The following is a 72,089-nucleotide window of genomic DNA, read 5'->3' on the forward strand; positions in this document are numbered from 1 at the left end:
TTGAAAGTTGATGTTGAGGAAAAACAGAAATCGGACTTCTGAGAAAGTAAAGCGGTCGCCGTGGGTTTAAATTAACATTATAGTTCAACTTTTTTATTTTAGTGATCTTTTTTATTTTATTTTTTTATTTTAGTGAACTTTTCCCCATATTTTTGAAAACTAAACTACTCAAAAGATTATTTTGTCACGATTAGTTGTTTTTTTATCAGAAAAAAGTGATTAATTTAAGTTTGTTTACGTTTTCTAAAAAGGTAATCAAGATTGCCGCTTTCAAAGTTGATATATTTAAAAGTCAATATTTTAAATAAGATAAAGTTGGTATATTCAACAATCAATAGTTTAAAAATAGTTGTTAACCCAAAAAAAAAAAAAACTAAAACTAGTACTCAAATTATTGATGTTTTAAAAACACATCATATATATTGTTTTTAAAATTTCCTAATATTTGGAACAGCGATCAAGAAAAGTTTGTTAATATACTACTAGTTGATCATTTAACATCCATATCCTAATACAAAGCTAACAGTTAGTTACCATTAGTTACCATTAGTTACCACCCATATCCTAATATAAAGCTAACAGTTTTTTTTAAAAAAAAGATTACAGATATCTTTTATACTATGAAAAACAACAGATATTAGAATTGTTAAAAGAGTTTTCATTTAGATGCAGCAGAAATATTTAAATTAAGAAAAGCTCAGAACATTTAACAAAATCCGTTTTTCTAATTTCTACAGTAAGCACTTCGAATGATCTTATAAATCTTTTTTCAATACTAGCGGTCTTCTATAAGTGTATAGACAAAGAATTTAATGTGTACAATTTTTTTTTTTTCTCAAGTTTTTGGGACACCCTATTGCCCAGCCATGCAATAAAGGCGAGTTAAAAAGCTATTCCCACAACCAAGAGACGTAAGTTAATAAAATGTAATTTTTTCAGCGCAATAATATATATGTATGAAGCATTTCACAAACACACACACACACACTCACACACACACACATATATATAAATATATATATATATATAAATATATATATATATATACATATATATATATATACATATATATATATATATATATATATATATATATATATATTATATATATATATATATATATATATATATATATATATATATATATAATATATATATATACATATATATATATATACATATATATATATATATATATATATATATATATATATATATATATATATATATATATATATATATATATATATATATATATATATATATATATATATATATATATATATATATATATATATATATATATACAGTGGTGGCTCAAAAAATTAGAGCCGCCCTAAATTCTTCATAAAATACGTATTTGATATACCAAATTGTTTGTAGTTATTTGATTTCAATTAGTAAATATGCATTACGCCACATCTTGGCATTATTTTATCATAGTGGCAACACATTTAATTGCATTGTAATGAAGTTAGTAGCATTTGAGTTATTAACGGTAGTTTTTTGAATACACGTGGTTTTTGACAGCAATATTTAGTCCAAGAACAAGTTACTTTTATTGTCATACTTTTCATTGAAAATTTTTTTTTTTTTCTGAACAAAGGTAAGTGCTTCTTCTATTTGATCGTTTAAAAAATCTAAAGTTTTTTTGTCTCTATTTATTTTATTTTTCAACATAACCTAACCTTCTTTTATTGTTATCTTTAAAGCAATGGGAAAACAAAAGGATATTTCACCATCTCTAATTGGACTGATTCAGGGTCTTATAATGGCTGAAAATAGCTTCAATAGACAAATAGCAAAGAATGTAAAGGTTTCTAGGGCAACAGTCGATAAAATTAAGAAAAAAATGGGGAAAAATGAACCATTGTTGTCAGAAAAGAGAAAAAACTGTGGCAAAGTCCTTAATGAACAAGGAATATCAATTTCTTTGGGGACTCTTCGTAGAAGATTGGCAGAACAGGGTTTCAAAGCTTTCAGACCTGCAATCAGACCCAAGCTCACTGAAGCTATGAAAGAAAAGCGCCTACAATGGGCAAAAAATCATTTACGCTTTACTGTTGATGATTGGAAAAAGGTATATTTAAAAAAAATCATTCTTATAAACTGAATTCTTTTACATATTTTGGCTACTTATTAAAAAAATGGTGTTTTTTAATTTTTATAACTTTGACTTTTAAGGTTTGCTTCTCAGACGAATCCACTATAGAGATCATGATGGATAAAACCAATTTTGTGAGAAGAGAAGGCGAGAAGTTTAATGAAGACTGTTTGGTGCAAAGAGTAAAACACCTACTCAAAATAATGGTGTGGTCTGTTATAAGTGGCCAGGGAACAGGAAGGCTGTATATTGTACAAAATACGATGCGCCAGGATCAGTACATTAAAGTTCTCGAGGAACGCCTCATACCTAAGGCAAAGGAGTGGTTTCAAGATGGAAAATTTATTTTCCAACATGATTCAACTCCATGCCATAAAGCAAAAAGCGTATCTAAGTATTTAGACAACAAAAAAATTACTGTTTTACCCTGGCCAGGAAATTCACCAGACCTAAACCAATAGAAAATTTATGGGAACTTTTAAAGCTGGAAATGTTAAAAATTTTGGTAACCAATAAACAAAAATTAATTGAAAGATTAGTTGAAGTATGGCGCCATAACGAAAAAATTCAAAAACAGTGCTTAAATTTGATAGAGAGCATGCCAAGGAGAGTTGCAGCAGTCATCGCAGCTAAAGGTGGTCATACAAAATATTGATGTCGATGTAGATGGTAAAGTGTATTTTTTTTTTGGTAATAAAACATATAAAAGTTATCACCGTTTTTTTTCTAAAATACCTAAATGTTCATGAACCAATTGATTTAGAAATTTAATGTATGCCAAAATCGGTGATTTTGACACCTAAACCTTAAAAATGTGGAAATTTTATGGTGGCTCAAATTTTTTGAGCCACCACTGTATATATATACAGTGCCGCCGAGAGGGGGGAGGCGAAAAAGACAGTTTGTCTCGGGCGGCAGATATCCAAGGGGTGCCAAATGAAAAGAAGGTACCAATATATGCATATATATATATAATATATATATATATGTATATATAATATATATTTATATATATATATATATATATATATATATATATATGTATGTATATGTATATGTATATACATGTTTATTTATATATATGTGTATATGTATATATATATATTTATATATATATGTATATGTATATATATATGCATATGTATATATATATATATATATATGTATATGTATATACATGTATATTTATATATATGTGTATATGTATATATATATATATTTATATATATATATATATTTATATATATATGTATATGTATATATATATATATATGTATATGTATATGTATATATATATATATATATATATATATATATATATATATATATATATATATATATATATATATGTATATATATACATGCATATGTGTATATATATATATATATATATATATATATATATATATATATATATATATATATATATATATATATATATATATATATATATATATATATAAGAGAGAGTGAAAAGAAGTGGGATGCGGAAAAGTTGGATAGGCTGAAATTTCTAATTAGGAGTGGTACCTAAATACTATTATTTAATGTATGCAATTAAATTTCTTACCCTCTGTTTAACTGAAATTGCTTTGTTTCCCTGCGTGCGCTAGAAGCCTTAATTTTGAAATGTACCTTAAAAAAGTGTTTACATTAGGGTGAAGTGGGACAGAAAAAAGGAATATTTATGCCCCGCTTCTTTCGCAGTTTTCTTTCTTTATGCAATTGCAAGGTGTGTATTCTTTTGGTTTTTCTGAACTAATTTTCTTGTTGTAGTTTTTTATTATACTTTCGATATTTTTGGTGCAGCTATAACTCAATTTGATGGCGTTTCGATTGAATAGTTTACTTAGGGGGTGGGATGTAGGAAAGTGTTTGTCGATTAAGTTTAGGAAGATATGACCGACATTGGTAGAAACGCTTTTACTGTACGGGGGGTTAAACCATATTATATTTCTTTTTCTTGTCTTTTTTCCTCTTTTTTGGGGGTTATACTTTAAATTAAAATTAGTGAAGCCATTTCTTCTTAATTCATCTTCGTATTCTGGTATAGATAAATTAAATGTTTTTCATTTGAGGAATTTTGTGATAATCCATTGTTGATAGAGATGGGGATTTGCTTTATTATTTGCGGGGGGTGGTTGGAATCAGAGTAGATGTAACGTAGATATTCATTTGGTTTTTTGAAAGGTTGGTAGGAGCTTTTTTCTAAGTTAAAGGATACATCTAAGAAGTTGACTGCGGGTAGGTTTGTTTGGATCTCTATTTTGAAACCGATCATTTTTATTACTCTAATTATGTTTTTTCGTATTCTATCAATTTGTGATCCAGATTTTTTACCATCAGACCATCGTCACAATATAGTCCAACGTCTTCTTTATTTATTATTTTAGATAGTGAGTCTAATATATATAGGCCCACCAGTTCACAAACTTCTGCACCGTCAAAACAACCCATTGTGACATCAAAGCAGTCGTGTTCTAAGTTTTTCTTCCATGTTTCGTTTTTAAAAAATAGCAAAAACTTTCTTTAACTAACATTACTTATTTATATATATATATATATATATATATATATATATATATATATATATATATATATATATATATATATATATATATATACATACATACATACATACATTTTTTTTATCTATGTTTATTTTACAAATGCAAAGTATTTGCAAGTAACCAATCACAGATTGGCAGTAAAGATATACAAATATAAATATCATAAACATAAAGTTCGAAATATACGAAGTAAATAAAAATATAGTTGCATACAACTCCAAGACATGATTAAAATAAATACCAATTACAACAATATAATAACTTGTAAGTAAAAATAATTCGAGAAATATATCTCTATACTCTTACAATTAAAGTAAAAATAACTACAATAAATAAAAATAAATCTGCTGATTTTTCGGAGAAGTGTTTAGATGTTTCACTATAAGTTTATTTACCACATTTCAAAATAATGTTTGTGTATAAATATGATAAAAACAAAATTTATGCAAGATTGATTAAAAGCAAGATTTAAGTCAGTCTTGTTAACGAGTACCTTTTTCAAATACGTGTAATGCACATAAAAAATCAGTTGCGTACGAAGTCTATATGTATGTGTTACATATATACCTCGTTATAAACATCACCTAATTTTTTTTATCACTTTGTATTAAAAGTTAAGTTACATTTATTTTTTTATTTAAATTTAAAAAAATTCTATATAGTTGTTTAATTTGATTAATGTAGGTTTAAGCTTTATTTTTAGAGAGTGTTCGTTGTTTAAGTTTAATAGTGATTCGTTTCTGGAAACTAATTTGTTAAATATATAGGGACCACGATATGTAATTGAGAATTTTGAGAATGTTTCAAACGGTATCTTAAAGTTGCTTGCTGCTTTTGTATTGTATTTATTTATATTTTTTTTAAAAAAGTTTGCTGTAAAATGTTTTGGAACCAGACTTAGTTTATATTTAAATATGAAAAGTATATTTTGAAAAATATTTATTTAAAATATATTTAGCGCGTTCATTTGTTTAAGCGTGTTTTTGACGTAAGTAAAGTGGTTCTAGTTTAGATTTATGGGTACTGTTCCATGCTATTTTGGCATACATGAGACAGCAATGTATGAATGAAAAGTTTACAAGTTTTACATACATACATACATACATACATACATACATACATACATACATACATACATACATACATACATACATACATACATACATACATACATACATACATACATACATACATACATACATACATACATACATACATACATACATACATACATACATACATACATACATACATACATACATACATACATACATACATACATACATACATACATACATACAAACGTACATATTCAGCAGCGGGTTAAGACTTTTAGGGGTCCAAGGCTATTTTAAAGCAGGAGATCCCTATCCATTTAAAAAATATTATTTTCAGACTTTCTTTTACAGTCTTTATTTCTAAATCAGGCCCCCAAAACTGTGGGGCCCGGGCCGCCTAGCCACAACCTAATTCCTGCACTCTATATATTACACCTTAGTCATTTGCACAGATATATCACAATATTCAAACAAACCCCTTTTTAAACAGTGCACACTTAAACTATTTGATAAAAGTATACCACGCGCATAACTTTAAAAAGCACAATTAAAGAAAGACTTAAAACACTACTTAGATGTTATCAACGGAGGCTGAACAAGAGCAAATTACTTAAGTACAAACTGGCATAAATACAAAGCAGTTGTAAAAACTGGCATTAGTGCGAACAGGCATAAAGAGTTTGCGAAGATTGGCATGAATGCAAATTGGTGTAAATGCAAATCTTTTTAAATGCAAATCATAAACTGACATATGGGTGAACTGGCATAAGTGCATAAAATAAATTTGCATAAACCGGCAGAAATGCAATTTTTTCGGTGCACGTATGTCAGTATATGCTTTGCATTTATGAAGATTCGCACTTCTGTCAAATATTTGTAAATCTTTTCGGCACATATGTGTCAGTTTGCATTTATGCAAGTTTTTACAACTGTTTTGCACTTATTACATTTCACATATGCCAATTCGAACTTATGTCTAGGGCTGGTAATGGGTAACTTATGCCTAGGGCTGGTAAGACCTGATCCAACCTGTTAAGTCTGGGTCTGGGTCTCATTTTTCTGACTCGAAACCCGCCAGACCCAGACCCGTCAGACCCGTTAACCAAACGGGTTGGGTATGGATCTTATAATGTCCAGACCCGTTATACCCAGACCCGACGAACATTTTCTTAATTAATATGTTTTCATAATTATAATTTTTTTTAATATATTTTTTTCATTTAATATTAGGCGTATGCCGATGAATACCAACAATGGTTTCTGAAGTATTCAAAAGGTTCATAAACCAGATTATAAAACCCGATTTTATGCACTCTTTTTTTTTATGAAGATTTTTTAAAAAAAAAGCCTTTTCAAGTTAAATTAAAATTCGATTTGGGAATTGTCTTTAACAAGTATAAAACAAGTTTTATCATAGAGCCTTAAAATTTTGAGCTTAATTAAAATTCGATTTGGAATTGTCTTTAACAAATAAAACAAGTAAAAAACAGGTTTTATGGAGTGTTTTTTGTAACGAAAATTCTAACATTGTAAGTTTTTTATTTAATGGATTGCTTTTTGTTCTATCATTTCACAAAGAGACATCTCGCAAAAATTCACACCTAATGATGATTTCTGAAAAATATATAAACCCGACCGTTTAATAAAAGTCGTCTCATTAAAAAATCTTCTCATAAAAGCTTTATTTTTAGTTTCAAAAATTTTATAACGTGAAAGAAAAAGACTAAAGAAGTTCGTAAGTTATAAAAGGTTCAAAACCAATCTTTTTCTTTAGATACTTATCTTTTTCTTTAGATATCTATTTTTTTATTTCATTTGTTTTTTTAAAAATATGTCAGAGGTAGAAAACGCAAATGCTATTACTCCAATCATTAAAATTGAACAGCCACTTTCCTCTGAGTCAAGAATATTACCCAAAACTAAAAAGAGAAAATGCACCTCAAAAGTTTGGGCATCTTATAAAAAGGTTTTAATCAATGGTCAACATAAAGCAAAATGTAACTGTTGTTCGCATTCTTTATTGGCAAAACCTACAGATGAAACTAGCTACTTGGTCAAACATTTGAGGACTACACACCCACAAGTTTGTTACCCCCATAAAAGGTCAAACCTTTTTACAGAGTGGTAAGTAATAGTCGATGGTATTTTGAAGTCTAAAAGTTTCAAATTTAGTCAAGAAACAAGCAGAAACGATTTGGCCCGCGTGATAATACTTCACGAATATTTTTTTGTTGTAGTTGAACTTTTTCAATTGTTGAACATTGCGGTTTGAGATAGTATAGTAAAAATCTACAACCCCATTTTAAAATGGTTAGTTGACCTACAGTTACAAATGATTGTTTGAAAATCTTCGAGGATGAAAAGGAAAAGTTATATAGTGTAATGGAAAGGCTACAATGTTGAATTAATTTCACAAGTGATTTATGAACGCCTATTCAAAATAAATCCAACATTGTCCTTACCTGCCACTATATTGATAATAATTGAAGACTAAAATAGCATATATTTAATTTTATTGATATTGATGGGCCTCATACTGGAATAGCACTATATAAAACTTTACTTGAGAAGTTATACAAATGGAACGTTGATAAAAAAAATCATGTGAATTGTTCTAGAAAACTGTTCAACAAATGACGCAAGGTTAGAATTCCCAAAGAGAAGTTTAATACTAAACTCGTCAGTGACGAGTGACAGTTAGACCCGCGTTAAAAAACGATCAGCGTTGAGTACTACTTTAGGGAAGTTTATGGTGCCACAAGTGAACAGAAGTTAGAAAATATTAATGGACTATTGAAAAAGTTGTATAACAAGTACGCTGCTAAATATTTCAACACGGTAAACACTCCAGTATCAAAGGAAAGTATTTCAAATCAGTCTACTTCTTCTGCTTCTTCTTTATATTCAAAAAAGATAAAGAAAATCAAAAACATGTAGTCTTAAAATCTTCTTCTTTAGAACAAAAAATGAATTACAGTTGTACCTTTTTTTTTTTTTTATTTCCATATAAATTTATTAAAGTCGTAAACCATAATATAAATAAAATTACCAGGGGCAAGAAGAAGACATAATTAGTCTTATCACCAAGCCCCTTAGTCTATACCGTAAATATAAAACAACAAAAATTAAAAAACGTAGCACTATATACTATAAAACGTTTTTCTAAAGGCTTAATAAAATAAAAATTATCGGTCCTGAAGTCCTACTTTAACTTTTTGTTTTTGTATTGGTTAAGAAAAGTTTAAAAAAAAAAAAAAAAAGAATTAGTACAAAGAAACTACATTACTAAAAAGCATGCAAGCAAATACGCATAATTCTGAAGCTTTCCTTTTCCACCAGCATATACCTTGAAATATGTGAATAATTCTTATAAACCATAATTTTTTGTTATATATTTAAAAAAAAAAAAGAAAAAGAAAAGAAGAATTTAAGCAATAACAAGTTACACAATCCTTTTCGTAAAATTTCAGAAAAAGCTGAGTGTTACGTCGTTCATCAGTAGTTTTTGCTTCAATTTGTTCTTAAACTCATTAAGCGTAGCAATTGTTTTAAGTAATTAGTTAATATTTTATTCCATAATTTTGGCCCTCTAGTAGAAATTGAAAATTCAGTTGCCTCAAAATTTCTTTTTGGTTGAATATAACTGTTATTTGAAAATCTGGTTAGTTATCTATTCTGATTTATTTTGAATAATGGGTAAAGTATTTCAGGAGATATATTTTTATTAATTTTGAACATAAATATAAGAATTTGATAGACATTTAATTGATAAACATTCATTATATTTGAATTAACAAATAATGCTTGAGAATGTGTACGGCCCACATTGGAAATGATTCTGATTGCATGCTTTTGTTTATTAAATAGTTTTTATATTTTATTTTTATTTGTACTGCACCAAGCAATGTTTGCATAATTAAGATGGCAATGAATAAACAAGAAATATTAAAGCTTTGAGCAAGTTGGATTTATAAAAGGCTCAGCTCTGCATAGCAGGCCTATGTTCCTTGAGATCGTTTTTTCAAGATATTGTATGTGATCTTTCCACGTCACGTTTTCATCAAGAAGCACGCCGAGAAATTTTAAAGTGGTTTCTCTTTTTTGTCCTGATTGGCAATACAAAGTTTTGGAAGTTTCAAAGGAATTTTATCTCGGTCATGAAAACGATGGAAAAAAAATTTTGCTTTGGTTAAATTTAGAGATTTTTTTGCATTAAACCCTTCAGTAAGATTTATTGGCTCTTTGTTTACTGACTTAAACAGAATATTTATATTATTATGTACATAAAATAGATTTGTGTCGTCTGAAAATAAAATTGTATCTAGTTCAGTACAAGCTTTGCTTAAATCATTAATAAAAATGAGAAATAGGAGTAATCCTAATAAAGACTCCAGAAGAACCACACATGTTATATTCATATTGGTTCTTTTTACTTTCATTATAATAAATGTATTGTTTTCTATTTGAAAAATAACTTTTAAGCCACGCAATATTTATATGTTTCATACCATAGTTTTCTAATTTTGTAAACATACATACATACATACATACATACATACATACATACATACATACATACATACATACATACATACATACATACATACATACATACATACATACATACATACATACATACATACATACATACATACATACATACATACATACATACATACATACATACATACATACATACATACATACATACATACATACATACATACATACATACATACATACCTTCATGAAAACACAAATGGGCTTTCAGTACAATGTTTTTATCAAACAAATGTTGTTTGATAAAAATGTTGTTGGAAAATGTTGATCTATCAATCTCTATCCATCACCCTTTAACATTCCTTGTGGTTCTTAGCCTGAGTTTAGCTGGAATACATGCAGTTGAAGCATACGCTGAGATCAAGAATTTTTTTGACAGCGTCTGAGATCATTACGTATTCTTATGCAACTCTACGCTTAAGGTGTTATAAAAGACGAACTTAAGGAATTTTATGGAATGAAATTTATGGAAGACATTTTTCATCTTAAAAGTTTGAATCATTTTATACTCCAAGAAACTCCTTAAACCTTCTCAACCAAGTATATTCAAAGAATCTGTTGCCTATTTTTAAATCTATATACATACTAACTTGAAATACAACTATGTACGTAAAATTTTAATACAATTATGTACTTCAAGTAAATTAAAACTGAATAAAAAAAGACTTATGAGCGCCTATGAATTGACTAAAACACGATCACGTTAACATGTCTAATTACATATGCCTTTAATTTAAATTTCTGATAAAGTTATGCATGTTTATAGGTATGGCTGTAAAAATGTCTTCCCGAATACCCATCGAACGAACGGACGGGTTTACGGGTACCCGTTAAAAAATTTTTTTTTTGATAAAAGTTGTACTTTCGTAATTTATAACAAAAGTTATAATAATTATAATTTAATTTATAATAAAAGTAATTTATAATAAAAGTAACGTAATTGTAATTATAGAAATAATATCTCAATACAAACTTTTTATTCAATGATGTCATTTATTTATCACTTAGGGGCTGTTTAAATGAACCGGGCTAGCCCGTTTAGCCAAGCTGGCTCGTTTAAACGAGATCACGCAAGCTTTACATATAAAAACTAAACTTGTTTACATTACAAATGGGCTGGCCCAGATAGCTGAGATTTCGCTGAGGGTTTGTGATCCTCTATGGAATTACTGTTCAAACTCTTACACCTCGGCAGTTTATTTATCAAAACAATAGTGCTTTTCAACCTATTTGGATTCAGAAAAACGAAAGCCACGAAAAGTCAATTGATGATAGAAATAAACAAGCTTAACAAGTTGTTATTTATAAACTTTATTAGACATGTAAGCATTTATGTTATTAAAAAGTCTTAAGTCATGGAAAGTTGTGAAAAGCTTATAATTAAAATTCACTGTTTTATTACAATAATAAATTTTATTTTTTTAAACATGTTCAACTTGTCCAACAAATAATCATAATAAAACTGGAACAAAAATATAAAAAACTTTTTATTTTATTAAAAGATGAGTATTGTTTTTTGTTATATATGATTTTATTCTGTGTAAACAGTTTGCTTTTGAACATAATTTTCATTAATGTACTCAGTTAATGCTTTTCGAATAACTTCACCTTCACCGTCAATACAAGAAAAAATTGGATCTGGTAAATTTCTAAAATTTCTTTCATTTTCGTTTATTACCTCAACTTGTATTTTTACTAACTCTTCATAAATACAGAAATTGTGTCGTTCACAAAAGTTATGTAAAATAAAAATGCATAAATTACTGTTAGAATTTTTTCAAATTTTAAATCCATTTTTTTGATCAAAATTTTCCAACGTGCTTTAAGTCGACCAAAAGCACATTCTATAGTGCATTCTCAACATACTGTTAAAAATGACGTCTTCATTTTTCTTGCATGTACTATATTCTTTTATACAATGTGGAAGAAGTGGATATGCAGGATCTCAAATTAGATAGCATGGAACTTTTATTTTGTTCTTAGTAATAGTTTGAAAGGTTCATAGAAGTCTTGAATATCTCAAATTAGTATTACTAGAAGAATTTGAAAAGACTTTAGCGTCATGCACACTACCAGGCCACATACATTCAACATCCAAAAAGCTGCCTTTGTAATCACAAACTGCTTGAACCTGTAATGAATAGTATTGTTTGTAGCAAAAATAATCCTGAGAATGATTAGTAGGACAAACAATTGGAATGTAAGTTCCATCAATACAATCAAAGGCTTGAATCATAAGTACTCCCCTAAAGTTGAATTTGAAATATATAAATATAACATTGAATTTGAGGTGGCGCGTCCATCTCTCTGATGCGTACTGATTAAATAATTTTAAGCGTAACAACATTGGTTCAAAAACAGTTGGTTTTTACAGTATTTTTACATTGAAAAGAGGTTCTTTGAAAAGAGGTTCATCTTTTGTTATTTTACTTCCTTTAAAGTTTTCAAAAATATTATAAAAATATTATCAAGATAATATTTTTATCAAGAGGATGTTTTTTTTTCTATTTGTACCGCTTTTTTTGGTAATCGGCTTTAATCGTCATTTTATTGGGTTTCCCATGGTTAATTTTTTATTTTAAACACTTATATCTTGTAGTATTTAGAATCCTTATAATTCCTTGGGATTATTATGAGAAAATCCTTTATTAAAAATTTCATCCTAATTTTTCTTTTCCAAAAAAAATGCTAATACTGGAACCCAGAACCATTTTTGGCCTGCGGTTATGGTACAAAAAAATAATTAATAGATAAAAGTAATTATTTACAGTTTATAAAGTCATAGAGTTGTAATTATTGTGTTTGAATACAATATTTATACACAAAAAAAAATTCTTTTGAGGAAAAGGTAAAAGATGCTGAGACTTTAAACATGATAACAAGTGTTCCCGCATTTTCAAAACATCAAAGTTCGTTTCCATAGGTGATTTACCTGCTCATAATTCGGCTGCAAAGGCAACAGCAAACAATCCACAACTAAAATCATCTGTTTGTTTTTGTACACGCAGAAAAGTTATAAGTAAGTCTTCATTACTATTAACATTGTTTTTATATAAAGACTGAACACATTTCACAGAAACAGGATTCAGTGAATCATAAAGACTATTACAAATATTGAATCTTCCATTAGAACAAAATGTAAGAAACCAATGGCATGAACCATTATGCATAAGTTGAATATGTTCAGTATTGATTATTTGAACATTTTTGAGAATTTAGTACAGATTAGAATTCTGCATTTGGTCCTAGCTGTTTACAAATAAGCATTTGGGCAGCATCCATGATGTTGTCATTTAGCCACGAATTATGAGACAGCAAAATCTGTTTATCTTCATTTTTAAGATGATAAAGATTTGGAAAATTGAACTATAGTTTTTGAGGTTTTGAAGACTTTTTTGAGTCAACTGAATTGATTACTTGATGTGATTTCCAAAATGTTTGTTTAACTGTAAACCATGAATGTTTTTCTGCACAAATGATGATCCATGCAGATTTCCATTTTTCATAATTGACCATATTGTTCAAGCAAGCTGCAACTCCACTAAAGGGTCCAAATATTTTTAATAACTTTTGAATACTTTTATTTTATTGTTCCGTTGCATTAAACTTGAGAGTTCGTGATCTTGAAATTTAAGGAAAATAAGTGGAAGAAACTTTTTTTTTTGTTGCAAAATGTTTTTTTATACAACGATTGATATGTTTCCGTAACAATAATGGATGTTTTCACTGCACTAATCAATATAATTTCAACAACTTCATCAGGTAACATGCACCATAAACTCGTAACTTTCTCTTCAGTTTCAACACAAGAACTCAACATATCATTATATAATGACTTTTTTTTATCAATGTATGGCTTAAGCAAAGTAACGTTGTATTTTTTCTTTAGAGTAGTATTTTTATGGTTAACCAAAGCGTACAAGTTGTTTTTAGAAATTGAATGTACTGTATATGGAGCAAGCCATTTAAATGAAAATTTTCCTCCTTTTCTATCTATCCTTTTTAGATTTTTTAAAAGAACTTTATCATTAATTCCAATCAAATGAGGTGCTTGATGGCGTTTATTATAATCTTTCTGCTGTTTATTTTGAGCAGTTTGAATGTTTTTGAATGCGGTATAATAAACTTTTTCTCATAAAGAAATAAAAGAAGTAAGAACTGCATCAAAAGTTTCCCTGTCAAAACTTTCAATGTCATGCTTTTTAAAATCAACCATTCCGTATTTAACATCTACAGGTAAAGTAGGTTCTCGATTATATAATAGAAAAAATGGTGAATATTTTATTGAAGTGTGCTTGCTAGCACGATGTGCAAATAATATTCTTTCAATAATGCAGGGCCGTTCCACAGCTTTTTTATCAAGAACTTTAACTAATGCTTCTTTTAAAGTTCTATTCTAACGCTCACATAAGCCATTAGATTGGGGATGGTAAGCAGAAGTTACCCTTTGCTCAGTTCCTGTCATTGCATGCAACTTTTTGCTGACTTCATTTACAAACTCTCTTCCTTGATCATTAATTTGTATTTTAATGCACCCGTGTCGACAGGTTACTTCATATAAAAAGAGTGCAATTGAATCAGCAGTTTTGTTTTCAAGAGGTTTAGCTTCTGACCATTTTGTTAAATAGTCTATACAGACACCTAAATGTTTAAAACCATCAACCTCTGGCAAGTCACAAACATCAATTCCAACTTGTTCCATTGCTTTACTTACAATTGGAATGGAATGCAGTTCTGTTGAAGAACTTATTATTCTACCATATTTTTGACATTGATCACATTTTTGAATAAACTTTTCTACATCGAATGTAATATTGTGCCAGTAAAATCTGCTAAAGATTTTGTGATGAGTTGCATCTCTTCCACGGTGCGAGGTTATTGCTTTTGCTTTGGAACTTTCACTAAGACCAAAATGAATGTCAGATATCTTTTGCTGTTGATCTTTACAAGCAATGACTAACTTTTTGCTACGGTATAATAATTGCCTAGATAAAATTCTAAAATTCTTGCAAACTTTTCTAAAATTAGATTTCTTTCCTTTATCAGCTTTAATTTCTATAGGATAAACTTTTTCTTTAAGGTATTTTTTCAATTGCTACATAATCAACATGTCGCGCCATTTTTTATTTTAAGAGTGGTGGAAAATTTACTTTCGATATTGAAGGAGCAATTTTACGACAAGCGATGCATCGCGATGTTTTAAAATCCTTTTTCAGCCTTGATATGCTCCTAAGTTCACTTGGTTTTTAATAAGTTCAAGAACTTAACTATAACATAATACTGCTCAATTTTCCACAAAACAGAATTTACAAATGTAAAATCAATTGTCATTAATAGATTGCTTTTCGAATTTAATTAAAATGGTAATGAAAAGTAAATGTTTACAAAACATTTACTTTTTACAAAGTGATGAACGCTTTTTTTTTTAATAAGATTTTAGTTGATTAGAAAAAACATTAAACACGTACCTAAAATAAAAAAAATTCTGTTTTTAAATCATTTTTTTTGTGAATAAAATGTATACTTTTTTAAGAAGATAAAGTAAATAAAAGATAATTAATTTCATTTAACGCCGATTAACTAAAAGATTTTAATATATATAATCAAAAAATAATAAAATTTTGATAAAACTTTTAATAAAAACATTATTAACGACGAAGATGGGATTCGAACCCACGCGGGCAGAGCCCAATGGATTAGCAGTCCATCGCCTTAACCACTCGGCCACCTCGTCATATTTAAAACGAAAATTTATTTTATATTATATTACTATAAAATCCTCCAATTTGTATTTCAAATATAATTAAGGGTGTGCGTCTTAGGCCGGCGTCTGTGACATGAAATTCAATCACTTTCGTTAGACACATTGAGTAACTAAGTTCTGAAAGAACCAACTTGGGTTTTAAGTATCATAGAGTCTAAAATAAAAAGATCCCACTCTAAAAGTGTCCCAAGCGACCAGTATAGACCCCCCAAAGTGACCTATTATCGTGTCTATCGTGTGCTATCAATTTCATTCGGTTTCTTATAAAATATTTTGCAGAACGTTTTTTACAAAAGATTTTTAGGATTTTTTGGTGTCGAAAACAGTTCTGTAAAATAAAAACCTCATAAACATTAGTATACAAATTTTTTTTTCTAGTTGAACAAAATGAATGCATGTTCTATTCACTTTGATAGTTTTTCTGACGATTTGAACAACCTAAATCATTTCTAAAATATGTTTAAAATTTTCAGTTTACTGGTATGTAATAGCATTTTTTATTATTGTATGTATTAATAATTTTGTATTTGGACTTTAACTTTTTTTGAAGATTTAGAATTTAATCTCAGATAAAATTTTTATCTCAGATAAAATTTTTATCTGGGATTAAATTCTAAATCTTCAAAAAAAGTTCAAGTCCAAATACAAAATTATTAATACATACAATAATACAAAAATGTTATTACATACCAGTAAACTGAAACTTTTAAACATATTTTAGAAATGATTTAGGTTGTTTTAAACTCATACATTTCTTAATTGTTCCATCATAAAGATATTTTTTAACATCTTTAACAGAGTAATCAGCCATCTTTTTTGTTTATAAGCAATTTTACTTATTTAACCGCTGGGTTTTAGGATCCTAGTTTTAAGTCACTGATCTCAAAATATAACTATATTTTGAGATCAGTGGTTTTAAGTGTTTCAGCGTTTTTAAGCATGCGCAGAACTGTTTGTCAACTTATTTAACGCGAAAACGGTCTTGTCACAGAACACCACGGAAGCGAATTTAACCAGGAAGTTTACGCTTCCTTCCTTACCGTACCGCGAAAATATGTCCATAGCTCGTTTCGAACCTCGGTCTCCAGCTTATAGAGCAAGCGCTCTAACCACTGCCCCACGGCCATACGGAATTTGAAGCTGCTTTCAAAACGATTAAACCAAATAAAGCAATAGGATTCGACGGTATCAACAGAAATGTTATATAAATTCATACAATATTCTATTTAAAATCTTTTAAATAGAATATTGTATGAATTTATATAAACATTTCTGGAGTTTTCCCTGATCATCTTAAAATTGCCAAAGTAGCGGTAAAATTGCCAAAGTAAACAAATTTTGATAGTTGTTGCAATCAACTATCAAAATTATTAATTTTTATTATACTTAAAAAAATAAAATAGATTTGTTTTTGTACTGATTTATGGGATATAAGGCATTTAAACGATCAGTGTGTAACATGATTTGATAAAAAATAGAGCATGTGAAAATATTTTAATATTTGATGATCGCTTAAAGAATGATTTGAGAATAGTAACTTGATTCGATTGTCACGTGATTTCAATTTAAAAATTACTACAATTTTTGTAATTAAAAATTGATTTACCCACAAACGATTAAAACATCAATATAATTAGGAAATCATCATGTTAAGGTGGTACATACTCATAAAATCAAAAAATCAGAATAACAAAATGCACAACAATTTACTATTTTTTATTTTATTCAAAACAAATTAATTTGAAAAAATTTAATTAAAAAAATAGTTGATCAAGCCTTTTTGCCTCGATTAATACTAAAAAAAGGGTTACTTTATGACATTTTGTAAACATAAAATCTGGAAAACTAAAAGAGTTTGAAATTTCTAATTTTTACCAGTTCTTTATTGTATAGAAATGCAGGAGTTGAACCAAAACTAAGTCATAATATAAAATATTTCAAAAGATATTGATATTTGTTACTGATTGACATTATTTTGTAAAGTAATTGCTTATAAAAAGTGCCATAACATTTTTATTTTTTTGTATCAAACATTAGTTTTGGTTCACCTCTGCTATTAAAACTAAAGAATGTACTGTGAAAATTTCAACCTAAAAGCTTATGTGGATCTTGAAATATCGTGTTTTAAAGTGAACAAAATCGCTAAAAATTAAATACTGAGAAAAACACAAAAATAAAATTAAACTAACAAAAACATTATGATTTTATTAATATGAGCCTGCTGAATAAGCTGGGATTATGTCATTTTCCTTCTCTTTATCCAGGAATCCTTTTCTGATAGCTCTTAATTTTTTTCTCACCTTTATGCCTTTTGGTTGATGACTTTCTCTGAATGTTCTTTATGCGGTCTGTATCACTTTTTCTAAACGCATTTAGCATAAACTTTGAAACTGGCAATCCAAGTACTTGTATTATTGGTGTTAAACCAGATTTACCATCATTAAATTCAATAACGGCAGAGCAAATACCTATTTCAAGAAGCTTTCTAGATACAAAAATCTCCTTAGGACATTTTTTCCACACCATACTGTTTAAGCATTCGTTTCTATTTTGAGTTTGGCCATGCAAACATTTTAACAACAACAAATCTGTTGTTAAGTCATGCCAAACTGGAATTAATAAATCTTTAATTGCAATTGGAAGGGTCAAGTTTTTTTTATAGGTTTTGTTACCTGTTATTTTGTCAGCCTGCCATAAACACCAGCTATCTTTGTTGCGTGGACAAAACTGATGAAGAACATTTTCATCAAAAAAGTTTGTATTGTGAAACAATGTTGCCCATATAGATTTTTTCATTAAATAAATGTTACAAATATTTTGCCTAACAGCCCTACCAAAATAATTTTGAAGAGTATTGATAGTTTTTCACTAAGTCTACCTAATCCTGAGACACCTTTTCCATCAGATAACTTTTTATTTTTATGAGTTATACGAATATTTCTGCAACGAGTACCTACACGTTTTTGAATGTGTCCAATACATTCCAGCTTGGTAATTAAAATCTCTCCATAAGGTTTAGATAATTGTACTTGATTAAATGATGTAGTGTTGCCATCACCAATGTATTCGGTATACATAAGATTATTTTCAGATATGGAACGAGAAAACATTTTAACAGCCCCAATAGCTTCCATGGAACCAGAGCTACCTGCATGATTTGCTTGGCAAACATGATTGAGTTTCCAGTTTACATATTGAGGAGATTGTTTTTTATGTTTCACACCGCACAACTATGACACTTTTTTGAAAGGACGTCATAGTCTAAACACTTTCCATTATTAGTTGAAATGATAGAGACAATACCATTTAGCGAGGTGTGTCCTCTCTTCTGCCATGAACTGTCAACAGAAACTGTACAGGTCATTGTTTCATCACTTTTCTGTTCTCTTAGTTTTGCTGTTTTCATTAGTCATAGATGCTTTACAAACACTAGTATATATACCATGCAAAACATTAATAATACTATTATAGGCTTTTAAAGAAATAGGTGGTGGCATATTTAATAATGATGTAAAAGATTTAATGGCTCTATGTCCTCTACCAATTTTTCTAAATGCTATCACCATTCGAACATTGGTTGCAAATAATTTATTGCTACTATATTTAGTGACATTGTTTTTGTTTTGAACATAAGAGATACTCTTTGAAGTTTTAAAGGTTTGATGCCATCGACAAGAACTTGAGGCACATGATAGTTTTAGTTCTAAACAAAATCCTTGTCGATTAATTTCATTATTTTCAACTTTAATATTATTTCCACAGTCAGAGCAACTAGCTATCTCTTCAACTAAAAATTTCAATAAACCAAAATTAATAATAATGTTATAATCATCTTTGTCTTCAAGAATTATTGGGTTGAATTTTATTTTTCCTGAACTAGAGTTACTTGCTGATTGTAAAGAACCAGGTGAAAAGTTTTGTTTATTTGTTAACTGATCTTCTCTTTTTTGTGTGTACTGGTTACAAGCAAATGGTCTCTTTTTATTTCTAGAATGTGTTCTTGGCATATTGTTAGTTCAACGTTGTCAATAAAAGTGTAATAATAACATATAAACAGAGTATGGACTTGCACGCTTTACAGGTCTTAAACTAAACTAAATTGTAATTTCAAAGTATGACTAATAACTTTAACTTAACAAGCAGCTAAAGAATTTATCATCGTCAAAAACTGATCATTAATATAACTTTAAAACCAAGTCAGAGGATGGTTGCTAAGGACGTTGCTATGTCAGAAAAAATAACTTGTCTTAAAAAAAGTGCTTATTTCATTATTTATGTTTAAAATGTTGAAAAAATAACTTTAAAAATGCATTCCTCGTAAAATTTTACGTCTACTATGATAATAATAATTTTTTTCAAAATTTCAATAAATTAAGGGTATGTACCACCTTAAAACATATATAAGAAATTTGTCATTTCTTAAAAAAGCAATAGGACTTTGTTAGGTCACACCACGGTATGTTTTTATTTAAAAAACTAAACAGTTGGATTGTTCTCCTAACCGCCTGATCCGTTTTTAACAATTTAATCTAAAAAATGGCATTTTTAAAATTAGGCGATTATTAATTTTTGTCATTTTTATCAATAAATTTCAATTTTAATCAATAAATTAAGAAAATATATTGCAAAATAACTTAACTTAACATTTAGTTATATCAAATACAAAATATTGTAAAATATCTTATATAAAACAACTTAACATTTAGTTATGTCTAATACAAAATATTGTAGAATATCGAAACCAAACGATACCAAACGAAACCAAACGATCGGAACGTATCGAATCATATCGAAAATCAAAAAATATCGTTATACATTTTTTAGCGATAAATTATGCGATATCATGATATCAAGACTGTATTAATTACGTTAATTTATAACCAAAAATTTGAATAAAATATAATATGTTTTGGAGATATCACAAGACGAGGTGGCCGAGTGGTTAAGGCGATGGACTGCTAATCCATTGGGCTCTGCCCGCGTGGGTTCGAATCCCATCTTCGTCGACTTCATTTTTCCAAATTTTTTGAATTTATACAGAAAGGGTATCTATTAGTTATACAGCGTTAAATAAAATTATTTATCCTTTTGCGCATGTAACAAATGCGTCTGGAACAACGCACCCTTCCAGAAATAAAAAGATCAAGACAAGTGGTAAAAAGACAAGTGAGAACCTGGTTTTGAGTCATGCAGGGCGGGGTATTCCGTAAGCCCATGAACTGAAGCCATGCTAGCTCATCTTCGATTGCACGGAAGATAATGCACTGTGGTAATTATATTGGAAGCTGATGAAAGTTTGCTTTGAAGCAGTCGAAACTAATAGCATTGACGATTTAGTTAGGCAGTGCGTTCCATGGGTGAGCAACGCAGTTGTTAAAGAAGTTGAAGCGAACGAGACATTTGTTGACGATTTCACGATAGAAGCGCTACTTTTTCAAGTAATATTTGACTGTTGATGTAAAAGAGAGAATCATTGCGTCGCCTTCTTTTTGACCCATGAGCTACCTTTCCTCTATCATGATAGAGGCAAAGCAGCATATTCAAAAACTCAAAAAAAAATTACAACAACTCAAATACTAGATAACTGGCCATGTCTTGATATCAAGACCCGGCCAGTTATCAAGTATTTGAGTTTTTGCATTGGTTTAAAGTGGACAAATACCTAAAAAACCGAATAGGAAAAAAACAATTTTTTGCTCAAATCGTTGGTGGAAATATCAAAATTTTGTTATAATGCGTTGGTGAAACTTCCTGAAGAGAAGCTTTTGGTTTACAATTAGGTCAAGTATTGATATTGATTAAATATTAACATCAATACTTGTCCAATTGTATTTGGTTAAATAAGTTGATTGATAAATAATGAGTTCTATTTTGTTTTATAGTTGATAACTAAAAGTTAATAAATTGGCTAATAATTTAATAAATTTTGAATATTTATACATATTTTTTTAGTTATTGGTTGCACGCCTGTCTCAGAAGAATAAGATCGGTGGTTCAAAGCCATCTCTCGGTAAGTTTTGCTAGATCGGTTAGGAAAGAGGTGCTCTGTGATAAGACCGTAAGGACTTCTTGGGGCACCTAAGAAAATTTTAAAAAAATTATAAATTCTGCTTTTTTTTGTTGTTATTTTTGCGGTTATCAACAGTGACGGATCCAGGGAGGGATAGGGTAATGCATCCCCTCGCAAGAATCTGAAAGTCCTAAAATATCTAAGAAATGGAGGACCCTTTTTTTTTTTTTTAAGGAGACTCAAATGTGTTACAAATACAAAAATACTTCAGCATCCGCCCCCACCTATTCCTGGTTCCTAGAATTACCTGGTTCCACCTAGAATTCCTGGTTCCGTCACTGGTTGCCAAGTTAGAAAAAAACAACAAAAAAGTGTTAAACTAAAAGTTATCGTGTTTACAATGGAGGTTCATTTGGGAATGATGTAACGGTCTATTGTGGACGAATTTTAATGTATTGAAAATAATAAATTCTCTGGAAATAAAAAATATTTTAAACAGTATCATCAACAATAAAAAAAAATAAGGCTTATAAAAATAGCTTTTAGAAAACAAGTACTCAAGAAGCAGTGACTGCTCAGTGTATTAAAGACGAAACAGTGAAAATTTACATCAAAAATTTCTAAAAAATTGCTAAATTAGATTTTCTTTTACTTGGGCGGTAAATGAAATAAAATAAATTAAACTTTATGTTTGTTTAATTTATTTTATTTCATTTTTATTTCATATTCAGAGTACAGCATTCTATATCGAGGTCCAAAAGTATGGAATACTTTTCAAAAAGGATTCAAAGGTACGGTAAATTCGTTAAGTTCATTCAAGTTTTTAACAAAAAAAGAAATTTTTAAAATATAAGAAACGTTTTTGGTTAATGATACTTTGAATAATTTCTCATAAATCTGTTTTTGTTTTATTTCTACTTTTGTTGGTTGCTTATCAATTTTATTAGCGAATTACGCGTTTTATTACGATATTTTATTGAAATTTTATTACGCATATTGTAACATATTACGATATTTTTTTGAAATCTTGTTATAGGGGCTCTATGAAAAGATTGCGATAACGTACTGTCATCCTCATCTTTTTTGAGCCCCTATCTGTTTTACTTATTTTATTTATTGAAATTTTATATTACGAAGTTGTAAAATTTTATATTATATTAAAACAGAGAAAGAAAAAAATTATTATAAAAAACTATTAATAGTTTTTTATAAATTCGAAATTTGAACTTTGATGCAATTTCGCTCAGCCTGTTTGCATCAAAATGTGTTCAATAAAACTACAAAGTATCTAAAACTTAAATATCATTATTGATCAAATGAGCTAGAACTATTACCAAGTGTCTAAACCCAATAATTTCTTAAAAAACGTGTTTTTTTTCACTAAAAATTATGGTGTTTATTACTACTTATTAAGTAAGAGTACTCAAAAAACCGAATTGCTGGCAGTTCAGCTGGCAGTTCAGTAGCTTTTTTTCTTCTACCTGCTAGACAAATTTCCTATTATTTAAATGTCTTTGCAATAGCTAAAAAAATTCCACCACCTACCGAAGACTAAACTTAATAATAGGATTCAATATCTTGAAATTCTATAAGTCTGCAAATTGTTATAATAGTAGCAATTACTCTATATAAAATTTTATTTGAAAAGACGATTTTATTATGATTGACTTTTTTCTTTTTAAATAAATTTTGGAAGATTTTTTGCATTACACAATAAGACCTCACGCAAACAAAAAATTTTCCTAATAAACTACTTGATTTTTGATCATGCAGACCAGTTATTTTACGGAAAAACCTCTTTTGTTTAAACTAATAACTGACTGACCGCGATATCTTGAAAATGACCTTAACTAGGCAGAGTGTTGCAAACACTCCAACGCAAACACCGTAAGTAAAATATAACTGATTTATGTTCTTTTATCTAAGAGCCATTGTCTGAGAAATCTAGGCAAAATAAGCAAATTCTGGAAGTGATGTCTGCAAATTGTCCTCATTTTCAGATATTTTGTAAAAGACAATGAAAGTAGGCCACTGGTAAATTTTTTTTCGAAAATTCTGATTTATTTTGGAGATATTGGGACCCAAAGATTAGCCCATTTTGAGAAAATTTTGCGCATGGAGTGCAATTGCTACTTTAAGGAGCAGTTTTAGCAACATAAATATGACAGAAACATTTCTTTTTAATTTTTTTGCTAATCTGAGTAGATTTCTACAGTAAAAGTTAAAATTTATCATGGTTACATTTTTGGTTCTCTAGAAATCATGGTCCGAAACCACAAAATTTGAAATTTTACCCTAACTGTGAGCTCTTATTTCTCTTAAGGCTATTACTTGCACGTAGTTTTCTTAGGTGTTTTTAAAAAACACTAAGACATACATTAATTTTATGAAACAAAAATCATGTAAATACAAGGACCTGGGAAGGAGTAACCTGTCAAAAAACACTTTGTGCGTTCAACGCGCTTTGATAGATTACTTATAACAACCGTGGCTTTAGATCTGCCATAAACAGTATAAGTTATTTAGTTTCCTTAAACATGCATCTTCCAATACCTGAAAAAAAATCCATGTGCTCGGGTGATAAAAAGCCTACAGAAGTCCTAGAAGTAACCTTATTTTGTCAATTATTTAACTAAATAATACCTTAGCAACGGTATAGATATGCTTAGCAACGGCTAATGTACAGCCTTAATAATTAGTACTGCAATTAAAAATTTTAATATAATCTTTTTTAAAACGGAACTGTACAAGAGTACTTGATAAAAACTAGTTTTTTAACGATATCAATGAAAGAACCATCAAACTTCAAGATCAACGTTTTCTTCGTTTAAAATTGATGGGAAATACAGTTTTCTAAGAATTACAAAAAAAAAAAAAGAAGTTTATTAATAGACAATCTGAATTTCCACGTTGTTCATATTGTCTTTTGAGAGTGAATAATCTCCTCTATGATTAGTTGGTGTTGGTGCATCAATCTTACAAAAAACATCATTTTCTTTGGTTGGCCACTTGAAGCAGTTCTCTCTGGGTGCAGCAGAACACTCTATACAAGAAGCATAAATATCATCATCATTGACTTAATGGTTAAGATAAAAATAAAGTAACTTCTAATCATTCTAATCATAATCATAGCTGCTTCCTAAATATTCCTTGAAAATAGTTAATATGGTTAATAAACCAATAATTTTGTAAAAGATCCCAATACACAAAAATACAATATTATAGTGCTATAACTTTTACATTTTGAATTATTGCAGGATACCATTGCATAAATTATGAAACAACAATCCAATCACCGATTTGAAAATCAGCTGCTAACTTTTTTGCTATCAACTGAACATCGTTGTTTAAATCATCTTCTTCGTTTTCAGGTGCATTTTTCAAATCAACAGTTTCATCAATCACATCATTAGTTAAGTTAAACTCTTCACAAAAAGTGGTAACCATCCTTCCTGTTTTTTTTTACTCCATATAATAAATTACGCTTGAAATATAAAGGAAATTGCTTAATATTCATCTCAAGTCCCAAGAAAAAAAAAAGTCACATTTTTTATCATACATTCTTAGGGAATTTGTGAATATACAAGTTAATTTACTTGCCTACAGAATAATGATCGAATTTGTTGAGTTGTCGCATACTCACTTGGCTTTAACATTGCCCTCAGCTGCTGGTGAACTTGCTCTGGATTTATTTTCTTTCTTTTTAAGGAACTTAGTAATATTTATACTTCCACTTTTCAGAAATAGCAATCAAAGTTTGGAACCCATCCATGCCAGCTGCCGTGACATCATCAAGACCTGCCAAAGCTTTCCTTTGAGAAGGTTTTATTCCACGAAGAATTTTCTATAGAGAAGTATCTGACATAGGGAGATAATAAGTTTCTTGGTAAATTTCTTTATGAAATGTAATTGTATGGCTAAACTTAATCATTAAAATGGGATTAGCCACTTTTTGTTCCTCTCCATTGTCAAACTTTATTTTATTTACACCATAAGCTACATCTTGCAGCAAACCTCGACGAAACATAAGTTCTAAAAAATGTACTATTTTATCCCGTCTGGTAAGTCTTTATTGATGAATCACAGTGTTAAATGGAAAAAAAATTTTATTAAGTGATTTTCTTCTAATTTATAATTGCTCTGGTCTTTTAAGAACATTGAGCATTCTATTTTGTAGAATACATTTTAAAGTTGTTTATATATATATATGTATATATATATATATATATATATATATATATATATATATATATATATATATATATATATATATATATATATATATATATATATATGCGTATATATATTGTGCAGCCGTGGTGCAGTGGTTAAAGCGCTTGCTTTATAAGCAGGAGATCCAGGTTCGAAACGAGCTCTGGACAAATTTTCACGTCACGATAAGGAAGGAGACGTCAACTTCCTGGTTAAATGCACTTCCGCGGTGCTCTGTGACAAGACCGTTAGGACTTCTTGGGGCACCTAAAATTAAAAATATATATATATATATATATATATATATATATATATATATATATATATATATATATATATACATTGTTCTACCTGATAAAATGTATTATGTTATATTAGATAGAAAATTGTATTTGTTTATATATAATTTTCATTTGTATTTATTTTAAGTGTTATATGTATTTTTTTCAAGTGCTCTTGTACAGTTCCTCTATAGAAAAAGTATTATATTAAAAATTTTTACTTACAGTACTAATTATTAAGGCTGTACAGAAGCCGATGCTAAGCATATCTATACCGTTGCTAGGGAATAATTTAGTTAAAAAATTGGCAAAATAAGGTTACTTCTAGGACTTCTGTAGGCTTTTTATCACCCGAGCACATGGATTTTTTTCAGATATTGGAAGATGCATGTTTAAGGAAACTAAATAACTTATACTGTTTATGGCAGGTCTAAGGCCACGGTTGTTATAAGAAATCTATCAAAGCGCGTTGAACACACAAAGTGATTTTTGGCAGGTTATTCCTTCCCAAGTCCTTGTATTCACATAATTTTTGTTTCATAAAATCAATGTATGTCTTAGTGTCTTTTAAAAACACCTAAGAAAACTACGTGCAAGTTTTAGCCTTAAGAGATATAAGAGCTCAAAGCTAGGGTAAAATTTCAAATTTTGTGGTTTCGGACCATGATTTCTAGAGAACCAAAAATGTAACCATGATAAATTTTAACTTTTACTGTAGAAATCTACTCAGATTAGCAAAAAAATTAAAAAGAAATGTTTCTATCATATTTATGTTGCTAAAACTGCTCCTCAATGTAGCAATTGCACTCCATGCACAAAATTTTCACAAAATGGGCAAATTTTTGGGACCCAATATCTCCAAAATAAATCAGAATTTTCGAAAAAAAATTTACCAGTGGCCTACTTACATTGTCTTTTACAAAATATCTGAAAATGAGGACAACTTGAAGATATCAATTCCAGACTTTGCCTGGATTTCTCAGACAATAGCTCCTAATTATTCTATTAAAAAAAATTGTTTTTTTCGATTAAAACTTTCGATCCGTATAAATGCGAAAATATAATATTGAAACATTTGTTTATAAACTAATTATAACTCACAAAGCATTTTAGGTGTTATTAAAACATGAGTTGAAAGAAATCTTCCGATGCTCAAATCTGTGCTAAAGCTATAAAACAAGCAGCAAAAGAAACAACAAATAGACAGACTTTAGAGGATATGGGATTTATATCATAACACAGACCAAAAAATGTCTTTCCTTCGAATACTTAATTAAGCCCTTCAATACTGTTTTTTGTAAATGATCCCTATAATAATGATAATGACTCTCAGTCAGTTCCTGAGGGCTAAAAGAAACAAATGAGCTTTCCTTCTTGTTCCAGATCACTTGCTACACTCAAAATGTGCGATTTGAAGAACTGTGGATTAGTGGGGGCCTCAAACAATTCACTGAAGCTGAGCTAAATGAATTTCAAAGTGACTTATCAGAATCAGAAGGAGGAAATTTATCCAACAATATTGAATGTGATGCTCACCCTGACATGATAATACATGACATGATATGTCATGATTTATCATATCATGTTATCTTTGAAACAACAAGGTTATCCCCGTGATTCTAAGAAAAGAATCTTTTGAATTGTTTTATCAATCTTTATCTAATAAGTAAAAAGAGATTTTTTGATTTGGAGCTCGTCCACTAAAGCTCTATACTGTTTCCTTTGCTCTCTCTTGGGCAAAAAAGTAGTATTCAAAAACGGTGAAACAACACCCGGAAACAGGTGATACAACACACGTAAACAAAAAAGGAAACGGAAACTTTTTTATCGGTATGGAGCTTATTGGTCGCAAAAATCCCGTCATTGTATTCCATTTGAAAGATGTAAGATGCCATCAACAAGAGAGCTCTAAAATTAGTGCCGATTACCTCTCTCTGTTGTCTCAAAATGAATTTATCAGAGAATGTGGTGGTGTCACCCAAAGTGTAGTTGTCAAAGAAATCCCACCTACTTCATAATCACAGTCGATTATGCCCCCTATATATCTTACACTGAGCAGATATCCTTTGTTATCTATTTTCTTCTCTATGAAAGAGAAAGTAGTTGGTAGAAAATCAAAAAAAAATGCTTGTGTATTGAAGTTTTCGAAAAAAAGAAAAGAGTTCATAAAGCCAAGCTTAATGTGATTGCATGACTAGGTTTAAATAATCAAAACTGTCGCAGTCAGGGGTATGATAATGGATCCAAGATGCCAGATGCTTACAAAGGAGCTCAAGCCTTTTCAAGGCAAAATTGTTTGGAAGCTTTATATATCTCTGTAGTGCTTACAGTCAGAATTTGGCCGATACTCTCGCAGGTGAATCAGCCATTGAAATCAAAGTTTTTTGGAATTGTCAAATCTTTGTCAATATTTTTTAGTGCAAGTCCTGCCCGATAGAAAATTCATATTGAAACAAGAGGTATTTCACTGCATAAACTTTCTATGACAAGATGGAGCCATTACCATGATTGGACAACTACTGAAGGATCTTAAACTAAAACTAGGAGCTCTTGGTTGCAAATTAAAAGCTGTAGCTGGACCGCTAGGATTCAAAACTGAACTCGTTACTAAAAGAAAGGAAAAACTTAAGCGCTTTTGCTCACTCCGTTTGACCATGAGCCAGGGTTGTGATAATGATCTTTTCATTATTTTGATTGGAGAAAATTTGGCTGAAAAGGTGAGCCAAGACAATGTCATCGATATTTGGACGGCCAGAAAAGCTCAAATAATTCATTTTTAAACGCTTTATTTATGTTTCTTGAAGATTTTGTTGATTGAATTTTGGTTTATTGGTTTTAAAAGTAATACTTTGATTCATAGGTCAGTTTTGATGAGCCGTTTTTCAATCCAGAAATTTAATAGTAACGAAGAAATAGAATGTGCTGTTTCAAAAATAGGTAGTTGCTGCGTTCACAAAACTTTAAAGTTTGTAATTTCTTGATTTGAAAAAGTGACGCAGTTCTCCATTATTGTTTCGGCGCCATTTGCACCATCAAAGACCCTGGAGTCATGAGGGTTAAGGTGCAGTAGCGGATCGTGGTTTTTTGGGGCCCTTGGCTGATCGAATTTATGGGACCCTACCCTGGCACTCTAGAAGCCAAATTTCCTAAATATCTGGAATAACCTGATGTTTTTGTGGACAAATAAAATAACAAACTTAAAAATAAAATTCCGTAAAAACTAAAAAATAACATTTACATAATGACCTTATAATTAAAAGTAATTATAACAACAACAAATTCAAAAAAAAAATTCTCGTCAGCACTTAACTGATAAATATTCGCGAGTTGCTTCATCATAGAAAGTGGATCTTGTAATATCATATTCAGTTGACAGAATCGAGTGGTTATTTAAGCTTTCATTTAACATTTTTGATCTATATTTATTATTTATACAAGCCATTTTGAGAAGAGACCGTTCTGCTTCACTTAGTGGACCATTAAGGTGAGTTTCCACTCATCCGTTTTTCTACGGGAACAGGAAAGGTAAGAGAAAAATAATCACGTGAGCATGCGTAGTATAAGTTTTAATTTTTCCGAAGGACAACTACGCATGCTTATAACTTTCCGATTTGTTATTAGTTGTTTGTCATCAGCCTAACATTTTTATTGGCTTCCGCTAATGGTCCACTAAGTAACTGTTGAACAAAACTACCGTGGTCCGCTCAAAATTACTATGTTGGTTTAATGAAATTCCGCTATAGAATGTTAGCTGGGAATGTTATATTTTTATTTTTTTTATATTATATAGTTTATATTTTTAGTAGCCCAACATTATTTTTCGATATTAATACTATTTAATTCCATATATTTAACTTTTATTCAATTCTATTACAATATTAATTATATTTAAAAAAGGACTTAAAACCATCTAAACATTAGACAGTAAATTATTTAAAGTTCTTTAAAGATATTTTAAATTCAAATATGGCAATAAAAATGATATTAAAAAAAAAATGATTAAGTATAATCATTATGACCTATAAAAACGTATCTTTAAAAATAAAATTAAAGTATTAGAACTTTAATAGTATTAATGCAAGATATGGTAGCTTTATAAAAGCCTAATAGCACAATTTTGTAGATTCTCCTGCAATCAATGCTAGAGCAGACATGAGGGGACATGTAAAATTATGCAACAACATAACTTTACCCCAGAACCTCAAGTAAATTGTTGTACCCTTTAAGTTCTTGATAATTCATACTCTCTAAAATAACGTAGATAAATTTATTTACAAGTTACGTAAAAACCTAAAATATACATTTTTGTTGTATTTTGTACATAAAAATTTATTTGACTTATGGTTCCATTTTATGTAAGAACACTATGACTGTTAAAATTTGATTTAAAAATCTTAGAAAAATAATTTATTACATAAAACACTTTTCAAAAATCTAAAAATAGTGGCAGTTAGAGTATAACTCAAGTATAGTCGGGAAGCGGGAGCGATCGCTCTTGAATACTGACCACGGAAATAGTATTCAGTTGCGAAAAACTGGCCAGGTTTTTTAGTCGTTTCGAGAACATTTAAGTTTATATATGTCCGTTAAACAATAATTTTTGTTTTAGTGACATACATGGAATCATACATAAACTTGAATGTTCTCAAAACATTTTGGTATCAAGAATAAAAGGCAAACAATAAAAACCGCCAAATATACGAACAAACTAATTCTATTGGTTATATTTGTACTATTATATTTGTTTACAAAAATAAATGTACTCTCGAGTACTTAATAGAAGTGGGCGGGGCGGATGTTTACAAATAAAATTTTTAGAAAATTTTCCCATCCACTCTTAGGTCATTAGGCCCCCTCCCCTCCCCAGACTTCCCCCCCCCCCCCGACCCCTCCTCCGTTTATTAATTTTGACTTTATATCAACAAAAAAGTTATTTCTCAAAACTAAAAAAAAAATTTGTGAAAAAAAAAGTGAAAATCAATTTTACGAATTAAAAAACATTTTAGTAACAGTAGTAGAAAAAGGCGGGTCATGGGCCAAAAATTTTTAAACCTATAAGCTATCCATAATCTCTACAATTATTCAACGATACTTTCATCCATAATTTCATATCATATTTATGCTATAACTCCATCCTTAATCTCTACAATTATTCAACAATAATTTGATCCATAATTTTAAGTCATATTAATATATTAATATGTAGTAATATAATAATATATTAATATAATATTATGGTTACAAACTCTGAGCTATTTTTTGTAATTTTGTAAATTCGAAGAATTTTTCAAGCTATAATTTCATAACTGAAATCTCATTGAGGTCCTAAGCATAAATGAAATTTAGCTCAAGCGTAAATGTAATCTAGCTACGCATAATAGTAAATTACTTTTAAATCCTTTTAAATCAGACTTATCAATTCTTTATTGTCAACCCAAGAGTTTAACGACTCATGATATCCATACCACTTTACTAATGATTTGTTTTTGAGTTTACGAATAACTTTTTCAATCCTAAATATGTTTTGATCACTTTTTTGCATTTCTTTTTTATAAAAATTATCATGTATTTCTTCATTATTATCATCAGTTATTTTATACGTTGGTGGATCTGTGAACTGAACTTGTGACACTGTAAAAACTTCTTCAGTCCATCTCGGTGTGTATCCTTTTTCAAACGTTCCTTTCTTTTTAGTTATCCTAACTCTATCACCAATTGAAAACTTTTTCTTTACAGTCTCTGATCGTACATTTCCATTTAGATTTAACCAAACAATATTTTCATTCTTTTTATCGCTTGCTTCAACTGGTGTCATTTTAATTGAAGAATGCTTTGTGTTGTTGTATTTATTTACCATTTCATCTAAAACGTCAATATATTTTCTAGTAGAATTAGCTGAAAAGTACTTAAACATTTTATCTTTCATTGTTCTATTCCAACGTTCAACTACGCAACTTTTTTCTTCATTTTCAGTTGAATATAACTCAACACCTAGCGCTTTAACATGCTTATTATAAAATTCTAAGCCTTTATTTACCCATATTTTTTGACACTTTCTTTCTTGAAAATTCGAAGAATTTCTAAAGATTTTATTTAAAGCATTAGCAACATCAACTCCAGTTTTACTCTTCAATGGAAGATTTACAATCACTTTTCTTTTTTTGAAATGTTTTACAACTGGTTTAAGAAGTTCGTTTGCAAGTTTGTCAGTCCATTTCAGGTCTTTATCCTCTTCTTTTTTACTGATTGTTTGTAGCTTTTTTGAGTACTTTTAACACCCAATTCATATGGGTCTGAAAGACCTAATTCATATGGGTCTGAAAGACCTAACCCAAACTTAGCTTTAGATGCTATAATAGGTTTCATAATACCTCGTTCGATTCTTTCACGTATTGTTGGATTTTTTATAGAATCCATTTCTTCGATCATAATTTTATCAGCTAAATTTCTTTTTGCGGTATCATCGAAGTATTTATAAGCAAGATCATGATGATAAGCTGCATTATTAACTCTATCTATAGGTTTACTCCATTCTTTATATGCATCAGTAGAAGTTAATCGTTCATCTAAATTAGTACCTGGACCGGCAAAGTTCATTTTAGGTAAATGCATTTCACCTGGAAACTTCGACCATGGTAGTTTTATTTTACTTGTTGCTGAATTAATCGAACTCACTAAATCTCCTCCTGTTTTTGAGGATACAAATTGAGTTTTTATTTTCCGCAAACAGCGCTTTTCAGTTTCACGTTGCATATTTCTATTGTTTTTACTCACAACATTTTGCAAGTTTAGTGTATTTGTTTTGTTTCTACATTTAACGCAGTACATTTTTATATATAAAAAATTAAAATCTTGTATATAAAAATGGACATTGAACGTTTGTCATTGAATGAAAATGAAAATAGGCGAAATAATAGTAAAATGTTTCCAAAAAGTATAAGAGGAATTATTGTTGGAAAGTCGTGTTGTGGAAAAACTAATTTATTATTGAATTTACTTTTGAAACCTGGTTGGTTAGATTATAATAACTTACAAGTTTTTGGAAAGTCTCATTTTCAACTAGATTACAAATTATTAAAAAGATTTTTTGAAGAAAAATTACCAAAAGAAGTTATTCTTAATCTATTAAGGTTTTACGATGAAACACAAAAATCAAATGCAAATCCAGATTTTGTAATTGAAGAAGTTTCAAAAAATTTGAAAGATAAAGCAGATATGGAGTGTAAGTTTTTTGAAACAGATGAAGATGTACCAAATCCTGAGGATCTTGATATTAACAAGAATAATTTGATGATATTTGATGATCTGCAGTTAACAAAGGAAAATAAGCGTGAAAAATATTATACAAGAGGAAGACATAGTAATGTAGATTGTTTCTATCTTTTGCACAAAATTATTTTAGGTTACCTTGGCAAATTATTAGAGAAAATGCCAATTTCATCCCAGCAAGCACATCAACGTTGAAATAACGTTGAAAAAACGTTGAGATTTTATGTTGAAAAATGGTTGATTTTTGGTTAAAATGGAAACACAAATCTACGTTGAAACCAAACGTTAGACTAACGTTGAAAACAAACCATAAATCAACGTTAGATTAACGTTGATTTAGCGTTGATTCAACCAAATTATATTCAAGTTTATGAACCTTAAAAAAATAGATTTTTTTTTGAATCTTTAAACCCGCAAAACATTTATTTTTTGTACAATATAGTGTTGTTGTGAGTAGTCAACTCACAATAACATTAATGCAATGCCCTGAAAATAAATAGGTGTGGAGAATCCAAGTATTTACTAATTCAAGGTAAATTATGGCCATTAGCAAGTCCTAACAAATTTCTAACTATACCAAAGCCCAATATTTGATTTTATATTATCTCTTATTATAATTTTACAAAATGAGCAGCCCATTGTGCAAACGCAGATAACTTAACTATAAATAAAACCTCTAAGATAATTAAAACATTTTTAAAACAAAAAATTATACAAAATTTAAATTGTTTTTAAAAAGATCTTGATAAAATGTCACCGTTTTCTTTATCGCAAATAAAAGAACTATCAGTATCTTTATAACTTTCTGTCTTATTTTGATTTGATGCCCGTTTCCCACCGTCCAATCGATATGGTGCAAACTTCAAACAATCGAATATGTTCGAGTATCGTGTTTTTGTATTTTAAACTATCGGGTTACTGCATCTAAATGAAAACTTCTTTCAAGTAAGATCTTACAACTTTGTAATTTACAAGCATTAATTTACTTCACATTGTTCAAAAGAGAATGTGAAAAAACAACTCATGTTTAATTACATGTTTACCGTGGAACAGTGGTTAGAGCATTGGACTCTTAATCCAAGGGTTGCGAGTTCGATCCCACTCAAAGCACATAAACGTTATCGGTGAAGTTGGAAACGGAGAGCCAACTTAATAAATGCTATTTATTAAGTTAGCTCTATATGTAATAGGGAATTATAGTTTTGCAATCGTTAATGATTGTGCACTTTACACAACTTTATTAATTGCCTAAAGATAATTTTTTGGTAGCAATCTTTACAATTATGAAAATAAAATATATTTTTTAAATAAATCTCTAAAAACCCTAACAAGTGATGAAAATCTAAAATAACTTAAACTTACTTGTAAAAATTTTCAAATCGAATTTGCTAAAAATTGTTGTTTTATGTATATGGTAATACTATCAGCCTTCTCGCTGACTAAATTGACCCAATCAGCTTAAAGCTGAAGCGAAATATCAGCCGTAATCCTTATACATAACCCAAGTTATCGGGAGTATAATCCTTTAACAAGGGTTCACTGGGATTCTTATATCTATCATTTATATCATCAAGGTTCCCAACATTAAAAAAAATTTGAAAATCCAGGACATTTGCGTCATTATTTCCAAGACTTTTCTTGGAAATAATGAAGATTTCCAGGAATGCCAAAAAAGTGACGAATTCCAGTACTTTTTTATCGATAGCCCAAAATAACAAAAGTTAATCTTAAACGTAGCTCTGAGAAATAATCTTAAATTATCTAAAATACTACATATCTGACTGGATATCATACCCGGTACACCTATTATATATATATATATATAAATATAAATATATATATATATATATGTGTATATATATATATATATATACACACACATATATATATATATACACACACACACATATATATATATATATATATATATATATATATATATATATATATATATATATATATATATATATTGGTGGGATCAGCGCAAATACATATAATATACATATCAATAACACCTCTACAAATATTTAAAGTTTGGAATCCAATCTTTTTTGTTTGTTTTGTATTAGATCCAGTCAAATTAAACTTTGCATGCAGTTTATTTGCCATTAACCTGTAAAGAAATAACAAATAATTTGAAAAAAAACATTAACAATATCTGAAACTACAAATAACTAAAATAAACTAATAAAATCATGGCAAAATTATGCAATAAACAACAATGTATATCTTAATTAGGATCTGAAAAATTAGACAACTTAGTAGTTAGAGTTAATAGAAAAACCAATCTAGACTAGTCTATATACATGTGATTTGATACTGAACAAGTATATTGAAATATACCTGTTTAAAACATTTGCTACACATTTCTTTGCACTGATGTCACCGAGTCTAGAAAGTTCTTTCACCTGTAATTGAAAAGTAATTTTACAAGTTACAAAATGCAATGTACCCTTTTCAGGTAGTCCTGAGGACAACTGAAATATATTTTATGTCTTACTTGAGTTGTCCGCTATGATATTCAGTAGTCAGCTAATTTTAATATTTTATATTTGTATTATATATTTGTGAAAGAGTATTAAAAAAGAGCATTTTGAAACATTTTAAATTGGGTGCATGTCTAATATAATTCAAGTCAGCTTCTTTTTATAACGTTTAGTAAAATTATATATTGCACCATGGTCTATTTATTTTTAAACCTACTTTATAATTACTTTAAATGCTTTTTTAAAGGTTTCTTTTGAATAATCACAAGAAATAAAATTATCATTGTTCAAAACATGGTTTTATTAACAAACACTCTTTTGTAAGTAAAAAAATGTTCGATTGTCCCGCAAGGCTACCAAGAGGCATTTTTTCAAAAATTTAGTCACCCTTTGAAAAAATGAGTCATCCCGTATTTTTATGGTTTGAATATTTCTTACATAAAATTTATAATGACTCACACAGTCTCATTTTTATACTTGTGTTGTATAATTAATTTGAAACAATGAAAACCTTACAAATGATTTGAACTCTTTAAGATTCGTCAATCCTGCATCAAACGTAGTCAAATCTGCAAGCTCTGCAAATGGCTGGGGAAGATGATAAACATCATCTTTAGTTTCTTTAAAAGTAGCAACTAATCTAAACAGATCGTCAAGCCTTGTATCGATAATAAAAAATCAATCAATATTGCCAAAGGACTTCTATACAACACATCTTATTTACATTAATATTTTAAAACCACTACTAACATAATAGAGCAAGCACAAAATTGATCAAGTGTATACCTAAACTAGATTTCGTTGTTCCCTTTTTCTTAGTAGGAGGAACAGGAAGTGGTAATACAATTCATTTTTTATTAGGAGAAATTTGTTTACACTCTAAATTTTACAAAACAAACTTTGCAGTTTTTTACAAGTATTTTAAAACAAAGGAGAATTTTTACTTCGAAAATAGATTTTTCTAGAACTTTAAGCAAATTTAAACTAACAATTCAAATGCATCGAAGAATCAAACTTTGTTTCATTACTTTATCTTTACAATTAAATACAAACCAAGTAAAATCGAAAATTTCTTACTCATTATTTCCATTACTCCAGTGGTCTCTCCAGCAGTAACATTATCACCATACTCATCGCATACACCTCTATCATTATCTAAATATTTGAATAAAGCAATCAAAATTTGATAACTGCGATATACTTTTCTTACATATGACTAATATAAATAGTTGTATAATATAAATATGAACAAGTACAAATATAAACCATTTGTATTTATTTTAACACAATATTTGAAAATAACTGTAATTTTGGTGTATTTCAGTTTAAATTTAAGCCAATCATCTGTTGGATCATATCTTTTTTGACTCTTGTCCAAGCCATAGTTTCAAAAAGTGTAATTTTAAGATGGATTTTATTAACTGATAAAATTGAAATTTGAAAATTAATCATTAAATACAATAAAACAAAATATAGTTTGCACATAATTATACTTTTTTGTGTGTGTTACACAAAAAAAAAGTCATCATCATCATTACGCTTTTTTGCACATGCTTAGGTCATGTGTGAATTAGAGTTTCGAAAACATATTCAAAGAAAAATTATATTAAATTGCAAAATAGTAATAATAAAAAATACAAATGAACAACTTATAAACAGTATCTATAATTTAATATTGTGATTCAGCGGTATAATAACAGTCCCAGTTTTATATGGAAAAGCACATGCTTTTTTTCCTATTTTTTTCTTTTTAATAACTTTTCTTTGAAACCCGCTGTTTTCATGTAGAAGATAAAAATCCACAAGTTTTGAGCAACACGGATTGCTAAATCTAGTCTGGATAACTTGTATACATTACATTCAATATCTTTATTGTTATTAGACTTAAATTTTGTTTTTATATTCTTCTCATTTTGATATTTTTATATTGATATTATTTTGATTTTCGATTTCGGCAATTCTTTTAGTTATTTGCGACAATGGATTTTGAGGTTTACAAATATACTTCTTAAGAGTTCTCAGGTAATTCTCAAAAGGGAAAGTAGAGATTTCTTGCAGACTAGAGGAATGATTACTGATGTCATCAGCAATATGCGTTAAATGATGAACATTATAACTCAAAAAATCTTGTCCATACAAAACAGGAGCAGCGCTGACAAACCAATTTAAAAGCCGTTGTGCGTATGACACTAGTTCACTATCTAAAAAAAACTCGTCATCAACCATTATGATCACTGCTACAGATAATGACAAGAAATGGTGATAAAATTGGTGCGAAACAATATTTTTTAGTACAACCATTCCAGTATACAACAGAAAATTCTTAAACTCTGTGGATTTCCATCGCTTAAACTCAGCCAGACTTCGTGGTTGTCGGGCAAACTCTGATGGCATTTTGCCATTAAGTTGGAGAAGATAATCTGATATGGCTGCCTTTTGAGCTGGTGCAAGTCTAGATACCTTTGGACCTTGATACAAATATGTCAAGATTCTTTTAACCACACCAAGATATACATTGATGCATTATGTCTAAAACAAATCCAGAAATACAAGGAAGATTTCTTGATGACAAACTACATATACTTTTTTTTCATATATGTTCTTTGTAATTAAATAAATTAAACCCAATATCAGATCTTAATGGATAATTTAGTCCTTCAAATATAACACAGTTATTTAAATATTCCCCAGGAACTTCACAGCGTTCGCATGCATTATAGCCACTATAACTGGTAATAGATTTTAAAAATTGTCTTGCTGGAGCAACAGAAATACTTCAGAGAAACAGGATAATGCTTTCCTGCATGCTCGACACCATTAAAACTTAAAGATGTTAATTCTTCTAAACAATCTTCTAAAAATTCACTCTCTGATGATGCATTTCCACAAAATATTGCAACAATAAATGGTAGCGATTTTGAAAACTGACATAATATTGGCCATATTTCAACAGAAGAACTTTTATATAAGGGAAAATCGTCAATACTAACAACCAAATCAATTTTATCTATGTTGGATAATTTATTTAAAATTTTAAGCATGCATTTTTGTAACCTAAAATAAATATACTCTCCACCAAATTTAACCTTTACTTCAACACTCTAGGTGTATTTACCAATGTTCTTACATCATTTAGCAAATTAATATGACCAAATGATTGCATCAACTTAAGTAACTCGTTTGTTGCTATGTTAGAAATTTGATTTCGAACAACCCATTTTGCTAACATGGGTTAAAACATATCTTCTGCACCATTGTCTGAAAATCTAACTTCTTTCTCATTATCATTTTCATCACAACTCTCAGATGAATCAGTAACACTAAGATTAGGACTGTCGAACAAACCAAAATCTTGATTCACATCATTGTCATCGTCAACTGTAATATTTTTGATTGTTTCAACGTTGGTTTGAGAAGCTAACTTGATAATACCTTTATTAATTTTTCTCCATTGAGAAGTTCTTGAAGTCGTAGTTCACTATTTAAGTTTATTAAATATCTAAAAGAAAAAAATATATATTGGTTTTAGTCGTACATATAAATGTCATATTTATTAATAATTCATTTGTATTAATAAGTCATCCATATAAAATACTATTGATATTTATTTTATCCATAATTATAAAATAAGTTTATGAATAATTAATTACATATTAACTCATCCGTTTATAACTGTTTGTAATTGCTTGTCACTATTGTAATACAATTTATACAAATTGTATATATGAGGCACCTCACAGGAAAAGAGACCAAGTCTTAGAAATGGAGTTATTAACACCACTGCATAATAGAAAGAAAAATCCCCCCCCCCCCCAAAAAAAAAAATGAATATTTATTTTTGACCAAGTTATAGCTGTTTGTACTAGTAAGTGACCAAGGCCCCAGCCAAAAACAGAGTTTTTTGCAAACCCCGCCCCAGCTAAACAAACCCAATTTCCTGGAGCTACTACCCGGGGTTTTATTTTTTAATTTTTTTATTATTTTTTACTGTTTATTTTTTTTTTATAGTTGTTTATTTATTATAATTATTTGTTTTGTATGGACATCATTGCCATGCACTTATATTTAAATACAACAAAACCACATTACATAGTTACTTTTATGAATTGAGCGGGCTTATTATGTTATTATTATGCAACATTGAAATAAGGTTATAACGCTACTTCAACAATAAAATATTATTGATATTTATTTTATTTTATCTTTAACTATATAATAATAATAACAATAAATATATAATAATAATAACAATTATATATATATATATATATATATATATATATATATATATATATATATATATATATATATATATATATATATATATATATATATATATATATAACTGATATTGCATACTTTAGTCAGAAATATGACGTCACGCAGGGATAGGCGAGGGCTTCTGTACATACATTGACTGATTTAGACAGAACTCGCAAGGAAGTTGATAACATATCGAACGGTTCGGGTTGGGACCGTGATCAATTTATTTTCATTATTCTTCGTTTTCCCTCATCTTTTTCTACTAAATGTTACTTAAAGAAAGGTAAGCAATTAAATCACGTTTTGCTTACCTATAAATGCAGATGTGTGTGTGTGTGTGTATATATATATATATATATATATATATATATATATATATATATATATATATATATATATATATATATATATATATATATATATATATATATATATATATATATATATATATATATATATATATATATATATATATATATATATTTATGTGTGTGTGAATCACAATATTTTATATTATCTTATAAATTATATATAATATCAGGCCTTGTTAAGAAGCGTTACGCAGCTCGCATTTTGCTTGCGAAAAGGCGATTTGCCTACGCGTTCAGCAGTTTTGCGCTACGCAAAAACTGCTGAAAAAATCTTTTAGAATATTTAAATTATCTTTTGATTGTCGTTAACGTGACGTTTATTCAGAAGAAATAAAGTCGTTAGTAAAAGCATTTGTAACCGCAATTGTTAACTAATAGATTTTTTGTTAAAGAAACAGTTTGTTAAATAATTTTTTTGTTGTTGTTAAAAATTAGTTAAAAAAACATTAAGTGTTTTAAGTTTTATCTTAAGGAATAAAATATATAAGTTTCTTTAAAATATAAAATTTATTTTTAGTCATAATAGTTTAAAAAATGTACGATTTATTTTGATGTAAATATTTTATTAATAAGATATTTTGTTCATTGTTAATTCAATAACGTAAAGTTTTAATGACGTTCGTTTAATTTATGAAAATAAATTATGATCACGAGTATGTTATCGGTAACTGATAAACAACAAAAAAAAAACTCTTTCTTGTTTAAAAACATTAAAATGAGTTCACATGTTAAATAAGAAAATGCTTAATAACAGTTAATAAAATAACCAAAAACCAACTGTAAAATCATAAGAAAATAAACAAACATTATTTTACGTTTCATGAAAAAATTATTTTTTCAAAATAAAATTTAATTCATATTTGAAAAAAATAATAAAAATGATTTTTTAAATAACAACTTAGATTCTATTAACTGTAACTTTTGTTATAGTGAGAAAAAACAAACTGTTTGTATGATTTTTAACGCGTTAATAAAATAACTTTAATTACAATGCGGTACTTGAAAAGACGCGAGTGACGCAATATACCTTCTAATGATGAAAATATATTTGATGAGTTGAGTTACTTAGGAATGCGTTACGCGTTTTCGCTACGCAGCGAAATCTCGTAACAAGGCCTGTAATATATAAGACTATTATATATAATTAAGTATTATTTATTATAAAGATTGAAAACTTTTGAAATTTTTATTAAATTACACATATTTTTATCACATTTAATAGTTTTAATCTGAGAAAAATAGTAAATTAAAAACTTTATATTAACCCTTTAGCATTAGAACCTTAAGCATTAGAACTTTCAAAAAAATAACACTACTTTAAAATTTCAAATAACTTTGTTTGTATCTAATGTTTTATGTCTTTTAATCTGAGTTTTTATCAGTTCATGATATTACAATGCGTTTGAAACTTGAACTACATTTGGTCGGTAACTTTTAAACGGCTGTTGCATTAATTAATTAATTAATTATTTTGATTTACTTTATAACATTAATGTTAGAAAGTAAATCAAACTAAACGTTGAATTAACATTGAAATTTTCAACGTTTTGTTCTTAACGTTGAACTTACGTTGAAATAACGTTGAAATTTGTATCGTTATTTTTTAACCAAATATCAACTAAACCGCAACGTTGAAATAACGTTATGTGCTTGCTGGGATATGTTTATTTTCTCAAGATTCAAAGAGTTTAAATCACATTTACTATGATCATGTTTCAAGTGATATGACAAAAGATGAGTTTAAAAGTTTTTGTAATAATGCTTGGTCAGAGCCTCATGGATTTGTTGTTATAGATTTATCTTCTAAAAAAGATAATGGAAAATATAGAAGTGAATTAGATAATTTTTATTTTCCATCTAAAGTTTAAAATAATTTTTTTTGTATATAAAAAATGTATATGATATTGAATGATAAAAGTAGTCATATAAAAGAGAAGTTTGCTCCTATTATACAACTAAGTGAAGATAAAGATTATGAAATGGCATTAGTTCGCCTTAATACATTCTACAGTTTTCCAAATGTTGATTCTTCAAATAACAATTTTAGATATAGTTCAGATAATGGAGCAACTTGGATAGATATAAACATTCTAGAAGGTAGTTATGAGATTGATGATATAAATAAGTATATTGTGGAAAAAATTACTGAAAATAGTAAAATTATTAATGGAGTTGAAACTAGTATTATATTTTCAGCAGATAATAACACATTGAAAACAACTTTAAATATTGAAGCTGGTTATAAAGTTGATTTTACACCTATACATTCAATTAGATCTATTCTTGGTTTTAACAGTCAAGTATATTTAACAGGATCTCATGAATCAGATAATATAGTAAACATTTTAAGTATTAATAGTATAAGTGTAACAAATGATACAATAGCATCATCCTATGTAAATGGAACAACAGAAAACGTTATACATTCATTTTTCCCAAGTGTTGGTCCTGGATATAAAATTATTCAAGAGCCATTAAACTTAATTTACTTACCAATAACACTAAAAACAATTTCAAAGATGGAGACTAAATTGGTTGATCAAGATGAAAATCTGATAAATTTACGAGGAGAAAAATTAGCTAATTAGATTTCATATAAGAGAAAAAAAATAATCTATTTTTTTTATGATGCATATAAAAACAAAATGAGTAAATACACTAATATTGAAGTAAATCTTTCACAAAACCAAATAGAAAAAATTAAAAATGCAATTGAATGTGGTATTGGAGCTAGTATTAAGTTATCGCATTCAGATTTAAATGGTGAGCATGTATTAGCTGCAACAAATACACAATGTAATAGAATTAGAAAAGCATATGAAAAAGGTACTGGTGTATCAATTATTTTAAGTAAAACTCACCTGTTGCACAATTCTAAAATAGAGGGTGGATTTATTGGTGCACTTTTACCGTTTCTTGGTACTTTAGCATCAAGAGTTATACCATCACTTGCAACAGGACTGCTTTCAGAAGTAGGCTCTGCAGCTGGATCAACTATGATTAACAAAATTGCTGGAAACGGTATTGTGTACATTTAAAAGAATGGACAAGTAGTTAAAGTAACATGTGCAGGATCTGGTTTATATTTGAGACCATGGAGTAAAGGAAGTTTTGTAGGTGATGGATTGTACTTACGTGCTGGAAATGGTTATACATCAACAGGTTCAGGTTTATTATTAGGACCAAATTCTCCATTTGCTAATATTCCATATTTGAATATGATTTTGTAAAAACTCAATATAAAATTTATATATAATAAAATGTCAAATAGTATGCCAGTGCATAAATTGATAAACAAATATAAACAACCTGAGCTATTCCCTATAGTTTTTAAACCACATAAAGATTTAGAACATCCTCTAGTATTGATAAATGGAAGATATGATGTATTTGCACAACAAGATAATAAAATAGGTTTTAAGTCACAAAAAAGTGTTTCTTTAAAGTTTGGTATATCTATAAAAAAAGGCATTAGTTTCATTAAAAAATAAACTTAAATTAAAAATGTTAAGTTTACAAAATTCTGTAATAGCAGAGTCTGTTGATGGCATTGTAGTAATTATTAATCAAAATTCAGTTGATGATGTAATAATTTAGAAAGGAGATTGTTTTTGTTCTGTTAATCTATTGTGTTAGTTTTTTTATTTTTTTATTAAAAGTGGAATACAATAATAAAATGTACAATAACATTTATTCAGATATACCTACTGAGAATAACAATTTTTACCCTGTTCTTCGTAATGCTCCTGAAGAAAAATTTATTAAAAACCAAGATCAATCATATCGGTTACAAAAAATTGGCGAGATTCAAAATAAAATAGAGCGTGAGAGAGAAAAGAGAATAACGCTGAGTAAAAAGTATCATAGAGCTGTAACAATAATTTCAGTAATTAATAATGGATTACTAGCAAGCACTATGACACTTGGTACTATTGGAATTGGTTTTTTATTTACAATCATTGCAGCACCAGTAGTTATTGCATGTGAGGGTGCAGCATTAGGAGCAGGTATGTTATCAATAATAGGCGGACAAATTAATAAAAAAATGAATTTAAAAGCAGAAAAGCATGAAAAGATTAAAGTGCTTGCTGGTTCGAAACTAAATACAATAAGCAATTATATTTTTAAAGCTTTAGTAGATGGGCATATAGATGACAAGGAATTTGAGTTAATACTTGGTGAACTTGAAAAATTTTAGACAATGATGGAGCAAATTAGAATAAAAGTTAAAAATGAAATTGATGGACAAACAAAGTTGTCACTAATGGACCAAGGGACAGAAGAAGCTATTATAGTAGTTCAAAGTAGGTTTTATAAAAAAATAGTCACTTAACATTTTATTGACAAATAATAAGAGATGCAACATTTATATCCGTTCTTTTTAGAATGTAGTAAACGTGAAAGAGATTTGAATAAAAAAAAATATTTGGAACTTCTTGGATTTGGAAAAGGAGGTTTTATTGTTGATTCAGGAAGTCACTCTATATTTATCACTGATTATGGAAACTTTCAGATACCATCAACTTATAGTGATGATAAGAGAAACAAACTTTATAAACTTATCTGAAATGAAGATAGTGATTTTTATTGTGTAGAAAAAGACATTAAAGAATCACTTCTGGAATAACAAACAATGGAATAATGTTAAAATACAGGATAAATTAAGAATTATAGATAAATATGTACTTCAATTAGTGTGTGATTTCAAAGAAAAAAAACTAATAAAAAGTATTTTATCAATGGCACTTATATTAGGATTATTAGAAACAAATGATATCATTTATTAAGACTTATAGATTAAAAATAATTGTGGAACGTTTAATATTGATTATTTAAATAGTTTGCTAAAACGTAACATAAAGCGTAAAACGTAAAACGTAAAACATAAAACACAACATGAACTTTTGTGTTGTGTTTTTAATCTTTTTTATATAAAAACAAAATGTCATTTTTAAAAATTACAGACACTGAAAAGAGAGATAAAATTGTAAAAGAATTATCCGAGAGTAAAAAAAGAATACAGCAAAATGATCTTAGTGAAAAGATTGAAGATTCTAATTTGCAGATAGACTTGTCAAAATTGTACAAGCCATTAAGTGATAGTCAATCTGGAATAAAGGAGGATATATATAAATTGCAAGATCAAGCTAATCAATTTGCTCTTACCTTTTCAAATGCATATCCTGAAATACTTACTTATGGATCTAAAGAAATGATGCCTTCTGATGAACTTTTAAAGTTGGGAAAAATTGAAACAGACTATCTTAGGATGTATACTTATAGAAAAAAGCAATTTGTGATGAATTGTTAAGACAAGGTGTTATGAATAGTGATCAGTATAAAGCAATACAAAATAATCTAGCAATATGATAATATGAATATGATAACATGAGTATAAAAAAATTTAAAAAAATTGCGTACATAGAAATGCTATTTGTTAAAAATAAGAGATATGTTAAGAAGCAAGTTGTTGGAGGAATATTTGACAGTTTAATAAATTTATTTAAACGAGCAGCATCATCAAATGTAACAAGAGTGTCATCGGCTATGTTGAAGAGGTTAGCTGCTAGCGATTTAGGAAAAACTGCTAATTCAGCAGGAAAAGAACTTTCAACATCAGCAATAGAAGCTGCTAAAGATGTCGCAGTTGAAAAAGGAAAACAATTAATTAGAAAAGCATCTACTAAAGTTTCACAACCAAATACAGTCATAAATAATAAAATTAATGACATAATCTCAAATTTAAATAAAAAAGCTGATGAAGTTACACCAAATATAAATAATATAATGATGAGGTCTGCAATAAAATCAACAGCTATAAGGATAGAAGATCTAGTAAAAAAAGGCAGCGGTCTTCGATTGACTTAATTTTTTTATATTTATTTTCCATTTTAAAAAAAAAAAATTTATATATAAAAAATGGCAACTTCTGATGTATTAAATTTTACAGAAATCCCAACTGTGAATGATGGAATTGAAAGATTTGAATTCCATGAATATGAACCAGTAGCTCGCACAAATCTAAATAGCGACTTTACGAAATCAAAACGACAACTGCAACCGCAACGTCCAAACACAAAAAATTGCTAATGCGCATGTGTTAGCTTAGGGTAAGTCCCAATTCGCGTTTCAAAGTTCTAGGCCGGACGTTAAAATTAAAGTTTCAGCGTTGTGATGAAAACGTGAAATGATTATGAAAACGTTAACATTTTTTCGCAAACTAAGATTTTTTATTTTTGTTTTTTGTGGTGAATTTTATATCGATATAAGCTGATATATCAGCTGTGTGTGTGCAATTCAATGGTAAAAGGTTCGGAGTATTAAGCGATGTTTGCGTGGTTATTGATTAAAGTTGTTTTTAATTGATAATAATTGTTAATATGCTTATATAAACATATTAATAATAATTATCAATTAAAAACAATTAAAATCAATAGCCAATAATTATTGATTATCAATAATAACCAAATAAATATATGGCTATTATTAATTTAGTAACTGGTAATGTATATTAATATTATAATTTACATTTTTGAGGATTATGTTTCTATATAAATTATTACTTGAAAATACGCAAAGATGAGTTAAGTTTAGTGAACTAGAAAAGACATTGTATTAGATTTTTATGTTTCTTGCAAGAGTATTTAGTGCTCAGTTTGAGTGTTCAGTTTTTATTAAACAGAGCAGTAATAAATAAATGAAAAATACTTATCAAGCTAAACATAACACACAGTTTATCTTTGTTATGGAATCTTCATGTGGAACAATAACATCACCCTCAAGGTAATATTTTATTTATAAAAATAGTTATAAAATGTGGCTATATAAATCTGTTATCTCCAGGGTCATCTAAATTGATTTCCCCTAAAGACAAGATTTATATAAACTAATGAGTAATATAATTATAATATAATTAATATAATTCTAATGATTTAAATTTGTATAAGTATGACTTTTTAATCATTTAAATCTATTCTATCAAAAATTAATCAATCTATTAAATAAATCAATCTATTAAAATAATAATTAAATTAAAAAAAACACTTTTATATTCTAGTTCAATGCGACTCAACTACACGACTGTTGTTAATGGAGGTTTTGACCTTCGAGCCATGGCAATTTAAACGTGGTTCAAAAGAAAGAGGCGATTCATGGGAAAAAATATCCAACTCTCTTAATGGATTACCTGAGCCTTATTTTAAAGTTACTGGAAGGTCAACTCAAGACCACGTAAACCTTTTAATTGAAAAGTTTAAAAAAAAAGATGCAGAAGAAAATAAAGCAAGTGGAATTACATGTGACTTAACAGACTATGATGTGGCTATTGCTGATGTCTATGAGAGATTTCAGCAATCTGAAAGTAATTTTAAAGATCTCTTAGTCTAAAATAATGCAAAGGTTGATGCAGATAATTTGCAAGCAATAGAAATGCGAAAGTGGTCATTAGAGACATGTAGTGAAAGTGAAAAGCGAAACGGACGACAAGAAACTAATAAAAAGTCCAGAAATAATGGCAATGAAACAATTTCTTATTTAAAAGAGAAAAGTGAAATGGAAATAAATATTAGAAAAGAGGAACTTGAAGTCAAAAGAATAGAAGTTGAAGCACAAGGAAAAACAATGCAACAGATGATGCAGCAACAAAATAACATGATGCAAGCTATGATGCAACAGCAAGCATCTTTTTTAGAAATTTTAAGCAAATTTTTACCTGAAAAAAAATAAAGCAATTTTATATTCTGTCTTATATTTCATTTAAAAAAGTATTTATTAAATTATAAAAGTTGAATAAAATATTCTGAAAGGGATGGTGCTTGACAATCAAAATATGTTGTTGTTGTTGAACCATATAGGCAAACGCGTGCATTATGCATTAACGCACATACCAAATACATTTTAGAAACTGGACTAAGTCCCACTTTAAGATTCTTTTTAAAGTCTAAAAATTTAAAATAGTTTACAATATCTCCAAATATCCACTCAACAGCAACACGAACTTTACTCATATTTTTGTTCCAAATAAGCTTTTCAGGGGATATGTTAGCTCCTTTAAATCCACATTGTAAATGAACTCTATGGGGGTATGCAGGGTCTCCGTAAACACACAAAGGCTCTCTATTGCTGTTAAAAGAATTTACTGCTAATTTATTTAGTAAATTCGAATCAGCGAGCATGCCACTATCATGTCTTTTCCCTTCCACAGGACCATATAAATTTGCAATTAAGCCATTGGGTGCAACTACTGATTGGAACTTTATTCCGTGACATCTTTTATGTCCATTATAAAAAATTCTTTGGTGCTTTCTAGGACGACTTATTTGTCTTAAAGTTCCATCTATAAACCCCCAGCAGTTTTTAAGAGGAGCCCCTTTAGCATGAATAGCAGCAGCATAAATTTCAAGATGCAGAGTGTCTAACCATCCCTGATTTACGTTGGTAAGTAAATGGCCCCATTGTGTAAACAATAAATTCATGATATGATTTGAAATCATACACAATTGCGGTACTGGTCTTGCAAATCGCGGTAACATATCTTGATACCTGCAGGGATACGCAAAACGTTTTAAAAAAATACAAAAAGCTTCGTCAGCTGAAATGGTGACACCATTCTAACACGTTATTTTTGCGGGAATATTAAGGATATTGATCAACTCGTATATATCTTTTGATAAAAATCGAAATTCGCTTTTGGCTTCATCCTCTGATATGTCGTCTAAATTAAATCTTGGATAACTATGATAAGGCAAAGTTAAGTTACTTGATTTGTTAACATCGTAAAGTAATAATAGCTCTTCGTCGTTTATTATCTTATTAGAATGAGAAATGAGTAACTGATTGCGAACCTGAGATAATTTTGACATGTTAATTTAAAAAAATAATTTAAACTTCGTTCTTTTATTGAAATTTACATCGAATAGGTTTCTTAATTAAAAATTATAAATATAACTGTACAAAAAATCATGCAGAAAAATATACAGAACTATACAAAGGCTTTTCGTACCGCGACGTTTTCATAGTAACTTTCGTAACGATATTTTACGAAAAACGGCTACGTGAACGACAACTTTAAAAAACATAGTTTCCCCGTTCTCGTTGCGGTTGGCGTTTTGATTTCGTAAAGTCGCTAATAGCGCTGGAGCAATAAGAATTAACATTGAGCAACAAGATTTGTTCACACTTCCATCTGAGGCTTATCTCTTGTTTGAAGGAAGACTTCTTAAAATTGATGGGACAGCTTATGTTAATGCAGATGCAGCGTCACTCACAAATAATGGTATTATGCACTTATTTAGTTAAATATCATATCAATTATCAAACCAAGAAATAGAGTCAGTTTATTATCCAGGTCAAGCAACAACAATGTTAGGAATGCTTAAATACCCAAATGACTTTCAATTAGCACAAGGATTAAATCAATTGCGGTACAAAGATTCTTCAACAACAGCAGTTAATAACACAAGGGTTTACATTAAGACAAGAATATATAATTCAGAAACCCACTACAAAGGGAACATTTTCATTTTGTATACCTTTACAACAAAGTTATTTACGGATTTAAACATACACTAACTCTTGTTAGAAAAAGTGATACCGAAGCAACTTTTAGAAACGCTCTTGCAGCTGCAGGAAAAGTTAATCTTGATAAAATATCATTGTTCATGCCACATGTGATTCCATCAGATTTAGAGAGAGTTAATCTTTATAAAAGTATTGAATCAAAAGTGACACTTCCAGTAACTTTTCGCGCAAGGCAGTGTGATACTATAACTGTTCCACAATCTAGAACGTTTTCTTGGAGACTTAGCATAAAGACATCTCCTAAAAAACTAAGATACATCATTGTTGGATTCCAAACAAATAAGGATAGAAATCAAGAAGTTAGTTCTTCGATATTTGATCATTTGGACTTGAAAAATATGTACATTATGCTTAATCAAGAAAGTTATTCAGCTGTTGACTATAATTTATCATCAATTTTCAAGATCCTATAGAGATGCATCTGTATTTAGTGAAAAACTTTATGGAATAAACGATTTGATAACACGAAGCAACATAACTCCTTCAGACTATAAAGATTTATACCCACTTATGGTTTTTTTTGTTAGTAGACAATCAAAAAAATTAAAATCATCAGTAGTAGATGTACAAATTAAAGCAACATTTAATGCAGATGTTCCAGAAGATACTAAAGCGTTTGCTGTTGTAATATCTGATAAGTTTTTACACTTTCAATCAGACGGAAATAAGTTGAACGTTGTTTATTAACTTTTTTTTTTGAATTGATTTAAAAAAGTTTTTATCTTTATATAATAAAAATGTATTATACAAGAGAAAACTTGCAGAAGTTGTTAAAAGAAAATAACATTTCACAAACATCTAAAAATTATGTTACATTGTTAATGATTGCTGTAGATAATGGGTTGATAGATAAAGAATCAATCATGTCAAAGCAACAGAAGCAACTGATGAGAAAAGACCAGTTGGAAGACCTAGAATACATCCAGTAAAAGAAGAGAAAAAAGAAATAAATCCAAAATATGAAAGATTAAGAACAATTATGAAAAAACCAGTCACTATTAAATTAACAAACATGGAAACAGGAGAAGAAACAGTATATAAATCTTTATATAGTGCAATGCGTGGAACTGGTCATGGATATAGATATCTTGAAATGCGTGATGGGAAGATTGATAATGGTTATAAGATTGAAATATCAAATTCTGAAAAATTAAAAAAATAAAATCTTGATATATAAAAAATGAATCTACTAGATGAATCTATTCCAGATATAACATCTTCAGAAATTTTAACTCCTACACCTTTTATATATAGAACATTGACAATTAAAAAAGAGAAGGAGATTGAAAAATATCGAAGTGCTACTTGTTAATTCTTATGGAGGATGGGGGGGATGCATTTAAATTTCATATGAAACTTTACATATGAAATATTGAAAAGAAAAAATATTTTGAAAAATCATTTAAAGAAAATGAAAATGAAAAAAAAATATCTTGCTATATAAAAATGGAAAATAATACAACGGTAAAAGAATTAAAACAAATCGCTAAAGAGCGAAAAATTAAATATTATTATAGAATGAGAAAAGATGATCTCATAAGAGCGTTATCGTACACACAGATGCAATCAGTCGAACAGATGGGTACAGAGTATCTACTTGATGAGCCTGTTCCAGATATATCATCAACAATTTTAACTCCATCACATTTTCAGACTATTACACAAATTAGAAAATAAATAAATAAAAAGATTAATTCTCTTTCAGATTAGATTGTATCATATGTTCTAGAACTAATTAAAAAGGTTGTGAATAAAAAATTTGATGAATTAAAATCTACAGTTTCAAATTTGTATCAAAAATATGGAATTAGAAATCCGATAGAATTTAAATTATCACAATCAGCTGTTAAGAATGTAACAAATCAGTTTTCAGTTAAAGGAATAAAAGGATATGATGCTATATCTTCATGAATGCTTCTAAAAAAAGTACAATTAAAATACTTAAAGAAAATAGAAAATCAAAAGTTAATATAGTTCTCATATTTGAAATGGAGAAAACTAGTATTACAACAGGAGAAACTATAACCACAACTGTTCCATTTACAATAAAGAGTACTGTTGTATTAGAATCAACAGATTTAGATGAGTTTTATGAAACAGCAAAGTTGAGAATTTTAGAAAATTTATCATCATTTCAACAGCTAGGGTCAAATTAGAGATTTGTTTCTGTTAAAAAGATGGATATAAGAACTATAGAGTATAATCCTCGTAAAGCTAAATCTTATATTAAACTTGATAAATGTTCAGCAGATAAAAAAACAATCAATAATATAAAAAATGAAGATAATGAATGCTTTAAGTGGTGTGTTACAAGAGAATTAAATCCAACAGATAATCATCTACTCATAATAGTTGTAATTTAAAATATAAAATTCCAGATTTCTTCCCAGTACTATTTCATAATTTATCTGGTTATGATAGTCACTTATTTATCAAGAAATTACCAGGAGGTAAATTGAGCTGTATCCCAAACAACGAAGAAAAGTATATTAGCTTTTCTAGAGAGATTAAAGTTGGAGAGTTTGTTAAAGATGGAAAGAGTGTTGAAATAAAGCGTCAGATTCGTTTCTAAGACAGTTATAGATTTATGCCTTCTAGTTTAGATTCTTTATCAAAAAATTGATCAAAAGAGCAATATAAAAATATCGGAAAATTGTATTCAGAGAAAAAATTAGATTTATTACTAAAAAAAGGCGTATACCCATATGATTGGGTAGACTGTTGATAAATTCAATGAAACCTAATTACCCACAAAAGAATCGTTCTTTTCTAAATTGAACGATGAAGATATAAGTGATGATGATTACTCACATGCATAAAATGTATAGAAGGAGTTTAATTGCAAAACATTTAGAGATTATCATGACTTGTACAATGTTTCAAATGTGCTTTTACTAGCAGATGTTTTTGAAAATTTTAGAGATGTCTGCATAAAAAAAGTTAAATTAGATCCAGCTTGGTATTATACATCACCAGGATTAGCTTGGGATGCAGCATTGAAGAAAACAAAAGTAAAATTAGAACTGTTGAACGATTACGATATGATACTAATGATAAAGAAAGGAATAAGAGGTGGAATCAGTATGATATCGAATAGATTAGGAACATCTAATAATAAGCACATGGAAGACGCATATGAAAAAGCAAAGAATCAACATTCATCCAATATCTAGACGCTAATAATCTATATGGATGGGCGATGAGTAAGCCACTTCCAACACATGGGTTTAAATGGATGGATGAAGATGAGTTGAAAAACTGGAAATCAATTCCATGTATACTAGAAGTTGATTTAAATTATCCTGAACATCCGCATGATGATCATAATGACTACCTACTTGCTCCTGAAAGAACAAATATTGATAAAGTTGAAAAATTAGTTCCTAACTTTGGAAAATAAGAAAAATTATGTTACCCATTATAAAAATCATAAATTGTATGAAAAATTAGGTCTAAAGATCACAAAAATTCATAGAGGTCTAAGTTTTGAACAAAGCGCTTGGTTAAGCGAATACATTGAGCTAAATACTAATCTAAGAACCAAGGCAACGAATGATTTTGAAAAAGACTTTTTCAAACTGATGAACAACTCTTAATAAATAACATACAAATAAGTTATATTTTCAATAGGATTTTCAACGATTGCACAGTACAACAACGAAAAAAAACGGAAATGCCATTGACACTACCTTATGTATTTTGATTTGGAGATTACGAAAATGATGTCCGTTTTGTTGTGTGACCCACTAATTTTGGTTAAATTCACATTTTCAAATTTTCGATTTTCACTATAAAAGTTGTCAATGTGATTTTTAATATATTTATTAGCAGTTTATGATTTATTTATTAGCATTTCTTTATATATATATATATATATATATATATATATATATATATATATATACACATACATACATATATTTGTATATTAATTTTAATTTTTATTATATTATATATGTTATATATTATATATTATAATAAAAATTAAAAATAGCACACAAATATGTAAATGTGTTTTGTACTGCTAGTAAATAAAAATTTTTGTTATAATCTTTAAAATTATTTTTAAATATTCGTACAATCTATAAATTTAATATAAACATATAAAAGTAGGGTAGAGCAGGGCTAGTTGAGCATCAGGGACAAGTTGGGCAACTGAAATATCTCAAAAAGTACTCATTACATGGTAAAACATCTAATGGATGAAAGATAGGTATTTAGAATGGTAATAAAATGCGCATCAAATGGTTGTTGGACCTCGGTTCAGTAACATGCACGGACACTTTTTCGATTTTGGATCAAAAAAGTAAAAAAATATTTTTGCTGTTTTTCTCTTAGATGCTTAAAATAGCATTTATCCGGAATCACTCAAGTGTTTATATTTTACCCATTTATTTGGCTATTGATTATAATTATCCTTTTTTCCCTAAGTCTCGTAGTTATTTTTATAACCTAACTGATGTGTCGCCTTGTCTAGTAGGGGTAAGTTGAGCAGATTCGACAACGAATAATAAAACGGCTCCTTCAGACGTGAACATAAAATTTCGTTTGGTAAACATTTTAAGGTTCATTCACACTTTTAAATTAATCATTATGAAATTCTCGTAACAATTATAAGGTAATACATTAAACCTTTTTTTTTGAATATGTTATAATGGTTTAAAATTGTTTGATTTTTTAATATTTTAAAAATATTTTTACTTCAATATTACGTGGTCAATAAAATCTTTAAGTTGAAAAGTTCTAAAATAAATTATTTAAATTAATCTTGTTTACTATGTTTATTATGATAATATTATGATAGTGTGTATATTTAAAAAATATATAACCAATTCAAAGTATATATAATCAAAACATATATAAAATATGATATTTCATTTATATTTTGATTATTTATACTATATATAAATAATTTATATATATTATTTAATATTACTATATTTAAATAGAAAGCTTTAAATATTGGGATATAACAGATTGAGAGTGTGTGTGTTAATTAGGTAATTAATTCACACACACACACACACACACACACACACACACACACACACACACACACACACACACACACCACACACACACACACACTTACACACACATACACACAAATATGTGTGTTTATATATATATATATATATATATATATATATATATATATATATATATATATATATATATATATATATATATATATATATATATATATATATATATTATAGGATGCGTATTTATAAAAAAACTTCAAATGGTGCTTTCACAAGCCATTAGCTTAGTGATGCAGCAAGTTCTGTTTTGGAGGAGAAAAAAAGTGTCACTGCAGCTGCTAAAGAATTCGACATCAAGAGAATCACATTAACAAGATACATTTTAAAACTAAACTCCGGTGGTTACCCATCCATGGGTTATTTGAAACCTAGATTAACTTTTTCCCAAGAGCAAAAAAGCGCCTTAAAAAATTGTTTATTGCAAATGGCATTTATATTTTACGGCTATACTCCTAAAGATGTTCGTTCTCTTGCCTATGAGTGTGCTCTTCAATTCCAAATCAAAATACCAGATTCTTAGACAGTAAATAAATGGCTGATAAAGAGTGGATGACTAGTTTTTAAAAATAAAACCTCAATTATCCATAAGAAAACCTGAAGCAACTAGTCTTGGTAGGGAAACATTATTTAACGCTGCAAATGTAAAAGTGTTTTTTGATAAGTTAGGTGAAGTTATGGTAAAGTTAGGATAAGTTATATATACAAATTCAATGCTTCACAAATATGGAATGTTGATGAAACTGGTGTATCTACAGTTGTAAAACCTAATGAAATTGTAACTGTAAAGGGCAAGAGAAATATTGGTACTATGACATCTGGGAAAAAAGCACTAATGTCACAATGGTAACTGCTGTATCTGCCTCCGGAAATAGAGTACCTCCAATGTTTGTGTTCTCTCGCAAAAATTACAAAAGATTATTTTGTTAATAATGGTCCACCGGACTGTATTGGGGTAGATAATGGAAGTGACTGGGTTACAGATATTGAATTCAAAAATTTTATGCACCCTTTTATTAGGCATGTGAAGCCTTCAAATGAATATAAAGTTCTGCTGATTTTGGACAATCACTCTTCTCACTTACATTTTGAAACACTAAACTTAACAAAGGAGAATGGAATAGTCTTGTTATCTTTACCACCACACTGTAGCCACTAGATGTATCAGTGTTTGGACCTTTTTTAAGTACCTATCAGTTGCACAAGATGCATGGCTGAGAAACAATCCTGGAAAAGCCATAATAATTTATGATATAACAAAAATTGTATCTGATTCATTGCCATTAGCTATAACGTGTGCTAACATTACAAAAGGTTTTCAAAAAATTGGTATCAAATCTGAGCTATCACACGGAGCTCATTCTGAAGTACTTTTAACATTATCTTCAAGTTAATCTGTCAAAAATAGTATTAACAAAGAGACAGCGTTGCTAATTCCTGAATAAAACCCAAAAGCAACACCAAGAAAGATACATTTGACGAGACGAAGAAAAAGGAAAGCTGCTATTTTAACAGATACTCCAAAAAGAATTATATTAAAACAGCAGCAAACAAAGAAACTTAAAAGAGTTGAGAAACAAAAAAAATGATCTACCTGTCAACCTCTTTCAAATAATAATATCATGGTAATAAGGAGACTCTGCTGCTTAGTATATTAAAAAAAGTTAAAAAACAATTAAACAAAAAAACTAAGATGACTAATAGTAGTCACAGAAATACATTCATTTTTTTATTGCTTAACTTACTCCGCTGGGGAAGGTTGAGCAGCCTAATAAACTTTAGACATTATTTTTTAAAACAAATCGAAAAAAGTTTTTTTGTCTCAACCATTTTTTAGCAGATCAAATTATTTTTCTAATTATGAAGAAGTTATATTAATCCGATGTACCGTTCAACAGATCTGTTAGATTTAGTAAAAATTGCCCAACTAGCCCCACCCTACCCTAGTTATATAAAAATATATAAAAGTGTACAAAAAGATTGCATCAAAAAAGATTAACCTAAATTGAGAAAACAATCATAATATGTTTGTTTGCTTTGTAATATGTTATATACAATTCTTAATAGTTTTATATAAAAAATACATCTGTTATCGTTATCATTAACATCTTCCTCGTCATCATTCCTTCCTCCTACATGATGATCCGCTTCATATGTTAACCATGGCTTTATAATACCTTCAATAACTGCAGCGTTTGCTTCAAGGCACTTATTCATTTGCACAGCAGCTGCTTAAAACAAGTTGAATAATATTTAAATAAATATACATTTATTTACATTAAAGAATATACGAGTTATGGTCTATATACTAATTTCAATTCGATTATAAGTAAACGAAATTCTCTAGTAAAAGTATTGAGCTAAAATAAAATAAAACAGCATTTAAAAATGACCGAAAGCTTTTTCAACATTAAAACCTGTAACACATTATACGCATTCTAAAATCAGTCGTATGACGACGTTGGCCCGAAGTTAGTACGACGTTAGCGCGTAGTTGAAAAAATTATTCAACGCTTCCGACGTTGTTCCAACGTTGGCCAGCGTATGCGTCCTAGCTGGGTCTATATCTATTGTGCTCTCTTTCAATTTTTGTGCGTAGTAGATCATCATGGCTTTCTTAAGGTCATCAGATTCTTCATGGGATACAACATTAATTTTTATGTTTTTCGAATCTAAAACTTTCAGTTGCCAAGGCTGCAATGTTTCCTGAATAGGAAAACAACTTGCATGGTAAACAAAATGCTGCTCCTTTTTATAAAGAATAACAAAACCAGAATCTTACAACTGCATGACTATTTTTTTCATAAATTTACTAAAAAATTGTTGCAAAAAAATCTGCTTTGATCTTTATCAATTTGCTTAGATTCTGAATATGATTCAATTTTCTTTTTGTTTTGGAATAACAAAGATGGTCGGTTTAGGTAAAAATTGACTAAATCAGAACTAATTAACTTTAGACAGTATCTTATATCGCTATAGCTTACTATAACATCAATAATATCAGTAATTTCAGACAATATTTCTATCTCTTATTGCATGCAGCCCTTGTCACTGTCCTGAACAAGATTTTCGGCACGGCATTTGGTATCTATGTTGCTCTCAGCAGTATGCTCTTCAATTAGTTCTACATCATAGTTACATTTACTTCTACCGAACATGTAATTTCTTTGAATAATTCACCTACTTCGACAACTTTGGAAAAACTTGGTCAATTTTGGAAATTTTGATAATGTTTTAACCTTTCGTTATTTTTTTTTTTTTTTTTTTTTTGATTAACACTTAAATATTTCATTGCGGACATTTTTAATTATATTTAGAAGCCCCAAACCTTAAAAATAAATTTCAAAGAAATACAAGAAAAAATTTGTTAACAAAAAATGTGGATTTGCTTAGTTTCACTTAAAGGTGAATTTTAGCGTTAAAAGGTATTTTGCATTTATATAATATATATTTCCGAATAATAATACAAAATCAACTAAACTATTATACTCTTATTAATTGTTACGCCACTTTTTTTTGTTGCTACTCCTTGCTGAGATTGCACCCGAAACGCACTGCTTGCAGCTGTTTATAAAGTATATTTTGTCTAAAATATTTCTAATATAATATTTTTTATCCTATTCTTTAGCGCAGCGTAGGCGGACATAAGTTAGTAGTTTGGTGCTGGGACTCTTTCTTATTGGGGCCCTTTTTTTCTTGGTGATCCTAGGCTTCAGCCTACTCAGCCAAATGGGAGATCCACTACTGCTACGGTGACATCAAAAGTGTTAGATACCAAAATAAGAAACATAGATAACAGTAATATACTGAATGCAAAAACAGAAATAACTTTTATTTACTTATTTTTTTAAATTTCTTTATGTTTCCCACAAGATTGACCACTTAGTTATATGCTATTCAGACACTTTTTAATACCTTCACAAGAGACTATTCAAACCACATCTAAAACCGAGATTAGATTAGACTAAAAAAGTGAACAAAAACTGTATATTAAATATCTAAAATATACATCAGTCAATCATAAAAATAACTACTTAATTCATAAAAATAATTTTAAAAAACTCCGCAAAAATGCGAAAAGAAATTACTACTCCGACTTGTTTGCAAAGCATAAACATAATTCAAAGCGTATTGAAAGAGATCACGGGATGAATCGTAATGAAAGAGATCACGGGAAAAAATAAGGAAGTACAAATTATTTAATGGCCCTAATAAAATTGCTTTTGAATTTAATAACTCTTTTTCTTCAATCGGAAGAAGCTTATCAAATCTCATATTGGTTTAAGAAAAACAAATTGTCTCTCAATATTGGTAAAACAAAATGGACACTTTTAACCCAATATCCAGAAAAAATGTTTTGCAAATATGATGTCCAACCTCTTCAGTGATAAAACAATACTAAAAAGGGAAAAAGTTACAAAACTCTCGGAGTTCTTGTAGACGAAAACTTATCCTGGAAAAAAAAAATCGATAATATCTCCATGAAAGTTGCTAAAAGTATTGGAATTATGTGTAAAGTTCGACATTATGTTAAATAAACAAAAATTAAAACAACTATATTATTTGTTTATCCACTGCCATTTAAATTATGCAAATATTGAATGGGGAAGCGCGCACAAAGCTAAACTTAAATCTCTTTATCAGCATTAGAAATGCGCAGCTCGCTTAATTAATTTTGTAAATCGTTTTTAAATTCAAAACCACTTCTGAGAATAATGAAAGCCTTAAATGTATACGAACTAAATGTTTATAATATTTTATGTTTCATGTTTAAATGTAAAAATCATTTATCTCCTGATGTATTTATAAACCTTCATAATGTAAAACCCATAAATAAATACAATCTTTGCAATGAAAAAAATCTACAAGAACCTTTCTGCCAAACTAAATTTGAACAACTAATTATTTCTTATTGTGGTCCTTATTTATAGAATAAAATAGTTTTGCCAAAAAATTTGCCTAAATTATGAAAAAATTATTTTGCCTAATCATATATTTGTAGCAATTTGTAACCTTTTTTTTCTTGTTTGAAGAACCATTTTAGCAAATACGCATTTTTATTTGGTCATAAGTTTTTTTAATTACTTTACCGCAATACAACGTGCTTCGAGTAATTTAAAATACATTTTTTGTTTTGTTTATACTATAATCAAGGGCGTCCGCAGCAAAGATCAAGGAGGGTCATTTGATCCACATGGGAGGATCTCTACTTTTCCTAAGGCAGCCATAATTTAGAAAATCCATATTACCCTGGATTTTCTAAATTAAAAAAAAATTTCCGATATGGTTAGTTGCAACTAAGGCTGGCGCGAGAAGGTGTTAAAAGTGAGTGCCTTACGATTTTATCTAACATTAAAAAAAAAGTTCCTAGTAAAAAATAAACTCAAATACCCGACTTAACAACTATATTCCTCAAAAAACCATTTATAACGTAAAAATTGCCTTCTTTGGAGGAGTGCAAATTGCCCGTATTTTTCAATCATAGTCAACAAAACAACTGATATATCAGGAACAGAACAATAATTTTTGGCCGTGCGTTTTGTAGAAGATTCTGAAGATATATTTAAAATCTGTAAGTAATTTCTGGGATTCCATCATTAGAATAAATGGTGGCTTCTGCGATTTGAGGTACTACTTAGAATTGCTGCAAAAAACATGGACATAACAAAATTACTCGAACAATGGTACCAAGGCTTTTCAGCAATGGCTGGTAAAAAAGGTGGGTTTTAGGCTAAAATACGCGATATTTTTTCCAACGCAGACTTTATACGTTGCTTTGCGCATTTTCTCAATCTAGTCTTTTTTACCTAAATTCAGTTGTGCAAGGGTGTAATACAATTGGTACAACTAATGCTATCTTAAAGTTTTTTGGAGAAAGCACAAAGTGATGGTCATTATTACCTAATGTGTCATTGTTGTGTAAAATCCGATCGTCTGGAAAGCATACAAACATTTGTGTATTTGGCAAAAGGATTGAGAAAATTTGTGTTTGAAGTATAAAAGTATAATTTTTAGTGCGGCCGTGGCGCAATGGTTACAACGCTTGCTATATAACCAGGAGATCCAGGTTCGAAACGATCTTTGTTCACAACTATTTTCAATCTTTTTGTAAAAAAAATTTGAAATTTTTTTTTTTTACAAATAGATTGAGGAAACTTGCAACCAATTACAAAACTTGGCAACAAAAGACCGTAGTTAAACGCAACAAAACGCCCACCAGCTACTGAGTTCTTGCACTACACCAATTTTTGTTTTATGTTTTGTGGTTATCTTAACCGACTCGACTTTATAGGAATCCGTTATTCAGCCGTTGCAAGCTATACTAGATTTGCTAAGTGCTCAGAAATAAATCATTACATTAATTGACATTTTCCTTGGCCATCAACAGAACGCCGAAATTTATTTTAGGAAGATGGAAGAAAATATACTTAAGTAATTGCTCTCAAAAAATCAATAAGCATTGATATGAAAGTCTCTTGTACGACAAGTCCTCTATAGAAATCCTGGTAGCTTAAACGAAAAAAGCAAAAAGATACAACTAGAAGATTTCTTTATACAACCGATATTTGTGCCTAACTGTAAACAAACATTTGTGACAAGCGATATTTGAGGAATTATTCTGGCAAGATTAAGTCCAACAGACACAAAATACTTATTAAATTCTTCCGCAATCTCTCTCTAATGTCATAAAACAAATCGTTATTAAGTTTAATTGCATTTGGTGGAGAAAGTGTGACGTAATATAGAGAAAGTATGACGTAATGTACAGAAAGTGTAAATTTGTAAAACTTAGCGCTGCCAGTATCTTCCCTTATTATTGACCATGTACGTTTTGAATTCAATTTCTATTTTTTGAGTAAATTTATGTAATATACTTTTTCTTTTTTTTTTTTAAGGTATTTAAAAAGTTTAACATAATTTTTGTAATTAACTTTGACTTCACTTACTTTAATTTTTAAGTATGTTTTTGTTTAATTTTAATTTGTTCATGGCAAGTTAATACTTTTAGTTTTGCAACTTAAACTAATTTTAGGAAATTTAGAGTTATAAATATTGTATAAAGTTTTGAAAAATGAGTTATAAACTAATCCTATTAGTTATCCTTGCAAACTACGTTATGATATAAAAATTTATATCTGTATTGGAATGTAACAACTCACGTTTACCCACTTTACAAAACAATGTTTTCAAACCATCACTAAGCTGCTTCTACACTAACGACGTATCTCTAAACTTCGATAAATTCACCGAACTCGCCTTGGTAACGTCCCACTTCAACTACAACAATTTTTTTACCACTGAAATCTGGTTTGACAAATTCTCAGCTTTTCCCAAATACAGTAACTTTAGAAAAAATAGCTCTGGTTACGGAAGAGGCGTAGACATATATTTCAAGAACATCATTAATGCCAGCAAAATTAACCATTTTTAACTACCTAACAGTTTTCAGTGCAAAATCTCAGAACAGCTCAGTCTCAAATCTAATTTCCCATATTAATTTCTCCTAATTGGCTGAATCTATCGCCTACCAACGACACCTAATTTTAATGTAATATGATTTATAAGTAATATATAATTAAAAGAAGTAGAGTTTAATCCTATAAGCAAACGAAAAAATGAAAAAACTTAATTAAATGTAACATCATACACCCTAGAATTGGGATTCAGAGCCCCTTACCCCCTCTTCCTCCCATCCTCATTTGGTGCTTTTTTCTTTATCCCCTATGCTTTTTTTAACTTAATTTCTGTAATTCCGACTCTTTCAGCTCAACAGGTACAGACTTACAGTTTCTTGAAAAATAAAGCTAGAAAAAGATAAACAATTTTGTATGAATTTTTATTTGTATATATTTTTTATATTTATCAACCTATCAATAAATAAGTTCGAATACGCAAAGCCGACGGCGTTGGGGTGGGGTGGGGGGCATAGGGGACGTGTCCCCACTCTGGAAAAAACTTTTTTTTTTTAAAAAATTCTAGATATAGAGGAATTTTTTTTAGAAATTCAAAATCCGCGTCGTCGGCCATTTTTTTTTTTTTTTTTAATTTTATACAACTTCAATATATTTATACATTGTTACGTTACAATTAAATAATATAATATAATACAACGTAAAAAATAAAGTTATATATAACATAATATTATCACGTATCATAATAAAAAGTGGTTTAACAAATATAACTAAGTATAACGTAAACTAATAGTGTTTCTTATCATAAAAACATGTTGTTGTAAAGGAAAACTCGTAGAAGTCTGAGAAGACTTATCATCGAGTACCTCTTTAAGTGGTTAAATAAAGTCTATTTTACATTTATATATAATCAGAAGTGGTTAAACAGTATACAGTCAGTGATACACATAAATATTTTAGTATAAATTTTGTTGCTAAGTTTAATACATGTCAATATAATTGTTGATATTAAGTATGAGGTGTTTTAATTTATTTTTCAAGTTGGCAGGATTATTTAATACTTTAAGTTCTATATTTTTTGATATCATTTTGTTATATAGGTACGGACCCCGGTAGGAAATAGAAAACCGTGAGAAATTTGTTGTTCTTTTAGGCAGTATGAAGTTGCCTGTTGCTCTTGTTATATATCTATTAGAGTTAACTTGAAAGAAGTTATTTAAAAAATACGATGGAACTAGTCCAAGTTTGTATTTAAGGATGAATAGTACATTTTGGTAGATGTTCATTTGGTAAACATTTAGAGCATTCAAGGTTTCTAATAAAGGTTCAGCATGGGTGAGTTTATCTTTATTAAACTAATCTTGATGCGCGTTTTTGACTTATATAAATAGTACTCAATTTGGATTTGTGTGTACTTGCCCATGTAATATTAGCGTACGCAAGATTATTGAATATTTATTACGATACATTATTGAATATTTACTCTAAAATGATAAAACAAGTTTGTTTGTTTCAAAATAAAAAGAATTCCTCAAACAGATAAACAAACCTTAAGATTTGTTGGGTTCTTTCAACACAACTTTGTATTGCATACTGTTTCACCATCCAGTAAGACTTAAAGTACTGATTTTTTTAATGACGCATCGTAATTAAACCATTTCCATACTGAACTATTCCTCTTTCTAACAGCACAAAGTTTACTCAAACTCTTTATGTAGTTGTGTATGTCTTTCAATTTAATTTTTTTCAGTTCAAATAAATATATTCGAACTATATAATAAATATATTCAATTAAGTTCAAATAATATATTATTATAATACATTATATTATGATAAACATATATATCAAATAATTCAACTCGTTTCAAAACTAGAACAAAAATATTTTTGTTTTAAAATAATTTTCAATTCAGTTTTTATTTTGTTCGAAAATTTAAAACTACCGTTTTTATTCTGTTCTCGTTCTTAAAATAAATTTCGTTTTAGTTTTCGTTTTCGTAAACAAAAAGCATTTTTTTTTGTTCTCGTATTCGTTCTCGTGCACAAAAGTTAGACGGTCTGGTAATCACCGGTGACTTCAATTTCCCCGATGTTAAACCGCATAACGATTGGATCAATATAAGCGGCGCCAAAACTAGTATAGGCACTAAATTCATAAAAGTCCTTTTTGACCTACATCTATTCCAGCACAGCATTAACCCTAGTTTCATCCAAGCCAACTGTTGGTCCTTCTTTTTGACCTACATTTATTCCAGCACAGCATTAACCCTAGTTTCATCCAAGCCAAATATTAATCGTTCTTTTGGTAGCGCCCAACAAGACCACTGCACTCTGATATGGTAATTAGTCAAAAATGCTTGCAACTCTCCCCATTTTAATAGCTCTTAAAATGAAACCAAACCTTCAACATTCGATCAACTTGGGAGAAACTCTCCCAAATTAATTGCATGCTGCGACAAGTTCATTCAACGCGCCCCCTCCAAACCGACCAAACCCAGATAGTCTTGACTAACCAGTGATCTTCTCTCGCTAACCAAACGCAAGAAACAAACTTGGCACCTCAAATGCAACAGCAAATGGAAATTCTTTCCTTTTGTAAGAGAGTACAACCTCAATCAAAACCTCGTCGAAAAAGTTTCTTGCATTGCAGTTAGATAATTCGAAAACAAAATAGCCTTTAAAAAATGGAACTCTAAGCGTCTCTAAGCTTATTTTAACAAAAAATACACCGTCAGCAACCAAATAGTTTCTAAATGCTCACCCTCTCTGGGAAAATAAGAAGCAAACAAGCATTCATTGTCATATACTAAACAATCAGTTCTAGTTTGTATTTAGTTCCACACTTTATCAACAGCTTCAATCTCCTCCGTTGAGCGTATCAGTACATCTTTGCTTAAAGAATGTACCAATACCGTGGCTAATAGGGTTGAGAATCCCAGAATCCCGGAACCCCATAATTCCAGAGTTCCGCGGTTTTTAACAATCCCAAAACCTCAGGATTAAGCATTTAATCCCGGGATTTTGATTTAAATTGTTTTCGGTTTAACATTTTTAAATTAAAATTTCTTCGGTTGAGATTTGACTATTTTCATATTGAAAATTCCTGGCCTATTTTTTTCGTTCGATTGCAATCAAATTCGAACTTTACAAATTCAAAGTTCTTGCAATCATGTTTTTGAATAATTGGATTGGATTTATTATAATAACTAAAATTGGATTGCAATTACATTCTTAAAATATGTTGGTACTTTCATTTCAGTCGCATTTATTCAGGTTTTTTACAATATTTACTATTTAAATGTTATTTGTTTGTCATTATTTTATAGTACTAGTTTTTATTAAAATTGCTGGTTATTTGAAGAGTAAAATTTCTTAAAATATAATGGCTTCTTACATAGAGTATGGCAAAAAAGTAATTTTATAATTTGGAAATATTTCTCGCGAGAAGAAAAGGGCAGACTGCGATGTGTAAGTATACTGACTGCAAAAAGATTTTGAAAATCGGCTCAACGAAGGGTCTCTATACGCTAACCTACCATCCATAAAATTAACCCCCACACGAGCTAATATTTCAGCAAACACACCAGATGAACCATCAACAAAAAAAATCAAAACGTTAATTGGTTAACGTTTTGGTTTTATTAAAGTTCATATTTTCTGATAATGGAGCGCCAAGAAAAATCACTTCCTGCAACACTTGCACGATTAAACAGCCCTTGATGGGATTTCATTCAACGCATGTGCCGTTTAAGTGATATATCCACAACAGTCAACACTCAACACTGAGCAGTAAAATAGTAAAACACTCAACACTGAGCAGTAAAAAACAGTCAACACTCAACACTGAGCGTAAAATAGTTGTAGATTACAGCAAAAAAGTAAGGAATTTTTAAAATACTAAAATAGCCGGCATAACAAAACCTGAACTCGGTGTACAAACTAAGGTTTTGTTTTTTGCGTACCGATTTAAGAAGGGATCTTTCAGTATCTGCACAGTTCAGAGCCAACATTCAGTTCGAATCTGAAATAGAGCTATCAACAGTTCTATCTTCAATAAAATATTGCAAATTAAAAGTTAAGTTACTCGAAAGACTAGAAGCTTCAAATCCAGCTACATCATTAAGAGCTTATGAATCTGAATCTAAAGTTAAACTTTCTGTTTCAAATGAGGCACTACTCGAAATTGTTTCTTAATCTTCTAACTCTCCATCTGAATCTATTTCTGTTGAAGTAGATTCAGAAATGCTGTTGTTTAAAAATGGAGAAACGCGTGGTGATTTTTTGAAAAGAGCGTTTAATTTTTTAATGACTAATAAGCCTACCAGAGTATAATCTGAACGTGCTTTTTCTGCGGCCGGTCTTTTTTCAACAAAAAAAAAGAAGTCTGGGCAATAAAACTTTGAATGTGCTCTGCTTCTTCAAAAGGTATTTTTTAAATTTCTTTATATTCTTTAAAAATTAAATATGTATAATATTAAAAAACCATAGAATTTCCTTGTAATTTAATATCAAGTTTATTCTTAACATATTTTAAATGTGTTATTAATTTTATTAAAATTTTATTTAAATAATATGCTAAAATCTCTAAAGAACAGGTATTTAAAAATCCTGGGGTTAATACAGTGATCCTGGGAATAAGTTATTGCAATCCCAAAATCCAGAAATTAAAAATATAGCACGGGATTACAAACCCTATTGGCAAGACAAGATCATACAGCACCTTGCTGCCAACAAAGCCGTGTCAACAATTGCCAATTGTCGACCACGGCTAACAATTTATCTAGGATAGATCAGTTCAAAAAGTCTAGAAGATGCTTTTTATGAAACAATAAAACTCAAAACTGAAAAATACCACTCTGTTAATTCCCCTTCACTTCCAAGAAAAGGAAAAATGCCAAACTACATAACTTTAGAGCTGTATTTTAACGTAACGGGTGATGCGGAAGTTATCGCACAAAATAAAAACGTCAATAACTTATTTATAAATAAAAAAACAAACTACTGTTATATTTTTTTTAATAAAAATATATTAATTTTTATATGAAAAAACACCACCATCTGCAATTGATCTCAATTTTGCTCTGACGCCTTTCATATGCGACTGTAAAAAGTTTAAATCAATTTCGTGTAGTTTTAGTTTAATGCGATCAATCAAAACTTGCTCTGTTGAAGCTTGCCAATCTCCCTCGTAAACCTTTTGTGCCCAATGTCCCCAAAAATTTTCAATTAGTCGTGCTTGAGGCACATTTGGGGGATTGGATTTTTATCAACGCAATAGACATATTGGTCCATCCAATTTAGAGAATCTTTAGAATAATGAGAACTTGCTAAATCTGGCCGAAATAAATAGTTAAAGTCTCCATGATACTTGTGAATAAATGGAAGAAGTCGTTTTTCTAAACATTCATTAATATAGATTGATGAATTGATTGTTACAGTCTTAGAAGTGCGAAACAATGGCTCGGACATACCACGGTCAGATATGGCTATCCACAGTAATAATTTTTTTGGGAATTTCTCTTTTCCTATAAAACGAACACTTTCTGGGCATGTCTTTTTGTTGTTTGTGTAGTATCCAGAATTTCCAGCCATGTTGTCCCCTGCAAAACAAAAGTATTTTTCGTCATCGATGACTAGAAGCGGTTTTGTGTTATAGAGTTGGTTAACTAGTTTCCTGCTTCTTTTCTTTGCCTTTATTTGTTGTTCTATAGTGTATTTTGGAGTCTTTTAATGTTTTCTATATTTGATATTCATTTTTTTTAACTGACAACCAATTGTCGATTGATTTACACCAAATTTAATACCTATTTTTCTCTGACTGACCCCTTTTTGATTGTTGACAAGTCTCGTTAATTCGGCTTTCTTTTCTCTAGTAGGATGTCGGACGACAAGGGTGCTTTCTATCAGAAAACGATTGAACAGTTTCAAGTCTTTTTAGGTTATCATATATTGTACTTCGAGCAAATCCTTCCTTTTCAAAATGATTTACGATTTTTTTTTTTTTTATATTAGGTTTATTTACCAAAAACATTTTTAGTCGCTTTCGAAAAGATTCTCGTTCAGCTGCATTTAACCTCATTTTAAATAATTGTGTTTCAAATAATAAAGTTTATATTTTATAGAACGTTTATGCCTACGCATAAAGCCACAAAAACTAATTATTATGCTCAAAGAATGAAATTAAGATTTGTCCGATAACTTCCGCATCACCCGTTATATGGCTTATCAAAAGCACAAGTCCAAAGAAGGATTGCCGTGCAATATATTTTGAGATTTTAGGTTCTATTATCATAATAATCAGAGATATATTTAACCAACATAGTTATGAAGGTAATCTGACGATAGAATCATTTTTACTTAAAGCAATCGAAGGAAAAAGTTTTTGACAGGTTCCACTAATTGAGGAAATTTTAATTTGAACTAATCTAGGTTTTAAAATCATTTTTGTTTGCTCTAGTGGTCAGACCTAATCATGTTATGACTTTCCTTACGTTACTAAACTTGAGCTTTTCTAAATTTTCATTTTTAATTCACTGTTTTTTTTTTAAAAAAAATTTTTTTACTTGGTCTTTTCATAAAAATTTTCTCTTCAACCGTGCCTAGTGTAACGAATACTTTCCAATATTAGTCTTTTGGCAAATAGGTTGGTTACAGGTAAACACCCATACAGCACACATATACATATAAACACAAAGCTACTAATGTACATAAATCTAAACATATACATATATACAAACATAAATAAAATACACAAAAATTTATATATACATACACAGATATACTATATTTAAATATACATGTAGCATGTAATACTAAATGCAATAAAGTTGTTTATAATAAACTAATAAAAAGTTTTTAAAAAGAGATATTCTTTTATTTTTCAGGTACTGTTATAATAGTTTCACTTCCGCATATTTGAATCGACTTCATTTAAATTTATTGCGACATTCACCCAACCAGATAAGTTTGGAAACCCAACAAATCCAGGTGGACCACCATTTATCATGGTTGACTCATGATAGTTTCGTTTAGACCAGAATCTAGTCATGATATAGTCTAAAAAAGGTCTATTAAACTATTACACCATTTATTACCAATAAGATTTTGCAAAAACTTGCAAAAAAGTTTGCATTTTACCAGTTTGGAGTTGGAATTTTTCTCAATGATATTTGTTAGAAACAAAGTAATTCTTTTTTTTATGGACATAATAGTTATATTTTAAATATTTTTTATATTTATTTAAATATACAAAAAGTATTGAAGGATAAATACTTTTGCTTATTTTTATTTTGACTAAGCTCAGTGGCAGATGTTAGGAGGAGGGGGAAGGAGGTGAGGGGCACGGGGTAGTAGCCCCCCCTACCCTTGGGACTTTTTTTTTTTAAAACGTTCTTTTGTGAATTGACTATTATACAGAATTGGACTACTATACTGACGAATAAAATTGACTATTATATGTAATTATACGTATATGAACTTGATTATTACACTTAAGTACAAAAAATTTAAAAAGAAAGTTACTTATAAATAAAAATATGCGGACTTTTTTTTTTTAGACCTTTTCAGCCCCCTCCTTGGCGAGTGACAAAACCCGCCCCTGACTATGCTTTTACCACTTTATATTTGATATTTAAATTTATTTTAATTTAGATATTTATTTCACAGCAAGAGTTTACTTTTTACTTTCTAAAAGACTATGTATGTTAGGGTCACGACTTTTGTTACCCCATATTTTTTTAATTGGGTATTTATTATAGTTTTAAGCATTTTTTGTTACATAATAACACTCTAAATTATAAATAAATATAAAATCACAAACTTAAATAACAATTCTACAAGTACGAAAAGCTACTGTATATCTCGAAAAAAGGTTGTGCAGTATTCAGCTTAATTATTGCGTAATATAAAATTCTTATGCTTTGTTAGACAAAATAAAATAATCATCTGCAAAATAATCATCTGCATTGTACATTTGGTCAGTAAACCAATAATAATAGTGAGTCTCTTTTTTTCTAGTAGAAGAGCAAATGCAAAAAGTACTAGTATTGCTCGGAAATTCAATTTTAATTTGGTATTCTCTGAAACTTCGCTTTAGGAAATACTCCAGATTCTTAAAAAAGTGAAATGCCCGAGTTGAATGAAATAAAATTTCATATCATCATGCCACCATGCTGTTTCCGTAATCACTTCTTTACCATTCTTGAAATTCTTTCTGAACTGTTTGTAGTTTGTAGTTATAAACTTACTTAACAATAGCTTAGATAGTTGTAAGGTATTTTTACATACTATTTAAAAATACTTTGCATAATATATCACATATTATTGCCCCCATCTAAACGTTTTTATCTGCATATTTTTAATTCCCAATTTAGTTTAAAAAGGTCACGCATACTTATCGTAGACATCTGAATTCCCTGACTATTCCTTGTTTTTCATTGCAATTCTCTTTTCACAAAAAGAGGCTTTTTGCAACAACAAAAAATCTCAATAAGTGCAGTGTTGCTAAACGTTACCACAAGCCAAGAATGGCTTGTAGCAGCAATAGAGTCTTACCTTTTGAAAAATACAATTTTTTGATCCACCCCTTTTAAGTAATTTTATTTTTTTATTTTTATGGAGAATTTATTAACAAATTTTAATGGAATGTTTTCCTTAATCAAATTAAATTTTCATAACATTTCTTAAATAGAAAAGAGCTGTTAAGGCCAAAGGAAACGATGTGCGGGCAACTGTAAGGCTTGGATTAGATGCATTGATGATTTTTAGTGTTCAAGATTTATTTTGTAAAGATGGGATGTCTTGAAAAAAAACTTTTTCAAAGACGATGCATTATTATTGCATACTAGGTATGTAATTTCAATATTTATTTCTGGTCCGTAGGATTTAAGGTATATAGTAATTATTAAAAGAATAATGAAAATGGATGAAAAAAATGGAGTCTATTTCTTCATGTTAAAAAGCTTTCTCTGTTTTAAAATACAGTATGGTTGTAAGCTTCTAAATTTAGCGAGAAATGTTTTTCATTTTCTTCAGCCATTACTTCTAATCATTCATAGAAATAAGTGTTACTAACACGAATACTAATTAGTAATAATAATTATTTATATT

General features: G+C 28.9%; 1 long non-coding RNA gene and 2 other non-coding genes across 4 annotated transcripts; 1 reads left to right on the plus strand and 2 right to left on the minus strand.

Moving 5' to 3' along the window:
• Positions 1 to 15,944: 15,944 nt before the first annotated feature.
• trnas-gcu (transfer RNA serine (anticodon GCU)) lies at positions 15,945 to 16,026 on the minus strand. The gene has a single exon. It is a non-coding gene; the product is annotated as a tRNA-Ser (tRNA).
• Positions 16,027 to 20,980: 4,954 nt separating this feature from the next.
• trnas-gcu (transfer RNA serine (anticodon GCU)) lies at positions 20,981 to 21,062 on the plus strand. Its single transcript has one exon. It is a non-coding gene; the product is annotated as a tRNA-Ser (tRNA).
• A 13,448-nt stretch (positions 21,063 to 34,510) lies between these two features.
• Positions 34,511 to 39,815, minus strand: LOC136077105 (uncharacterized). Of its 2 annotated transcripts, none has more exons than XR_010636828.1 (7): positions 37,618 to 39,815; positions 37,392 to 37,469; positions 37,101 to 37,193; positions 36,831 to 36,954; positions 36,172 to 36,236; positions 35,844 to 35,941; positions 34,511 to 34,752 (listed from the first exon to the last, which is right to left on the minus strand). It is a non-coding gene; the product is annotated as an uncharacterized LOC136077105 (long non-coding RNA). The 2 variants fall into 2 exon arrangements; XR_010636827.1 differs by having other exon boundaries at positions 37,581 to 37,740.
• Between the last annotated feature and the right edge of the window lie 32,274 nt (positions 39,816 to 72,089).

Source organism: Hydra vulgaris, chromosome 02 (genome assembly GCF_038396675.1).
Source record: "Hydra vulgaris chromosome 02, alternate assembly HydraT2T_AEP".
In the NCBI taxonomy this organism is placed as follows: domain Eukaryota; kingdom Metazoa; phylum Cnidaria; class Hydrozoa; order Anthoathecata; family Hydridae; genus Hydra; species Hydra vulgaris.